Source organism: Populus nigra, chromosome 5, assembly GCF_951802175.1.
Source record: "Populus nigra chromosome 5, ddPopNigr1.1, whole genome shotgun sequence".
Taxonomy (NCBI): Eukaryota; Viridiplantae; Streptophyta; class Magnoliopsida; order Malpighiales; family Salicaceae; genus Populus; species Populus nigra.
The window spans coordinates 9,997,915-10,070,003 of NC_084856.1; the positions used below are offsets into that span (position 1 = coordinate 9,997,915).

The following is a 72,089-nucleotide window of genomic DNA, read 5'->3' on the forward strand; positions in this document are numbered from 1 at the left end:
AAAGGACCAAAAATAAAATTAGCAAAACGAAAGAATTGTTAAAAAAGAGCCCATTAACAATGTTGAAAAAAACCTCCATTTTTTCCTCACTGTCAATTTTGTTCCCATTATTTTTATTTTTTCATAAGTAATGAAACCAGATTCTTTAGCATTAAAACCTGCCTTCTATTAGGATTGTGAGGTTGGTTAACCTTATAAAAAAAATAATAAAAACAATGATGTACAATTCCAAACAATCAAAATATAGAAGGATGAAATAAAAAAATTAAACAAATCAGTCAACAAAAAGAACCCAACGAACTAGAATAACGTCGCCAACTCTCACGAGTTAAGTCCTGCAAATAGGATAACCTAATAGAAAAAAAAATATGAAGTCTAATTCTTAAACAAACCAAATGTTGAAGGGGCCGAAAAAATATTCACTCTTAAAAGAATGACTTCAAAAAAGATCTAAGTCAATCTAAGCTAATCTGCAAGAGCAATGACCTAGGTCATGAGACTAGAATAATCTCATAGAAAGCAAAACAAAAAAATCATGAAGCTCAATTTTTAACAAGCCCAACGGTAAAGGATGAAATTGAAAAAGAAAATCGGTGTAAAAAAAAAGTTCAAAGAAAAAGACTTATGTCAATTTGGGTTAACATTTTAAACTCGTGACCTAGGTCATGAAGTCTAATAAAGCCAATGTTGAGGTTAAATTCTCAATCAACCTAACATTGAAAAATGAAATTAAAAATTAAATAAAAAATGACCTAAAAAAGACTAAAGTCCAATCGGGCTAATCATCCAAACACGTGACCCTAGTCAAAAGGCCGTGATGACCCCACAAATTGCAAGACCAAAAAATCACAAAGCCAAATTCTCAATCCTTTAAAAGCTGAGGGATGAAATTGAAAAAATAAAATCTAAAACAAAACAAATAACAATCAAAAGAATGAAGATAAAATTTGATAAAAAAAATAAATGAAACCAAATACCAAGGAAGAAAATAAAAATAAAAATCAATTTAAAAAAGGATTCAAAATAAGATAAATAGAAATCAAAATAATGAGAATGTAATTTAATCCAAAAACAAAATGACAAGGCATCTATTAATTTTGGGAGGACAATGCACATCCCAATGAAATGATAGAGAAAAGAGAGAGGAGGAAAACAAAGAACAACAAAGGCTTACTATTGATCCTCTACCTACACGCGTTGGAGCAATGGGAAGAGCACTACAGGCCACTTCCAATGCCACCATGGAAAAAGGTGATTTGATGTTGAGGGAAGTTGCATGCGTCGCTAGAATGCAACAGGCTTTCCCCTACCTATTGTGTGTGTGTTGCCCATGCTACTCAATTTGTCTTACCCATTTACTCAATCCCCTTTTATGTTTTAGTTTCAATTTTGGCTCCTTAATAATTAATTATTTTAAATCAATTGAGTTTTATTTTATTTTGTAAAACCGAGCATAAAACATTTCTTTTAATATTGTGAGATCCTCATATTAAGGCAACCAAAATAAACTACCAAGTCAAGTCCCAAATAAATTCAATGTGAAGGGATCAAATAAAAAAAATAGTTGGAAGACCAAAAAAAAAAAGAACTCCCTTCACCATGCAAATTAGCCATTGATATTGGAAAAAAAAAGGACCGAACAATTTTTTATGGTTCAATTTCGGTTGACAAAGCTCTAAGTATTTCAAATTAATGAGATTGAGTTTTATTTCACCAAACCAAGTATTGACCAAGCGATGAAACATTTCCTCAACATCTTGAGATCCTTATACTCAAGCGTGAAAAAGAAGTCACCAAGACAAATAACAAATCAAAACAATGTTAAAAGGACCAAATAAGAAGAAAATAAATTGAGGAACCAAAGGTAAAAAAATCTTAGGAATAAAAAACTAATTATAATGAATAGTGCTTCTTTTTACATGCCATTGTAAAAGTACTAGCCATTTGACCCACGATTTGCTGGGGGTCAAATGTTTTTTATACCAATAAAAATTTGAACATGCAAACCTTATCAACATATTTTTTTTACACAAAAAAGTTTCAAAATATAAATAAAAAATTATGTATATATTTAATTAAATAAATCAAGAACTATTTGTGTAAATAAATGAAAAAAAGTCATTAATGATAAATAAAAACAAAATTGAAAAAATTAAGAGACAAATATAAATCAAAATATTTAATCTCAAAACACGAGCCACATAGCAAGTTGTATTTAATGAATATGTCTATTAAAATTAATTTTTTATTAAATTAAATGATAATAGAAACTGACACACATATAAAATTGATTGAAAAAAATAAAAGAAAAATTATTATGTAAAGCTGCACATATTATAAATATTATCTAAAAATTTTTTATTTTTAAAAATGAATTTAATCTATATAATAAAATGCAAAAAATAAGGTATATATGAATCATATTAACCTATTAAAAACTTAAATACACACAACATAATTAAAAAATAATAATCATTGCTTAAAAAAGGCTAAATAAGCACACACAAAAAACATAGAGAAGGGTTGTATTAATGAAAATATAAATTTAAGAATGATTTTTTAAAAAAATATGAAAGTATTAATTAAAAAAAAAGAAAGAAACATGCCACACTATGCACCTAGCCTATAAGAAAAGGGCCCATGCATGAGCTGTTAATTTTTTAAAAAAGCTGATGGAGTTGAGAACATGTCATCCACCCCAATTTTCTTTGAAAAAAAATAAAACAGACGATGCGTTGTGTGAAATTACTTAGATTCTACCCACTGTGGTGAGTAGAAAATTAGAGTTCTTGTGTTTTTTATTAGAAACCCAATTTTCAACCCATTTTAACTCGAAACACTTAGAAAAAAAAACCCTAAACACCTCTATAAATGTCTATAAAACATCTAAAATTTATAAAAATATAAAATCAACTCGAAACAAAAACTCTTCCCGAGCTTAGATCTAATTTTTCAAGCAATTATAAGGCTTAAAAATGCCTAAGTGGAACCCTTCTCACTTAATGCAATCCGTTAGTACCGAGATAGATAATTTTGGTGGGCAAAATCATTGTAAACGCTGACTTTCTCTCTCTAACCAGAAACTAAAATATAAGAAAACTAAAGTTTTGGACCAAAATTAAATCTGAGACGTTCAAAGGGACCTAAATTATATTATTTGTAAGGCTTAAGGACTAAAATGTATTTTTTAAAATTTGGACATATCACCCATTTCAGCTACCCTTTTCATTTAGAGCCTTCTTCTTTCTATGTTGTCTTTGCCTAAGAAATCGTAAGCAATTGACCTTCACCCATTTTAACAGCAATCTATGAGTGTGTGAACATTGCAACACAATGTTTTGTCTAGAGTAAAAAAACCGCATGCTCTAATGTTAACGACAACTAAAAATAAAACTGGAAAAATCAAGAGACATATATACTTGATATTTAATCTTGTAAGAAGAAACATTTAACTGGTTATGTTTATTGAATTTATTTATTAAAATTAATTGTTTTTCAATGAAACGATAATAGAAATAGATACATATATATTGACACGACCAAAGAGTTGATGTTTTCTCCCAAATGTAGGAGTGTCGAAGTAATAAATAACCCGGCAAGCCCGGAGTCGAACCACAGGGAGGTTAACTGTATAAACTACAAATAAAAAAAATAAATAATAATAGAAAAAAAGTTGAAAAGAGTTTTGAGATGCGATATTGATATAAGAATTAAACAAGGATAAAATAATTATCAAGGTTAGAAAATCCACTAATGGTATTTCAAACAAGTATAGTATAAACTCTTTTTATTATTGTTGTAACCAGAAAATTAGGCCAACAATTGTTTTTGCCTAAAAAACTTAATTCGTAACTTATTTCAACCCAAAAACACCTCGCCAACATCCTTAGAACACTTACAAACGAACCCATTAACTCAAAATACCCAAAAAAGTTTCCAAAACTCGAAATCAAACTGAGTTAGTTTTGACTTCCTTAGCTTGATTTGTATTTAAGGTAATGTTAAGACTCTAAAAACTACTATCAAGTCCCTCCCATCGCATAGAACCTATGGACATTAAGAAAAACTATTTTAGTAGTAAAAAATGACGTGAATGATGATTTTCTCTTTCATCCGATGATCTGTAATAAAAGTGAATTTTGAAAATCTAAAGGGATTTAATTGTATAAATTATGTTATTTTTTTAAGATTGAGGACTTAAGTGTATTTTTTATGAAATCTCTGGCATGCCACTAATATTCGACATACTTTTCATTTCAATCCTTTTATTTTTATTTTTATTCTTTTCTAAAAAACTAAAAATAATTAGTTTTAAATTAAAATTAAATCAAAAAAGAGTTTTTGAGGATGAAAATGAATTATTATAAAATATAGTGAATCCATTGTATTTTATGTGTGTATAAAAAATGCTAAAATATAGTAATTCATCCTGATATTTTTGTGTATTTTATAATAATGATTTTTAGTTTTGTTTTTAATTTAATTTGAATTTTAAAAATTCTTTGGGAATGATTTTTAGTTTTGTTTTTAATTTAATTTGAATTTAAAAAATTGTTTGGAAATGTGGTTGTAATTATTTTTTAAAATATTTTTTACTTAGAAATATATCAAAATAATATTTTTTATTTTTTAAAAATTATTTTTGATATTAATGCATAAAAATAATTTAAAAATATTAAAAATATATTAATTTAAAATAAAAAAATAAAAACAAATTTAATTTTTTTTAAAATGTTTTTAAAATCCAAAAACAAGCATTAAGGTAATATATTCAATCACACGTTTTTAAATAGGAGAAATGTTCTTACTTACTAGCTACAAAGCTCAAACACACGCTCTTTTTAATAGTTTGGAAGTCCCCTTTGCCATCAGGATTAGACACCAGACCAAAACAAAAACAGATTAACGCGTGCTATCCATTTTCTAAATTGGCACGTGAATCACGAATCCCAATTCTAACACTTTAAGCCTTCCCCTCTAATTGGTGTATTATTTTCTCTTTGTAAAATTTCGGTCTCTCTTTCAGTCGATCTTCGATACAGGTGAAAAACCCTTGAAGCCTGAAACGTGACTGTGTCCGCAAAAAATCTCTCTAATTAACTGACTCAGTTGTTGACTCACTCGCTGTTGATCGCGATCTCTCCCGCTCGCTACGATGAAGAACTATTTCAAAGAAGAAGAAGACGAGATAGCTGAATTAGCAGCTGGTCACTTATTAGGCAAGTTCTAAAACCCTAGCCTCGACAATGCGGCCATTTTAAAGTACCAGTTTCTCGAGTGCGGTCACTTTTGAAAGAAAATTATAGTAATAATCATGTAACTGAAGAAGAAATTAGTTATGCTATGGTGCAAAATATTTTAAATTGGGAGTTAAAAATTTTTGCGTTAGTAAAATTATGTTTTGGGTGATTAATTTTAGGTTTAAGATCACTGATCCTCTTATCTGTGTTTCCAGTCACCCAGGAATGTGATATTCCTAAAAACGAAACCTCTAGTATAGTTTGTGTAGATGCTGATGCTATTGACTGTGATAATGCCGATGCTCTTGTTCGGCCCCGAACTGTTGGAGAGGACTTAACCACTGAAGAAGGAAATTCTGCTGCTCCCCATTTAACTTCTTTAAGTCATGAACACGACCCTTGTTTTCCGGTAGATGGTTTTGAATCGAAAATGATTTTTAGTGAACACGTGACAAGAATTTCATGCCATGAAGCTCCTTTACTTGGGGAAAGCCAATTAAACTGTGGTCTTAGAGATGGTCCTCCGTCCAGTGTATGTTGGCTTCTCCTGTCCTCTGGGTTATGTTTTTCAGTTATGAGATTGAGTATGAAGTCTCGTTTTGCTTTGTTTGAAAATTTTGCAGGCTGAGCTTGTTGATGAACACATGCAGGAGTGTTCTCCATCAAGCCCCACTCCTGATATTGCAGATGCTGGTGGTATTTTCTCATGATATTCTTTTCCTGGATATTGTGGGCATTCAAGTGAAAACTTAACTGTGTTTTTCTGCATGATTACAGTTATTTTAAATGACCTCACACCAACCAATTGTTTCAGCTACTCAGAAATGGTACAAAATTTCCCCTGTCATGAATTAATCAAGTTTATACTGAATTACAAATGAGACAGATTGTTATTTTCTTAATTTTAAAGATCCTCTGTTTGTTATCCTTGCATATTATACCTGCTTCAAGGTGTTCAGTAACTGAAGTTGCTTAGCAGTTGCAGGTTTTCTTATTTTACTCTGTTCTTAAACGGCTGTCTGGGTCTTTATTCTTGTGTTATTTTTCTTGAATTAGCTAATATGTGCTCTGTCCTCCTAATACCTGGACTCCTATTTTGAGTTTTATTTGTTTCTCAAGTGTCTTGAAATCTGAGGGGTTAACTTGTTTAGCTGCTATTGGTAGACATTACAAAGCTTTCTCCGTGGCTACTGCTTGACTTGTGTCCATTCCACCTTTTTGAACCTGTACCCAGGTTTTGTTTCTCCTTCTACTTGTTAAGCTATGCTAATTGCATTCTGGAGGGATTACTAACCAGTTCATATTGAAGTTGAACCTCAGATATGTGCTTCATGTTTCAAAATCAATCTTTCAATCTGTTTCATTTTTGGCTTGGTGGGGATAAATATTTTTCCTACTTGATTTATGTATATTGTTCAGTGAGCAAGATGGCTACTATTCAGTTGTATACATTTTTTCAGAAAGAAAAGCTTCAAGATTACTAATTAAGTGTTTTTTGTGCAATTTGCAGAGTGACATTGGTATTGTTGTTGATTATGTTGTATACCGGGGTAAATATTGTACTGGGTGTCTAGTGACATTTTCTTACAGTGGCATTAGAATTAATGGTACAACTGCTCATGGAGATGAAGGAACCTTTAGCTTCGAAACAGGAATTGATGAAATTGTTAGTATTGAGTCTCAGAATATTCAAAGAGTAAGTTCTAGCAACCTTATGGGATTATAACTTGTGATATTTAAGCATGCTTATTAAGTTGTATTTATCATGTGTTCAGTTTGAAACTGTAATGATTAAGCTTTACATACTTTCAAAGGATGCAGTACAAGCTGATAACACACAAGGCATGTCAGGTTAGTCGCCTTGAAGTGGTATAGTGCTTGCATATTATTGTTCTCTTATTTTTGTAATTCGTATAACTCCGAGTCGCAACATTTTCATATGCTGTATCATTTGATTCCTAATGCACATGGAAATTCACGTCAACAGCGAAAAGTATTGAAAAGTTCCCCAGCTAATTGCAACCTGTGCTGACCTCCCAGTTCCCCCCTCAAGTTTTATGCAAACATTCATCTTTCTTTTTTTCTGATATTTTAGACATATTACGCACAAATGCTATAATTGCAAATTTGCAAAATTGGTGATATATATACAGTGGAATTGCCAAAATATTGAACTCATCAATCTGATAAGTTCCATATTGCTTTTTAGTATGATTATATCATACAAGACTAAAGTTCTTTACACTATTTCTTACCAATGGTGAGCTCGTAAGAAGTTTTGATTAGAAATACTGAATATGAAGCAATGTTAGCATTGAAATTTCTGCTGAAGAAAATTTTTTATTAGCTTCAATATTTAATCTGGTTGGTTTCTAGAAGATACCTTTGCTTTTATTATTTGGATCTAAGTCTCTTAATTTACTTATGTAATTTGTCTGTGTAGGTGTTGAGGAGTTGGAGGTTGTGGTTGTTGAGCCAAATTGGTCTAGGAAATGGGAAGAGATTACATCTCTGAATGTTAAGTACTCAGCTCTACTGAGCGTTATACATGAGTAAGTTCTCTGAATTGCCTGCATGTGATGTCATTTATTACAATTTAGCTTTCATATAATTTGCCATGCTTCATACTTAAATTGCTTTTGGAGGTTTTCCAGTGCCTCCAATTAACATATGATTTACCCATTAAATAAGTTCTTTTGCTTTCCATTTGGTGCCAGTTGTTACTGGCTAAAAACGTGCTTGTTGTATGGCCACAACTCTTAGGATTTTTGCATCCTGTTGGTATGCTAAGAATTACTTTGTTCAAAAGGTTGAGGAAGGCTGGCTTGGAAGTGTCTTCTCTCTCTCAATTTTTTTTTGTGAATTTTTGTTATTGCCCTATGTTTTCTTATCATTTAACTCTTCTTGCTTGTTCTTTTATCCATTTGCTTGTAGCATGGATATTGCAATGAATGGAGTAGACTCACTTCAACAGAGGCACTATTTCCCCAGGTGTGATAACCCCCTAGGTGTTGGGCAATGACATGTATTTCTTGATTCTCTAGCAATCTAACCTCTTTATCTGCTAGTTCTAATTTCCTTAGTGGTTTCACATCTCCATGTTCTCTACTTGTGGATCAAATTGCATGAACTGAAGGTCAAATTAATGTCTTTTTAAGGTAAATTAGGTAGTACAGTTCTTGATCTTTCCTATCATCTCAAGATTCAGTCAAAACAAATTCATCTTTGGTTTAGTGGGATGGATTTTGTTTCTATTGCTGGTAGACATATTAGTCTTGATCGTTAAAGCAGTAGATTAGTGGCGCTTGGGCTTAAGTGTTCTTCTTTTCTTTCACAATGTAAACATTTATTATTGTTCAAGAGGATTTAAATGCAAGCTCTTCCCAGAAGCCTCCAAATGAAGTGTTCTTTGAGATATATATGTTACTATGAAAACACTGTAAGAAAAATTTGATGGATTTTTCTTACTGAGTTCATCCACTTTGCCAGAATGTGCTCTTACACGAAGATTCAAGATTTCTATAATTGTAGTATTTATTTATGTGCTTGTAGTGGTGTGTATATCCATTGATTTTTAATCTTTAGAGAAGAGGATCTGTGCTTCTTTTGTACAATTGGGGTATGTAAATTTTTTGCTGATAGTACAAAAAGATGGTGTAGTTGTAAAAATACATCACATCTGCACGAGTGTATGATCTATGGTATAGTAAGTTTCTGAATAATCTAGGCATTTTGCAGTTTTGATTCAGAGTTTGAAGATGTTATCTATCCAAAAGAGGACTCGGATGCAGTTTCTATTAGTAAGAGAGATGTTGATCTATTACAACCAGAGACTTTCATCAATGATACAATCATTGACTTTTACATTAAGTAGGTTTATTTACTTGCAGCAATTTTTTCTTTTAGTTTCAACATTTTATTTGCATACAACAATTTTTTCTTTTAGTTTCGACCAGTCAATTTCTAGTAGTTAGGATGTAAAGGTTGTCACATAACTTGTTTCTGTGAGGTAATTCTGAAAGAAGAGGGGATTGATTATTTATATTTGCAAATCCATTACTATTTGAAAATTCCACATCTGTTTTAATTTATTATGGGTTACATTTAAATGTGCATTTAAAGGAAATCAAATGATTGGGTGGCAGGTATTTGAAGAATCAGATTCCATCTGAGGAGAAGCAAAGATACCATTTTTTCAATAGCTTTTTCTTTAGGAAGCTTGCTGATCTTGACAAAGATCCATCCAATGTGAAAGATGGCAAAGCTGCTTTTTTACGTGTCCATAAATGGACCAGAAAAGTGGATATGTTTGGAAAAGACTACATTTTCATTCCTGTAAACTTCAAGTAAGAAAATAGTTAAACAACCTCTCTTTTTTACATTGTGATTTTATAAATCCTTAGCTGGTGTAACTTGTATGCATGTTTTAATTACAGTCTTCACTGGAGTTTATTAGTAATATGCCATCCGGGTGAAATAGCTGGTGTGAAAGGTTAGTTCTTGGTGGATTGCATGATGTTGAGTGGTCATCAGCCTTGTGTTTATATATTTGCATCATATTTCAGATGAAGAGACAGAAATATCTGTCAAAGTACCATGTATATTGCACATGGATCCTATCAAAGGAACTCATGCAGGTCTCAAAAATCTTGTTCAAAGGTATAGATTAACTTGATTGTACCTTTTGTTTGACAACATATCTGCACATGTATATTTTTAGACACGCCATGATGGGGAATAAGATGGATAACAATGGGAATTGGCATTTGATTATTGAAGGAATTTTTAGTAATCCTACAAATTTAAATTCCTAAATAATCAAATACTAATTCCCAAGTTCTCATTGTTGTCCATCTTCAGTCCCCATCAGACTGGGTGACATGTTGCTTCAATTTGTCTTGCAAATGCCGAAGGTAGTTGTATGCCAATCTTTTATCTAAATTGCTATCAATGTCAGATGTGTTCTGTCAGGTTAGTACAGTTTGAGCAGAGCCATGGAATGATATATAATGATAAGTACTTACTGAAATTGCAAAATATTTCCTTGTTAAGTGCTTTAAGGGCTGGGCTATTCCTGTTGTTGATTATAGCATTCAACACATCAAACAAAGCTAATTTTCTTGCCCAACCGAGTCAGTCACACGTGGCAAAACCATAATGCTGCTGTGTTATTTTTTTTTCATCCATCATCTTAGTCATGTGTAACAATACAAGTTTTAAGGGCTGGGCTTTTCATCTTGTTGATTATAGCATTCAACTCATCAAACAAAGCTAATTTTCTTGCCCACACGAGTCAGTCACACATGGCTAAACCATAATGCTGCGGTGTTATTTTTTTTTCATCCATCATCTTAGTCATGTATAACACAATACAAGTTTTATGGCAAACCTTTTCTTGTTATCGTCTATTATCCCTTTCCTTGACAACCTGCAATTTATTTTATAATTTTCTGAAAGCAACCTCTTGTTATTTGTATGTCACTTTCATGCACTGAAATGACAGTTATTTATGGGAAGAGTGGAAAGAGAGGCAGAAGGGCTCATCTGAAGACATGTCTTCAAAATTCTTGAATTTGCGGTTTGTCCCACTTGAGGTATTTGCCTAGTCTCAGTTAATTAATTTAACTACTCAAGAGTGGATTGCTACAGAGCTGTTCCCATAGAAGCTATCTTTAGTTTCCCAGGCACATAGAAAAGGGAAAATGTGAAGGGGGCTGATTTCACAGGTCCTATTAGCACCAACTCTTTGCACATACATTATAGATCATGATCTCCCTTTCATTTGACTTGCAAAATCAGATGAGTCCAACACTTAAGCTTATGGAACTGCTATCTAGTAAGTAGGGGAGAGTATTTCCTTGGGACAAATTTCATTCAGTTGAAGTTCTTTTCAATTTTGTGTTGCTGTATGTGATAAGATAGAGTGTGTATTTGTGCAGTAATTTGTCGCACTGTTATATTATAAGCTTTGGCATGTATGTGTTTGTCTGACGCACACTTTTGTGATCCTGGTGGGTTATTGTGATTGTTCTGACGTTTTGTTCATGGTCATGTCAGCTGCCACAGCAGGAAAATTCATTTGATTGTGGCCTGTTCCTGCTTCACTATCTGGAGCTCTTTTTGGTAGAGGCCCCAGTGAATTTTAGCCCATTCAGAATAAACGGGTTTACTAAGTTTGTAAGTTCAATCCATCAGTTGTTTCTCTGAATATTATTGTATTTCTATTTTCCCAAAGCTAGCGTTCTGCACATGGTAGAAAGGTGCATTTTGTATTCTGCAAGATAGTGAACAGAAATCTTGGCAATGCATGGGAGTTGGTTCGCTCCTAGGCCTTGGACTATGCTGTTGATAATTAATCCTTTGTTGATTTATATGTAGCAATGCAACCCCGAAGGCCTGAAATATGCATCGATTGCTTTACTTGAACATTGATGCTGTAATTGTGTATTTGTTTGTTGGGTCTTTCAGATGTTTAGTCACACAGTTACTTCCCTCCCTTTTCTTATTTTTTCCTCAAATGAACAGCTTAATGGGGATTGGTTTCCTCCTGCTGAAGCTTCTCTCAAGCGTACACTTATCCAGAAGCTAATTTCTGAGCTGCTTCAAAATTGTTCTCGGGAAGTTTCTTCTAGTGGTTGCAGCAGTGAACAACAGTCTAAATTCCATGAAATTAATGGGAAAGAATCTGGATTGGAGCTTGTTTCAGACAGATACTCTCCTGATGGAGCTTGTCGTGTTAATTTATCAAGCTCTGACCATGGTCAGGGCATTGAAATTACTCTATTGGGAGTATCACCTATAAGGAATTCTCATTGTGTTAATGATCCTGGCTTGGTTCTCAGGGAATTTTTTGATCTGGAAGTGGCTGCTGGATCATTACTTGCACAGTGTCCATCCTTTGACCAGCCATCGTCTTATCACCACCTTAATGGTACTAGGTCACAGATAGAGGTATTGGCACTATCTATTATTCTAGCTAATTGTTTTTTGAGTATGTGATTTATAATGCTTTGTTTTTGCCAGTTGAAAGACAAAAAGAGGTCTTACCAACAGTCTCTTGTCATCTTATATGCATGACATATTTTCGGTTTTTCAGCAGGATGATACCAAAACTGGTGAGCAGTTTGTGTATTTCCCTTCTGGAGAAACTGTTTTTCAGCAAGTTGCAGGAATAACACCTCAAGATGGTTCTATATCATGTTCTTTTAAAGGTTTTGGAGCTGATGATTCTTGGAATCCAGGGATTTCTTTGCAAGCAGATGACAATGATTCATCTTCAGAAACATCAGACTGTGCCTCTGATGATTCAGATGTTGGAATCATTGAAAATTTTCCAGCTAAGGAAGATGCAGGTATTTATCAGAAAGAGAAATTTGATCAACGAAAATCTCCTTTGATGGAAAATGTAGGGTGTTTGACCGTAAGCCTTGCTTCTGCCTCTGGCGAGATGCTTGAGAATTCTGCCTTTGGAGGTATACGGAACCTTAGAAGTACTGAGGACATTGACAAGATTCATGATGGCAATGAGCATGTTAGCCTTGCATATTGTCAGGGAAATTTCTCAGCATCACTGCAAGAAGACCCCAACTTGGTAGAGATTGTGTTGAATCAAGATTTGGAGAAGGCAAAGGTCACTCGGGATAATATGCAAGCAATTGAAGGTATACATAACCTTGAAGGTATTGATGACACTGACAGGATTCGCTATGACAAAGAAAATGGCAACATTGCCACTTGTCAGGAAAAATTCCCTGCATCATTGCAAGAAGACCACGCTTTGGTAGAGAATGGATTGGATCAAGATTTGCAGAAGACTGAGGTCATTGAGAATGATATGCAAACGATTGGTGATGATGTGATGATGGTAGACTCAGATGAACAGCAAGCTGCAAAGAGGCCCAGGCGTACCTCCTGGTGAAATTGAGGGAGGAATCACCAGAAGCCTGTCGAAGGATCTGCATTTGTAATTTAGGCTGGAGTAGGAGTCCCCCCCTTATTTTGTTTACATAATAATGTGTTGGGATCTCACTAGATGTTGATGTACCATTCTGTGAACAATAACTGTCGGACGGCTGTAGGAAAATTGTCTAGGTGCAGTTTGTCTTGGTGATTAGTGATTAGTAAAGGTTTTATCTTATTACCTACCATCCCAGATATATAATCAAACAGATCGATAGATGCGGACATTGTTGCCTGAATTGAATACATGCCGCAATTGTTGCTTGTTGCCTGATATGGGTGCAATGAACTCTGCTACTCGGAATATTTTTGAACTTGATGCCTCTCTGTTTCTTTATACTCTGCTATGAGTATTGCATGAAAAGTTTTTCTCATACAGAACTGGAAATTATTTAAGGTCTTGATTGTTTTATTTGAAGTATTATTTTTGGGTGGAAAATATTTTTTAAAAGTTGCAAAAAAAACTTTTGAAAATATTTTTTTAATTTATCAATTATATTAAATTTGATTTTCAATCTTTTAATTCTTATATATTTTATTTTGATTTTTTTATAGTTTTTTAATTGAAAATTTTTATTTTATTTTATTTATTTGAAATAATTTATGAAATTATATATTTTTTTTAATTTTATAATCTTGTAATTTTTAACTGGGATTTGATTTTTATTATTTTAATATTTATTTATTTTATTTAAAATAATTTATAAAATTATATTTTTTTTAATTTCATCTTTCAATTTTTTTTATTTTTTAGATTTGATTTTTATTATTTTAATAAATTTAAAAATAAAAATAAAATATTAATAAATTATTTTTCAAAAAAAAAATTTATTTAACCTAATTTTTATAACATTACTAAACATAAAAAAAAATCTATTTTTTATAAATTTATTTCTCATAAAAACTATTCTTTAAAAAAAAAAACAATTACTACGGTAGCTAAGTGTAGAGTTGCTTATGTAACTGAATCTTGTTGCAATTGCAGCTAACCAGTGAGGAGAGAAATTACACCGGACGTAACCAACGAGAGCAAAGAAATTACATCGGAGACATTGTAGTTGCAACAAGTTGGATTGTTGATGTTCAAGCATGAACTCTCTATTATATTTATTATTATATCTCCAAATTAGACTAGCTAAAGTTAAACGGGCTAGATCGTATCAGGTTCGATAAAATGAGAGTATATCTTCCATATGTAAATACACGAGTTTCTAGATTATTATTTTTTAAAAAATAAATGTAAATGGGTAAAACAGGGTTTGTAGAGAAATTCAACATGAATATCCCAGTTTGAACATACGGTTTACTCAAATTCCAATAGGATCATATGCTTTTAGTACTGTACTCCGAAGAAACAAAGCTTGATTGAACTCGTATATTTACTCCATGGATATGAATAGATTTGCTCATGGTAAAATTTCATACTGGTAGGTTTAATGAATTTTCTCTCTTCGATGAATAGTCCAGCTTTTGGGTTTTATTAAATGTAATTAATGAATAACAATCGGGTAATATCATAACATATTGAGTCAGCCAAACCATGATATGCAAGTCGTGAGTTGGCTTCTGTATCAACAGTAAGCGATTACGAACACTTTTTAGTGATGATCAATGATGGGCCGTGTATGTAAATTATGATTTACAATGAAGAACACATATCATAGACGAGTTGCAGCATGGACACACCCCCCCACCTCTAATTCAACTAAAAAACGAATATCGATAAATGCATTCAGTGATGATCAATGATGGACCGTGTATGTAAATTATGATTTACAATGAAGAACACATGTCATAGACAAGTTGCACCCCCCCTCTAATTCAATTAAAAAAATGAATACTGATAAATGCATTTAGTGATGATCAATGATGGGCTGTGTATGTAAATTATGATTTACAATGAAGAACACATGTCATACACGAGTTGCAGCATGGACACCCCCCCTCTAATTCAACTAAAAAAATGAATACAAACCATCTATGAGGTGGTCCAGTGGTAAGAGCTTGGAACCAAAAGGTTTGCTCCCTCTGTGGTCTCAAGTTCGAGCTTTGTGGTTGCTTATATGATGGCCACTGGAGGTTTACATAGTCGTTAACTTCAGGGCCCATGGGATTAGTCGAGGTGCGCACAAGCTGACCCGGACACTCATGTTAAACTAAAAAAAAATGAATACCGATAAATGCATTAAGTGATGATCAATGATGGGCTGTGTATGTAAATTATGATTTACAATGAAGAACACATGTCATAGACGAGTTGCAGCATGGACACCCCCCCCCCCCTCTAATTCAACTAAAAAAATAAATATCAATAAATGCATTAAGTGATGATCAATACCCCTTGGAAATTGGAGTTCATTCCTCCACTACTCCTAGGGAATCAGCTAATAAACAGCAGCATCAGTGATCGAGAATGTGTTAAGGTTTCTTAACAAATGAAGAAGAAGATGAGATCAAGAATAGAAGATTTTAGCGGAGAAGAGTCAAGGAAGAAGAAATGAGACTGAATTGGCTGTAATCTGATTATATTCAATATGATTCCTGCCATCTGCTTTTATAGTAATTGTAAAAACTACTAACTGATTACTCTAACTGTTGTAACAAACTCTATTAACTGACTTGATGCTAACTAACTAACAGAATCTTAACAACCATCAGTAGGTTGCGTGCTACAGACGCTATTATTCCTGCACTTCCTGCATTCTTCTTCTTTTCCTATAATGCATCCAATTCTGTCATCCAGGGACGTAACAGTACCCTGTCATCGAAAAGATTCCTGACCCAAGAATCTACAGTTACAATTCAAGGATCAATACTGAATTCTGAAAATTGCAACTGTATCTCTGTCAATTCCTCCCACGTTGCATCTTCAAGAAACGGATTTGACCACTGAACTAAGCCTGCTAACACGACTGTATTCCTTCATAAGTTTCCTCTCTAATACTGTGACTGGATACACCTTAACTCTTCCTTCTTCATCTACGATCGGCAGAGCTTGAGAAACGATGACCACCTTCCCCACTTTTTTTCTTAATAACGAAACATGGAACACAGAATGCACGACACTCCCCTCTGGCAGTTTAAGCTTGTATGCTACAGCTCCATTCAATGACTTGGTAAGGGATATAATACCTAGGATTTAGCTTGTAATTCTTCCTGTACATGACACTGCCCTGCCTGTAAGGTTGAAACTTCAGGAAAACCCAATCTCCTATCAGGAATGTCCTTTCTGAACGTCTCTTTTCTGCCACCTGTTTCATTCGATTCCTTGCCCCCTCCAGTAGCCCTTTGATTAACTGATCCATATTAATCCTTCTCTGCGTCCATTCTTCCATAGCAGCTACTTGAGTAGCCTCAGTAAGCACCATCTCCCTTGTTGGGGGTTTATATCCATATAAAGCTTGGAATGGGGACATGTTGATAGCCGAATGGAAGCTACTATTGTACCACCATTGTGCTGTTGACATCCACTGGTACCACTTCCTTGAACAGTGCATAGTGATACACCTTAAGTTAGTCTCTAGGCACTGATTTATCCTCTCGATCTGCCCATCCGTTTGAGGGTGATATACAGTACTTAGTAACAACTTAACACCTAGGTGCTTGAACAACTCTCTCCAAAACAAGTTTGTGAAAATCTTATCCCTGTCAGTTAATATCGTGGCAGGCAAGCCATGAAACTTGTAAATATGATCCAAGAAAGACTTGTCCACCTCTTGAGCTGTGAAGGGATGGGCTAATGTGATAAAATGCCCATACTTTATAAAGCGATCAACAATGACCATAATAATATCCTTGCCTTTTGATTTTGAAAGTCCTTCTATGAAGTCCATGGTAATATCCTGCCAAGGACCATGTGGAGCTGGAAGAGGTTGTAACAATTCAGGATAACGCACCCTTTCGGCCTTGGCTTGTTTACAAATGTCACAATGTTGAACTAGTTGGAGCACCAATTTCTTCATGGAAAGCCAGTAGAAGTGAGCCTTAAGTCGCCTATATGTATTCTGGATCCCAGCATGCCCTCCAATTTAGGAATCATGGGTAGACTTGACGAGTTCTTCCCTTAATAACCCTGCAGCTCCTATAACAATTCTCCCTTTATACTTCACCACTCTGTCAATATATGTAAATCTGGAAGATTATGCAGCATCTACCAACTTACTCCTTATTATATCCTGTAGCATGGCATCGTCTTTGTAAGAGTCATAAATTTGGTCATGCCAAGAGGGAACTATTTGTGTTATGGCGGTGAGCCTACCCCCTGCCATTTCCTTCCCTTGACAACCTACATCACTCTGCATAATCCTCCTTGATAAGGCATATGCAACCTTGTTCTCCTTCCCTTTCCTGTACCTGATCCGATAGTTTAACCCCAACAACTTAGTCAGCCCCTTCTTTTGAATATAAGTGTGAATTTTTTGATCAAGTAAGTATGCTAGACTTTCATGGTCAGTTTGTATGACAAATTGATCTTGTTCCAAGTAATGCCTCCACTTGTCTACTACCATCAGGATAGCAAAGTATTCTTTCTCGTAGATAGACAACCCCAAATGTTTTACTCCCACGGCCTTGCTAAAAAATGCCCTTGATGAGCTCAAATTTTAATGTATATTGGATGATATTTATTTTTTAAATATTGATTCCGTGACATATTGAATGTTATTTTTTTTTAATTTTAAGACAACGATATATTGAATCAACTCGGGTTAACTTATTAAATCTGTGATCTGGATCATGAGATCATAATAACCCTATAGAAAATAAATCAAAAGAAATTATGAAAGTCAATTGTTAATCAATTTAATGTTGAATGATGAAATTGAAAAAAAAAAATTAAATTAAAAAAGAAAAAAACAACTACTTAAATCAACCCGAGTTAACATGCCAAATTTGCAACTTAAGTCAAGCGATCAGGATAGCCCTATAGAAAACAAATATTTTTTTTTTTTATAAAATCCAGTTTCTAACCAATCCAATGTAACTTTTCATAAAAAACAAATAAAAAATTTAAAAGCTCCATTTTTAACTTGGAAAAGCTACATGCTCTCTTTATTTATGTAAAGGGTTATTGTTTTCTTTTTATTTTAAAAAAAGGTTCAATATTCTAGAGTTCTCACTAGTAAATCCTCAAATTAGTCAATTTGAACTTGCAAACAAGCATAAAATTCATCATCAACAATATATGAACCCCTTATTAGGGTCAATTCATATAAAGGTAATGGTTTGCAATCCATACCTAAATACAAAATCATTGTTTAACTTTGACCAAAAAAGAAAGGGTAGCCAAAAGTTTCTTATTGGGCTTTGAAGTGGTCTTGGATAATTGAATTAGTCAAAAATCTTTTAATGACATCACTATTTGTTAAAATAGTGTTGAAATATGGATGACCTTATACTTTTACAAATTCTACATTGTTGGTACCTATTGGACCTTACACTTATCTGTATATGAGAAAGCCTATTAAAAATTCATTTCCATGATTTCCTTTTTAGAAGGATGTGGAAACCTACTTAGCAATGGAAATAAGAAATTATGAATCCATGGTTATCCTAGGGCATATACTAAAGAAGAAAATGCTTATATTATGAGAAGCATTCTAGCTTGTAGGGATCTTTACGAGTTGGTGAAATATCTAGTATAAAGGAACAATTAGTGTTTTTACAAACCTTGCAATCTTCACTTTGTAGAAAGGCAACTAAAATTTATACAATATATTCCTCTCTTAATATACTATGCCACAAATAAAGCTCGTTTAGACTAAATCACCTTTGAGAGTCTAAAAGAGGTAGAAGATGTAATGATGCAAACATCTTCTAAGATATGTTAAAATCATATTTGAATAATTTGCAACTTGACCCAACAAAAACCTACTTTAGAGAACCAAAGTTATATGCAATAATCACTCCTACCTTAAATCTATAAAGAGACATAAACAAGTAGTATAAAATTACAACAAAGTTGATAAATCATTCGAAAAGTTTGTAAGTTTAATCAAGAGTTTAGAATGAGAATCACTCAACTATATAAAATATAGCAAGAGTATCAATTTCTTTATTAAATTATTTTTTTTTCAAAAAGTTTTTACAAGAGAGTATTTATACTATAAAGAATTCTAAGTCTAAAAGGATATCCCTAATGAATATGGATAAATATAATAAATAATAATAATAATTCAATGAGCCCAAATTTAAATAAAGATCCTAATATCTCTAAAACTCCTAACAATAAATAAAATATAAATAAAACAATAGCTCAACTAATTTAAATAAAACTGACTAAAGTCGTTTTCATAATTTGATGGCAGAGTTGAAGCCCGACTTCAAATGCATAATACTATCATGTATTAAAAAATTAGAAGGCATGCCATATATCAATGGAAATATATGGATGTCTACTTTTCAATGCAACACATTAGACTTAGCTTGTTTACATGTCATGCACCTATCACAAATTTTTTGCACATCTCTTTTCATGTTTAGGCAATAAAAATATTCATGTAAAATTTCTAAAGTCTTAGTAATCCTAAAGTGACCCATTAATCTGTGACACGACAAAAGAGTTGATGTATTTTTCCAAGTGTAGGAGTGTCAAAATAATAAATAATCCGGCAAGACTAGGGTCGAACTACATGGAGGAAGAAATAGATAATAAAAGAAAAGGATTTGAAGAGAGCTTTGGGATGTGATATTGATATAAGGATTAAATAAGGATAAAATAATTGTCAAGGTAAGAGGATCCACTAATGGTATTTCAAACAAGTATAGTATAAACTTTTTTTATTACTCAATTGGAAACTACACACAAAGGAGGTTCCAATTGGATTATAAATTGTTAACATGATTACATTAGTTATCTTATTCGAATAATGCTAATACTTGTAAATGTTGTTAGGTATTCATGATTATAACTTATGTCAACAACAAATCAAGTTCCTTTTGCAGCATAGGTGTCGATTATACCATATGGTTGGGCTATGAAAGTGCCAAGTATTTGTTGTCCCAAGGGTTATATAACATAAATCTATATTAACCATTTAACAAGCAAAGTATTAAAAGTGAATAAGATAACAAATATAAAACATGTTAGTATCAAACATTAAAGTCCTTGTTGAGTTTATACTATACTTATTCTTACACCATTAGTGTAACCTTTTCACATTGACATAATAAAGTTAGCTAAACATAATGAAAGAGAGAAACATAAATAAACAAGATAAGAACATAAATAAGATATAAGTTAACTAAGTAAAGGAAAGGAAATGAAAAGTATAAACAAGAGATTAATATAAACAAAACTTAAGCATTACAAAAATATAAAGAGAAAGAGCAAGAATATGATCTTGATCTGAAAACCAAGATGCCTAAATGTATGGCAAATGCCTCCTTTTATAGGCCAAAATTCAGAACTATTGATTTGATGACTAATTATTGAGTGGGTGGCTACCTTTTGACTTGATAACAATCCTTATTTTCTTGTTTGCAGAAAACGTCATTGCTAACATCAGGATTCGAACAGATAGTCGTCATGAAAGTTCTGGGAAATTATCTTAGCTTTCTAACAAAAAACAAATCGGTGCATTTGGACTTCTAGAACTTGAGATATGGGCTCAACACTGAATAGTGTCTGGGCTGCAGGACAGATTATGATTTCTCTTTTATTGCTAAGATTTGGACTTCCAAACAGCAGAATTGAGTCTTGGACTCTCATGAATGTTTTAGGCCTATGTCTTAGCTTTCTATCAATATAAACCAAATTGAAATCCAAGATCTACAGCTCTAGAAATGACTCAATGACTAAATAGTGTTCTAGTTTGGACTGAACCAATATTTCTTTTCTAAGCTTAACCCTCTCTTTGTCTTCTCAATTTCAATAATTGAACTCATCAATCAGTCCTTTAATTTATGTTATAGGCCTGCATTTAAAATGAGTATTTACCATAAATTAAAGCTATCTTATATTATCAGACTTGTTATTATAAAACATGCTTAAGTTAGGGAATTATTGATACTTTAAGTGCAAAATGATGATATAAAATCTTGATAAAAATGCACTTTTAAGTACTAATCAATCTGCCACCATGAGTTTTCAAAAGAATATATCTGCTATATTCGTTGCATCATCAATTTTATAGTAAGATCTGAAATGTGTCATCTTAGAAAATCTATCAACAATAAAAATATTGTGAAATATCAACCTAAGGTAAATCAAAAATAAAATCCATAGAAATATCAACCTAAGGTTCTTTAGGAACATGTGAAGGTGTATATAACCCATGAGACATCACATTAGACTTAGCTTGTTTACATGTCATTCACCTATCATAAATTTTTTGCGCATCTCTTTTCATGTTAAGCCAATAAAAATATTCATGTAAAACTTCTAAAGTCTTAATAATCCCAAAGTGACCCATTAATCTGCCACCATGAGCTTTCCTTATAAGCAATTCACGCATTGAATAATTAGACACATAATCTTTTATCTTTAAATAAAAACCAATCATGCCTAAAAAATTCATTAGTTACTGTAAGTTCATATTGGAAATAAATTTTACTAAAATCAATATCACTAGGATATAATTTTTTCACATATTCAAGTCTTAAAAGTCTAGTATTCAAAGTATTAAGAAGAAAATACATTCACAATAATGTATCTATAACTATATTCTTCTTACCTTGCTTGTATTTGAAAACATATGCGAATGTCTCAATAAATTTCACCCACTTGACATGTATACAATTCAACTTACCTTGACTTTTCAAGTGCCTCAAAGATTGGTTATCGATATGAATCACAAACTCCTAAGGCCAAAAGTAATGTTGCTAAGTCTCCAAAGCTAATGCATACAACTTTTTATCATTTGTTGGGTAGTTTAGAGTTTTACTATTAAGCTTTTCATTGAAATAGGCTATAGGTATTTTATCTTGCATTAAAACAGCTTTAATACCTATACTTAAAGCATCACATTCAATATCAAAAGTTCTTGTAAAGTTAGGCAAAGCAAGTAATGGGAAAGAAATAAGCTCTTTTTTTTTAAATAAATGAAAAGCTTTCTCTTGTTCAATTGCCCATTTAAAAATTATTGTCGTCTTTATAATTTTAGTTAATAGAGTAGCAATTGTACTAAAATCTTTCACAAATCTTTTATAGAAACTAGTCAATTCATGAAAACTTCTTACCTCACTTACCTTTTTAGGTGTAGGCCACTCTTTTATAGCCTTAACCTTAGCCTCACCCATCTCAACACCTTTTTCATTAACAACATATCTAAGAAAGACAATATTTTCCATGCAAAAGTCATACTTCTTTAAATTAGCATACAAAATTTCCTTTCTAAGCACATCAAATACTTGTCTTAAATTATATATATGCTCATATAATCATTTATTGTAAATCAATATATCATCAAAATAAACCAATATAAACCTACCAATGAATGCACACAATATATGGTTCATCAATCTTAAAAAAGTACTAGGCGTATCAGTAAGTTTAAGAGGTATAACTAAACACTTATAGAAACCACCTTGAGTTTTAAAAGAAGTTTTCCATTCATCACATTCTTTCATTCTAATATGATGATATCCACTTTTAAGATCAATTATAGAAAACAAACAAGATCCATGCAATTGATCAAGCATATCATCTAATCTAAGGATATGATGTCTATACTTTATCATTATTTTATTGATTGCTCTACAATCAACATACATTCTCCAAGTACCATCTTTTTTAGGTATTGAAAGTACCAGAAAAACACATGGACTCATATTCTCTTGAATGTACCTCTTGAACATTAAATCCACCACTTGCTTTTGAAGCTCCTTTGTTTTCTTATTGTTACTTCTATAGGTTGGTCTAATAGGAATAACCAAACCTGGTACTAGATCAATTTGATATTCAATTCCTCTAGTAGATGACAATCCACTTAGAATCTCATCAAGAAATACATCTTTAAATTCCTGTAACAAAGAAACACAAACACTAAGAACACTTGAATCAAGTTTGTTAGTGTTAAAATATACCTCCTTATACAAGAGTAAAATCATAGGCATATTAGAAAAATAAGCATGTGTAAGATCACAAGTGTTTCCTCACTTTTTCTACACACTCTTCTTTTCTCATCATTTCTTTCTTCTTTCCACTCATTTTCTTTCCACACTTGGCCTTCTGTTTTTTTTTTGCCCAAAGCTTTTAAATTTGTTTTTAATAGCCAAAACTTTACCCTTTGGTGTTTCACACTCATGACTCACCTTATTTTCACTCAACCTAACATCCTCACTATTATTTAGTGACAAGGCCTATTCGATTTCTTCTTCTCTTTTCAACTGCAACTAATCTTCACACACTTGTTTATATGACAACGGTGCAAGTGTATATGTTTTCCCATCATTTTCTAGTGTATACCTATTTTTAGAACCATCATGCTTGACTTTCCAATCAAATTGCCCAGGTCTCTTTAACAATAGGCGTGCAACATGCATAGGAACAACATCACATAAAATCTCATCCTTATATCTCTATACTAAGAATGAGATTAAAACATGTTTAGTCACCTTAACTTCTTCACACTCATTCAACCATTGAAACTTATATGGTGTAGCATGTTTAGTAGTAGTTAAGTTCAGCTTTCTAACCAAAGTTATGCTAGAAACATTATTACAACTATTGTCACACGTATGCGGCGTCGCGACGAATGCGTCTTAATGCGAACCCTAGCGGAATTGAATGGAATTCGCGAACCCAAGATCTATATAACCCAAGTTTGCTGAAATTAGGATGAACTTATCACAATGAAAGACATGCTCCAAGGCAACAAGACTATAAACCAACCCAATCACAACGCCTACACCCGGAGACGAGCAAAACGAGTATAAATTTATAACAAAGATTGGTCAATTCTTTGAAGAGTTTAAAGTTCAATGAAGAACCAAGATTGACAACCAAAAAGTCAGCAAAAATTAAAATAATATTAGCTAAAAAAAAGTGTGCTGAAAATTATTCTCAAGAATATTTATACCTCAAGCCAAAAACCTAGTTTCCCTAATGGGTCACATATAAAGCCAATTTAAATAATAATCAACCCAAGCTAAAACTAGCCCAAACTAATTAAAATAAATAAAATAAACAAGTTTAAAACCCAAACAAGTGTTTACTCACAAAATAAAGAAAGTTTAATAACCCAACTAATTTAATAAGACAAGTTTGGTTATTTCTGCATTCTGTTTGGCAGCAGCAAAACTCAATTTCAAACGGATGGTTATCTCTCATCTTAAATAATTAGAAGGTGTGCTATATACCATTGGAAAGGTATGGAAGTCTAGTTTGCAGCCCAACTAGAATCACCTCAAAATTTGACCTGTAACTCCAGTTATGATAAAAAAAGGTAGATAAAAGTCAAACTATCTGATTCTAGTCTTCTTCTCCCAAATGATCTTGGTTCCACCAACAAGCTCCTCTTGAACATGAATAAGATTAATCATGGCTTGCTCCTCATTGTTTAATATCCTTTTGAAGTCCACCTTAGCCCATGTATCTTGAAGAAGTCCATTGAAAGCCTCTTTGAACCTCTTAGCTCTAAGCCTTGTAAATGGACCAACCGGAACCTACAATGGATCCTTTGGTGTTTGGATCACATCATCTCCTCTCTCCTCAAAAGGATTCGACCTAGAATCATCACCTATATCAAACAAATAAAGATCAATGACATTGAAAGTAACATTAACACTATACTCACCTGGCAGATCCAGTTTGTAGGCATTATCATTAATCTTTTCTATGTTTTGAAAATGACCATCTCCTCGAGGCATCAACTTTGATCTTTTTTGTTCAGGGAACCTTTCCTTCCTCATATGCATCCAAACCCAATCACCTAGTTCAAACCTCACCAATTTCTATCCTTTATTAGCCTTGTGTGCATATTGTTCATTTTTTTTCTCTATTTGTTGCCGAATCTTTGCATGTAAATCCTTCACCACATGTGCTTTTTGAGTATCATCAAGACTAACCCTTTCATCCACAAATAAAGGAATCAAATCTAATGGTGTCAAAGGATTAAACCCATAAACAATCTCAAATGGTGAATAATTAGTAGTAGAATGCACACTTTAATTATATGCAAATTCAATAAATGGCAAACAATCTTCCTAATTTTTTAGATTCTTTTGAATGATTGCCCTTAACAACGCAGTTAAAGTTTGGTTTAAAACTTCATTTTTGCCATCTGTTTATGGATGAAAAGTAGTAGAATATTAAAGTTTAATCCCTAACTTGCCAAAACATTCCAAAAGTAACTTAAAAACTTAACATCTCGATCAGACACAATTCTCCTAAGAACACCATGTAGCCAAATGACCTCTTCAAAGAATAAGTCAGCTATATTTGTTGCATCATCAGTTTTATAGCAAGTAATGAAATCTATCATCTTAGAAAATCTATCAACAACAACAAATATAGTCTTTTCCTTTCCTAGACCTAGGTTAACCTAAAATAAAATCCATAGAAACATCAACCCAAGCTTCCTTAAGAACAGGTAAAGGTGTGTATAACCCATGAGGCATTACTCTAGACTTAGCTTGTCTACATGTTATGCACCTATGACAAATTCTTTGCACATCTCTTTTCATGTTAAGTGATGCAACCATATTATTCAATAGTTTCACCGACATTTAACTAGTGTTTTGCCTATGTTTTATATATAAAATGCCTTGATATTCTTTTTTTATGTTTTGAAGGCACTTTTGGATGAAAGATGCAAAAAGGAGTAAATTAGAGATAATTGGCAGATTTGACCTTCAGTCGATGTTTTGTGCAGAGCGTGAGCTCTAGAGGTTGAAATGAAGTGATTCCAGTGGCATTAAAAAGGTAACATCCATACCTTTCTGGAAATCTAAGGCAAGAAAATAAAATAAGGAAGAGCATGAAATCGCAGCCTTCAAAGTCAAATCTCGCAATCTGCCAGTGTTGACCTTCGGCCATTCCAACTTCAATATCTGAAGCTACAGAAGTCCAATTGATGCAAACTCAATTGTTTTGGATTCATGACTCAAAGTTATATAAACGCTCCAAATTTCAGCCAAAAAAGATGTCATACGAGGGAGATATGATTTTTCAAAGATGACATCTGAATTCTGCCAGCAAACAGGTTTCGTGAAGAAACGAGTCCAAATTACGTTCCGAAACATCTAAACCGATATCCAAGTTTTTATTTCAGCAATTTAGCTCCTTTAAGTCAAAGCTTGAAGATTTCATGCAAGACTATTTCTCCTTTTTTTAGGAAAATAGTTATTGAAGTACTTAAATGTAAACAGTCTACTTAATGGAGGACTATTTTGTAAAATAGAGACCTAGGGTTTCCTAGGATATAAAAAGAATGAGAGAAGAGAAGGGGGGCGACAACCAAGAAGAGAAAAATGTCCCCTTCCTCTAAGAAACCCTAAATTATGCATTCTTTCTTCTTTTTGATTAGTTGTTCAACAAGCATGCAAGGCTAAACACTTTTTCTTGGTTGCAAGGACACGGAAACCTTCGGATTTCAAGAACTGTGAGATTTATTTTACCTTTTCTTTTCAGTTTATATGATGAATATGTTTGTTCTCCTATGCTTATTTTTTCTATGATTGTTTATTTTAATTGCTAGAGCGGACTCCAAGTTATTATTGTAGACAATCTATTGCTAAGTTTGATATCAAAACCGGAGTTGTGGTATATGAACTTGTGAAGCAACTGAGTTTAATAATTGTGGCAGATCTACGTTATTAATCTTAGGGAGAACATTCAATCAAATCAAACATAGACTGCGGACAATTATGTTTTCTTGATTAATCAACTTATCTAGTTCTTAAGGCTGCCATTAAATTAAATTACTAGTGTTGACACTATGGTTGTTTGATGGTTAGGGTTAGTGACACGACCAAAAGATTGATGTCTTTTCCCAAGTGCAGGAGTGTCGAAGTAATAAATAACCCGGCAAGGCCGGGGTCGAACCACAGGGAGGTTAATTGTATAAATTATAGATAACAATAATACAAAAGTAACAATAACAACAACAACAACAATAATAATAATAACAGTGAAGAAGAAGAGGAAGAAGTCGATGAGAACTTTGAGATGAAAGATTAACGTAAGGATTAAACAATGATAACAACAAATGTCAAGGTTAGAGGATCTACTAATGGTACTTCAAACAAGTATAGTATAAACCCTTATTATTCAATTGGAAACCACACACAAAGGAGGTTCCAATCAGATTGTTAACATGATTACATTAGTTATCTTTTTCGAATAATGCTAATACTTGTAAATGTTGTCATGCATTCATGATTATAACTTATGTTAACAACAAATCAAGTTCCTTTCATAGCTCAGGTGTCGGTTATACCATACAGTATGGGCTATGAAAGTGCCAAGTATTTGTTGTACCAAATGTTATACAACATAAATCTAGATTAACCATTTAACAAGCAAAGTATTAAAAGTGAACAAGATAACAAGTATAAAGCATGTTAGTATCCAACATTAAGGTCCATGTTAAGTTTATATTATACTTATTCTTACACCATTAGTGTACCCTTTTCACCTTGACATAATTAATTTAGCTAGACATAATGAAAGAAAGAAACATAAATAAACAAGTAAAGGAAATGAAAAGCATAAGCAAGAGATTAATATAAGCAAAACTTAAGCATTACAAAATATAAAGAGAGAGCAAAAGTATGATCTTGATCTGAAAACCAAGATGCCTAAATACATGGCAAATGCCTCCTTTTATAGGCCAAAATTCAGAACTATTGATTTGTTGACTAATTGATGAGTGGGTGGCCACATCTTGACTTGGTGACAATTCTTATCTTCTTGTCTGGCAAAAACGTCATTGATGATGTCATAATTTGAACAAACTTGAATCATGAAAGTTCTAGGAAATTGTCTCATCTTTCCAGGGTAAAAATTTGAGATCATTTGAACTTCTAGAACTCGAGATATGGGCTGAACACTGAACAGTGTCTGGGCTGCAGGACAGATTCGGACTTCTTTGTTGTTGCTACAATTTGGACTTGAAAACAGCCTTTTTAAATCTTGGGCTCCACATAAAAGTTGTAGGCCTATGTCTTATCTTTCCATCCATATAAAATGGACCTAAATCCAAGATCTACAGCTCCAGATATGATCCAATTACCGAACAGTGTTCCAGTTTGGACTGCACCAGCATCTCTTTTCTAAGTTTGGCCATCTCTTTGTCCTTTCAATTTCAGTACTTCAACTCATCAATCAATTCTTTCATTTATGTGATAGACCTGCATTTAAGATGAACATTTACCATAAATTAAAGGTATCTTATATAATTAGATATGTTATTATAAAACATGCTTTAGTTAAGGAGTTATTGATACTTTAAGTGCAAAATGATGATATAAAACCTTGATAAAAATGCACTTTTAAGTACTAATCAGTTAGTTATACAGCGGATCCGTTAACTAACCAATGTTAAGAAGAGATAAATATTCAGAATATAAATTGATGTTTCGTTTCCATGATCAGTTCTGATTACTGTAGGTGGATGTGTGCTTGTGACCAAGGTTTGTTCTCTTGATAATTTTCTGATTTTATTAAATTTTGTTTGATAGTTTTCTGTTTTCTTTTGCTTTAGCCTAGATAATGTCCAAATCCCCCCAAATTGCATATCATCTAGCATAAAAATCTGACTTGAATCTTCCTCGTGGGATCGACCCCTTGCTTGCTCTATACTATCTTGTGTGTTGTGTTTGAAGCTAGGGTAATTAATTTGTACGACCGCGACATCGCAATAAATTTTGGCGTCGTTGCGTGTTCACGTAAAACATCCAAAGTTTTAGCAATTCCAAAATGCCCCATTAAACCAACCCTATGAGCTTCCCTTACAAGCAACTCACGCATAGAACAATTAGGCACCCAAAATTTATTTTCCTTAAACAAAACTCTATCATGCCTAAAAAACCCATCCTTGGCCGAAACTTTGCACTCATCATATATAGAGCCAAAATCATTATCATTAAGATACAATTCTTTAATATACTCAAATCCTAATAATTTAGTATTCAGAGTATTAAGAAGAACATACCTTTGCGATAAGCATCGGTAACCACATTTTCCTGACCTTGCTTGTACTTCATCATGTATGGGAAAGTTTCAATAAACTCAATCCGCTTGCCATGTCGGCTATTTAGCTTACCTTGAGCCTTCAAATGTTTTAATGATTGGTGATCAGTATGTATAACAAACTCTCGGGGCCATAGATAATGTTGCCAAGTCTCCAATGCTTTCGCTGCCGTATACAACTCCTTGTCATAAGTGGGATATTTAAGAGTTGCACCATTGGGTTTCTCACTAAAATAAGCAATAGGTCGTTTCTCTTGCATTAAAACAACTCCAATACCTATTCCTAAAGCATCACATTCAATCTCAAAAGCTTTATTAAAATCAGGTAAAGATAGTAATGGTGTCGAAATTAACTTTGATTTTAACAAGCTAAATGCGCTTTCTTGTTTTTCACCCCACTTGAACCCACATATTTCTTAATGATTTCAGTCAATAGAGAGGCTATCGTATTAAAATCTTTAACAAACCTCCTATAGAAACTAGCCAAATCATGAAAACTTCTAACTTCTATTATTGATTTTGGTGTAGGCCATTCTTGAATAGCCTTAACCTTAGCCTCATCCATCTCTATACCTTTTGCACTAACAACATATCCAAGAAAAATAATTTTATCCATGCAAAAGTCACACCTTTTCAAATTAGCATATAAGGACTCTTTTCTAAGCACATCAAGAACTTGTCTCAAATGATCCATATGCTCATCCAACTCCTTACTATAAATCAAAATATCATCAAAATAGACAACTACAAACTTACCAATAAAAGCACGCAAAACATGACTCATCAATCTCATAAAAGTACTAGGTGTATTAGTAAGTCCAAAAGGCATAACCAACAACTCATACAACTCATATTTAGTTTTAAAAGCAGTTTTCCATTCATCCCCTTCGTTCATCCTAATTTGATGATAACCACTTTTTAAAACAATCTTCGAAAACATTTTAGAACCATGCAATTCATCCAACATATCATCTAATCTAGGAATAGGATGTCGATACTTTACAGTAATGTTATTAATAGCTCTGCAATCGACACACATTCACCAAGTCTTGTCTTTCTTTGGGACAAGAAGCACGGGAACTGTACAAGGACTCATGCTCTCACGAATGTATGCTTTTGACATCAACTCCTCCACTTCCAGTTGGAGTTCTTTAGACTCTTCGGGATTGCTCCTATATGCTGGGCTATTTGGTATAGATGCTCTTGGAACAAAGTCGATTTGATGTTCAATTTCCCTAATTGGCGGCAAGCCACTAGAAATCTTTTTTAGAAAGACACCTTCAAATTCCTGTAACAGCACTAGAAACACAAGAATCCAAATTATCAGAGTTAAAGTATGCCTCCTTATACACAAGTAAAATCATAGGCAGTTCAGAAAGATAAGCGTGTTTAAGATCACTAGATTTTGCAAAGAAATTTATTTTTTTCCCACTTTTTTTACACTCTTCTTTTCTCACCTTTTCTTTCTTCTCTCTACTCATTTTCTCTCCACTCTCGACCTCCCTTTTATTTTTTTTCTTTTCGGTCTTGACCCTCCCCTAATTTCCTAAGGGCTGAAACTTTATCCCCTTTTTTTTTCAACTTATGGCTCACTTTATTTTCACTCTTCCTCATATTCTTACCATGGTGTTCGACTTGTTCTTCCACTTTGGCCAAAGCTGAGTGCTCCTCCTCATAGCTTTTCTTCAACTGAATTTGATCTTCATACACTTGCTTTGGTGTTAATGGGGCAAGTGTATAGATTCTACCATCTTTCTCCAATGAATACCTGTTCTTAAACTCATCATGCTTGGCTTTTCTATCAAATTGCCAAGGCCTTCATAGTAACAGATGAGTAGCATGCATAAGCATAACATCACATAACACTTCATCCTTATACTTGCCTACTGAAAAAGAAATCATCACCTGTCTATTCACCCTAACAACACCACATTCATTCAACCATTGAAGTTGATAAGGCCTCTCATGCTTTATGGTATTAAATCCCAACTTTCTAACCAAAGTAACACTAGCAACACTAGTATAACTACCACTATCAATGATCATACTACATACCTTATCATTGATTAGGCATCTAGTGTGGAAGATGTTCTCCCTTTGTTGCTCCACATCATCCTCGTTAGTCTGAACACTGAGCGACCTCTTAATCACCAAAACTTAATCACCAACTACACTCTAAATCACTAGCATCCTCAAGTGGTGGCATGTCATCACAATCAAATTCCTCACTAGTGGACACAATCTCTCCATCATCCCTTAGAATCATAACTCAACAATTTGTACACTCTTATGCATAGTGTCCCGATCCCGGACACTTGAAATACTTTATATCACGATTACGCTTCGGTTGGACTTCTCCCTTAAGTTTGTGATCATTGGTAAAAACCTGCTTCTTCATGGAGGTAGGTTTGGTAACTTTAGAAGTCACCAAGGGCTTCGATGATGCACTACCCTCTTTCTTATAATTCAATTTCCAACCCAAAGAAGACCTCGAATAAGCTCCAGATCGTGTACTACCCTTCCATTTCAATTCTCCTTCAACATTAATGGCCAAATGAACTAACTCTTCTAATTCAACATAAGATTGCAACTCCACAGCATTAGTTATGTCTCTATTCAAGCCATTCAAAAACCTAGACATAGTAACTTCCTTATTTTCATTAATATTAGCTCTATTCAAGCCATTCAAAAACCTAGACATAGTAACTTCCTTATTTTCATTAATATTAGCTCTAATCATTGCCACCTCTAATTCTTTTTTATACTCCTTCACACTCTTATTACCCTGTGTAATCATTTATAAACGATTAAACAACTCCCTATAATAGTGTTTAGGAACATACCTCTTCTTCATTATTGTCTTCAACTCTTCCCACATGCTAACTGGTCTTTCTCTATTCCTTTTCTTTTTACCATCAATCTCTCCCACCAAACCATGGCATAATCAGTAAACTCCACTACAACTAACTTAACCTTCTTTTCTTCAGAGTACATGTGGATGTCAAAAATCATCTCCACCTTTTTTTTCCCAATCTAAGTAAGCTTCTGGATTAATTTTTCCTTTAAAGTTTGGGATTTTTAACTTAATACTACCAAAATTTTAGTCTACATCACCCAAATCATCAAAATCCCCTCTATACTTAAAATCCCTATATGGCCGAATATGTCCCCTCCTTGGTCAATTCTCATACCTCTCTCCCTTATATGTATGAAACCCACCACCACGGTTAAGGTCATCCTCGGCTTCATATGCATAGTTTATAGCAACACTCTCCTCCTTCCTAGCTTCTCTACCCTTTTTACTACGTCCCCTATTAGACTTAGTCATCAGCTCTCAAAACATAAATTCCATCTATTGTTGTATTCTTGAAAGCCCATCTTTTGGGATTTCACCCTTCTTTTGTGGCACACTGTTAGAAGATATTATTTTTTTTTAAACCAGCACGAAAATCGTTAGCAATAAAAATAACACCTCACACACTTGTGTTTCACATAAATTTACAGGCTTTTCACTCTAATATGCTCCCTATGTCTTGTTTTACTCAAATTGCTTTTCTTTAGTTCTTGAAATCACTTAGCAATAATTCAAAAAAGCAACCAACTACACAGTGAATTTATAAATTTGATATAGACCCAAAAAGCAAGAAATTTAAGAAACTAACAAAACGAAACTACGATGACAAATTCATGAGTAGCAATGCAAATTTTTATGAGTAATATAATGATTTGAAGATGCGAAATAAACTAAATAGAAGCAATAATACTAAAGAGATTTAATATCCAAACTAAAAATTAAATCAAGCAATGATAGAACCTGAAAATAAAAATAAAAATAAAGAGCAACACAAATTCCTAATGACCAATTTTCTTTCCCTAGCTCTCGGCTAAACTCTAGAGTGTTGATATTTTTTTTAGCGGCAACAATAAAATTTTTCAAGATCAAGCCCCCCCCCCCTAATTTTTGGATACCAATTCAGCAATCAAGAAGAAAAATTCAAGAACACACTTTTTTTTATGTATAAATTATGACAAGATTAAGAATTCAACAAGAACACTACCTTATGATTTTGTGTTCAACAGTTCAAGAGGATGCAAGAACCATATATTGTTTTTAATATATGTGGCTGAATTTAATCAAGAGAGAAAAAAAATCAAGAACCAAAAGACACAAATTGAAGGATATAACCTGTGATTAGATCTACTTTGATACCAACTGATGCAAACCCTAGCGGAATTGAATGGAATTCGCGAACCCAAGATCTATCTAACCCAAGTTTACTAAAATTAGGATGAGCTTATCACAATGGAAGACATGCTTCAAGGCAACAAGACTATAAACCAACTCAATCACAACGCCTACACTTGGGGACGAGCAAAAGGAGTATAAATTCATAATAAAGGTTGGTCAATTCTCTGAAGAGTTGAAAGTTCAATCAAGAACCAAGACTGGCAACCAAAAAGTCGGCAAAAATCAAAATATTATTAGCCAAAAGAAAGTGTGCTGAAAATTATTCTCAAGAGTATTTATACCGTAAGACAAAAACCCTAGTTTCCCTAATGAGTCACATATAAACCTAATTTAAATAATAATCAACCCAAGCTAAAACTAGCCAAAAATAATTAAAATAAATAAAATAAACCAATCTGAAACCTAAACAAGTGTTTCCTCACAAAATAAAGAAAGTTTAATAGCGCAATTAATTAAATAAGACAAGTTCAGTTATTTCCACATTCTATCTCGCAGCAGCAAAACCCAACTTCAAATGAATGGTTCTCTCTCATCTTAAAGCATTAGAAGGGGTGCCATATACTGTTGGAAAGGTATGGAAGTCTAGTTTCCATCCCAACTAGAATCACCTCAAAATTCAACCTGTAGCTCCAGTTATGATAAAAAAGGTAGAAAAAGGTCAAACTATCTGATTCTAGTCTTCTTCTCCCAATCCTTGTGTAATGGTCTTCGTTCCACCAACAAGCCTCTTTTGAACATGAATAAGATTAATCATAGCTTCCTCCTTATTATTTAATATCCTCTTGAAGTCCACCTTAGCCCACGTATCTTGAAGAAGTCTATTGAAAGCCTCTTTGAACCTCTTAGCTCTAAGCCTTTTAACTAGACCAACCGGAACCTCCAATGGATCCTTTGGTGTTTGGATCGCATCACGTCCACTCTTGTGTTGTTATCTAGAAATGAGAGAGACAAGGATTTCTTGTCTTTTCAATGGAAAGAGGGAATGAGAGTCGTCACCTAGTATTTGGTCACTAAGAACCCTAACTGGTCCAAGAGATTGGGCATAGTGACTGGTTGTGTAAAGGAAATGTATTAACATCCCAAATACTCCCTACTTAAGCTAACCTGCATTAATTAATTGTTAGATTAAACTAATTGTCTAATTGTTGGGCTGTCTAAGGTTGAAGACAAATCCTCCTCAATAAGAAGATTCTTATCTTATCGGGTAAAAACCTAACTATTTTAATGTCAATAAAAAAAAATTACCTTTTTAATATCGGGAATATGTCTTACATATAAATTTGTAATCTCATATATTAAAAGAAAAAAAATAATATTTTTGGTGTTCTCATGGTTTTAATAAATTGGTTATTAAAGCAAAAAATGCATGCTTAATACATAATTAATTTTTTTTTTGTATGAGAATACAATATGAATTTTTTATCCTTTGAGAGACTTGACCATATGCAATGAAAACAAAACATTTTTTTTATATAATATTTTTACAACATTTCAAAGATAAACCTTGTATTTTAGTACCTGAATTGTATCTTTATAGTATAAAAATACAAACCAATATTAATCAAAGTTGATAGAAAAAGTTGATAGAAAAATATGTGGAAAAATCACAAATAATTTTTTTTATATAGAATTTTTGGAATTTTTTGTTGTTTTTTTAATATATAATATAATATTATATATCATTATAACTATATATATAAAAAATTAAGATGGGCTGGCCTAGATATATGGACTGAGCCCATCCTAGCTGGGCCAAAATTAGCTCAGAAGAGATTGGCGTGGGCTGAGATCGGCCCAAAGATATTTTTTTCATTTCTATTTTGGCCTGGGCTGGCATTGTCCGACCTAGTGAACAGTGGAGGTTGCACGCACAGGAGGCGAGGAAGAAGAAAGGAGGGGGGAAGCTGACATGTGGTGACTCACGAAGGTCATCCATTCTTGCTGGAGCTGCTGGTTCTAAGTTGTTGTGCGATGGTTCTACCACTTTTCTCCTTCAATCTTCAATAATTTAATTGAGCCTATAAACATTTGATTTTTAACTTTTCTTTCTCAGATTGAATTTTCTTTATCAATAGGGCTTTCATCAGTAAAAAATATACTGTCAAATTTCAATCTTTGTATTTTTGAACCTCTTTAACCAATTTTTGACTATTTTCTGGGCGCTCCGGCATCCTCTTCTCACTAATATTATTTTTTTGGTTTTCTTCCGAATATTTTTTTTGACATTTTGTATTTTCTCCTTTTTTGTGTGGGGACCAAAAAATGGGTAACAACAACTACCATTATCAATAATCATACCATATATTTTATTTTTGATGTGGCATCTAGTATGAAAGATATTCTCCATTTTTTTAATATCTTCTTCAATAATATGAACATTCAAAGATTTTCTTATAACCAAGGATTCACCATTAACAACATATTCAACTATACTAGCATCTTCAAGTGCTAACATGCTTTCACATTTATATTCATCACTAGATGACTCTACTTCTCCATTATCTCTCAAAATCATAATCCTTTTATTTGGACACTCTAATGCATAATGTCCAAGTCCTTAACACCTAAAACACTTAATTTCTCACTTATGCTTCTACTGAATATTTTTTCATTCTTTTTCCTCTATTACTGCAACCTGCTTTTTAACATATGAGGTTTCAACAACTTTAGGTACTGCTATTAGCTTTGTTTGTGTATTACTTAATTTATCTATCTTCCCCATCAAATTCTCTATTATTACCTCTATCCTATCTTGTCTTTTTGTAAGATCCTTCGCCTTTAATTGTGTAAAACTTTTTTATGAAATTGTGAATACCAGCAATAAAGGTTAGTAGCAAAGAAAAATTTTCTCGCACGCTTCCTCACGTGCTTGCACCCAATTTAATGTCACTACACTTCTATTTCACACAATTCAATCGAGCTTTTCTCTCTAATAATCTCACTGTGTCTTTTACCTCACAATTCCCTTACTTAGGTTCTTAAAGGTAACTTAGTAACTTATCAAATAATCAATTAAAAAGACATAATGGTTTTATAATAATAAAGACTTAAGAATCAAGAAATATATGAAACTAATCAAAACAAAAATTAAGGACAAATTTATGAATAGCAATGTAAGTTCATGTGAATTATAATGATGAAAGAAAAACACAAAATAAAAGCAATGAAGTTTATGTTAAAGATTAAAATAAAACTAACTAATTCAAAAAGTTAAGATTCAACTTTAAGAATTTCAAGAAAACAATAAAAATAAAGCAATAAATATCTATATTAACCAAATTTTAATGAAACAAAGCAAGATAATCCAAGAAAATAAGAATTCAATTCAGCAATACCAAGATTTGATATGCATCTATTCAGCAAAACCTAAAACTTTCAGCCAACCCTAAAACCAAGATTTGTTGCAACTGGTGATTTCAGGTGCTGGTTTCCTTATGTTTTCTTTTCGTTTTTTACATAGTAACACGCATTATCTCATTCTGCAGGAACTAAGAAAGGCAGCGAACATACCTAGTTTTGAGAAGAAGAAGATGATGGCGGTGTTGCGTTCTCTGCTTTGCCGTGTCCTCTGCTTCCGTTCTATTTGCTTCCTTTTCTCTCCCTTTTGCTTTCTCACTATTTCTCTAATCTCTCAATTTTCTTACGTTCTCCTAAGCTGTCTCCCTTTTGTTTTTCTCCTCACTGTAGCCTTTCCTCTCCTCTCCCTTTTCTCTTCTTCCCTTTTATTCGACTCCTCCTCTGACTTTTATAGCCAGAGGACGCAGGCGTTTTTGGTAAGCCAGCGTGCATCGCGGTGGCGAGCGATGTCAGCCGCGATACGCGCCCCTCTTGATTTGAAAATGGCTCCATTATCGCTGCTAACGTCTCCTTCCTTTATTATCATAGATTCACAGCTATTGAAGACAGTGAAATGCGCTTCAATGGAAATGGCACTGCTTAGGTTCTTCTTGTTTGGTCATTGAAGTTTTCACAATTTTGTAATCAAACCCCCGATAAAATTGTAATCGGATCCCTTGATTTTGGTGCCTTTTCTAGTTTGGTCCTTGGTTTCGGGTTGTGTCAACTAAGTCCCTAATTGGCCATCAAACTTCAATAATTATGCAATTAAACCCCTGATTGGGCCAAATCAACTCGTCAAAATTATAATTGGACCCTAGAACTTTAATTTCTTCCAATAAAAGCCTAAATTAACTTAAAAATCAATTTTTCTTGCAATCAAACCCTCCATAAATTCAATTAAATCTTAGATAAAATTTAATTGAGTCCATAAACATCTGATTTTGAATATATTTTTTTCAAAATTGAATTTTCTTTGTCAAGAAGACTCTCATCAGTTAACGATAAACTATCAATTTTCAACATTTTGCATTTTTGAACCTCCTCAACCAATTTTTGGCCATTTTCAGCATTCCAGCATCTTTTTCTCGCTCCTATTATTTTTTTGGATTTCTTCTGAATATATATTTTTGTATTTTTTCATTTTTGTTTGGGAATCCAAAAATGGGTAACAATAGATGCCCCCTCTTTACAATACTTACGGAGCAAAGACTTTTCGTAGTAAGTATTGTAAAGATAAACAAACCTAAACTTCCAATCTTGATTTTCTCGAAACTCGACCGATTTGAAATTCTGTCTTTATCGCCATCTTCCTTCAACCAGGAACTAATGATCCAAACTTGATTATCTTAAGAACCTGATCTTGGTGCCCCTCTAAATTCTATCTTTTTTTCTTTTTCTTCTATTTTTTTTAGGTTTTTAAATCTCTTGTGGCGACATCTTTTTAACCAAAGCCAAAATCTTTCATGTGGTTGGGCTAACCTGAGATCCCAATCGATGATCCCCTTTAACCAGAACAAAAATCTATGTGGTTGGGCTAACTTGAGATCCCATTTAGTGACCCCCTTAAACCAGAACCAAAATTTGTGTGATTGGGCTAACCTGAGATCCCAATTGGCGATCTCCTTAAACCAGAATCAAAATATGTGTGGTTGGGCTAACCTGAGATCCCATTTGGCGACCACTTTTAACCATAACCAAAATCTGTATGGTTGGGCTAACCTGAGATCCCATCCGGCGATCCCCTTTAACCAGAACTCGTGTGGTTGGGCTAACCTGAGATCCCATCCGATAATCCCCTTTAACCAGAACTAAAATCTGTGTTGTTGGGCTAACTTGAGATCCCAATCGACGATCCCCTTTAACCAGAACCAAAATCTGTGGTTGGGCTAACCTAAGATCCCATTTGGCGACCCCTTTTAGCAAGAACCAAAATCTATATGGTTGGGCTAACCTAAGATCCTATCTGGCGATCCTCTTTAACCAAAACTCGTGTGGTTGGGTGATTGTGCATCAAAAATATCATTAAGTCTCTTATTTTACATATGTATTTATTATTTTTATTTGGGTTTTTTATAATAATTGATGTGCTTTTTAGTAATGAAGTTTCTTTTAATGTCTCGATAGGTTTTTGGAGCTTAAATGAATTATTTCAGAAAATTCAACGTCGGAATTCGGAACAAAGAATTGAAGAGAAATTTAGTTGAAGATTGAAGCAAATCTTGGTTCAAATAAGTGCTCCAAATTTGCCCCAAAAATCAATTCTAGTTCAATTCTAGAAAAGAATATCATATGATCTATTTCAAGCCCAAACATGCCTTATGTTGTGTGCAAACTTCAACCATCAAACACTCAAGGTTTCAATGTCAATCTTAGCCCAAATAATAGGTGCATTTGTATCCTTATTTGATGCTTAAATTCAGCCCCAAATCAGCCCCAAATCACCCTCCAAATCAGCCCAAACACAATCCATGATCCTACATGTCCACACAATAAATAACATTTGATTTATTTGGGTAATTCATTGATCCAAGAGGGCAAGCACATGGATGGAAAGCTGGAGGGGACATTGTGACATTATTTTGGGTCAAAAGAAGAAAGAGACAACTCATAAAGGAGGAAGAAAAACGTGCACCAAAGTGTTCTCCAAGCTGGCCTGGTTTGATTTTCCAGAACACCTTTCGGTGTTTTGTCCATAACTTTTGACTCAGATGTCCAAATGAGCTGTTCTTTAATGATCTGGAAAGATAACAGAATTGCCTATAAATATGTCTCTAATAGCCATCTCCAGAGGAGGCTTCCAAAAGGGTAGAATTGCTGTCCAAAGTTAGAGTCAGATTTGTGTCCGAATTTTTACTGAAATTGTGTTGTGTTCTTCTTTATAGATTTCGGTTCTTTAGCTTGTAAAACTCATTATTTCAGTTTGATTCAAGTCATTTTATGTTTATTAAAGTGTTATTATATATAATCATGGTTGGCTAATCTTCTTCTTGGATCCAAATCAAGGATGATGGTGGTTGAGGTGAGTTCTTTAAGATATAAATGAATCTTAATGTCTATCTTTTCATTTTCTTCATGAATGTTTATTATTGCAAAGAAATTTTAGAAATCATTTAGGTAATGTTATAATCTTGAATTTTTATGCACAAACCTTAGTTTTGGTAAAGAGATTGCTTGATTCAATGTCTTACTTAATATGAAAATACTTGTTCATTCTTAAGCAATAATCAATCCTCATCTTTTTAAACTTCATTGTAATATCTTCCGATCTAATATCACCATCGTTGATATTAGGTTGAGTTATCTTATATATATTGAAGGAATCACCAATACATCACCATTAAAATTGATTTGGACCAAGACTTATTTTTTCTTGTCATTTAAAATCTATTTACACTTTTTCATCTTTGAAAACAAATCCATCAATCATTTTCAACCAAGTTATTGTTAATTTAATTTCTCTTGAGTTTTGTTTTGTTACCTAGCTTAATTTCCAGATCTAGCTCTCTGTGGATATGACCTCGATCTTACCGAGTTAATTGCTACATCGCACACTCGTGCACTTGCGAGTTAAAACAAGCCGAACATAAAAAGCGGTCAAGCAATTTTGGCGCCGTTGCCGGGGAGCTAGCAAGCAAAGGTAACAAATTTCTATTTTATTATTGGAAAACAAAAAAAAATACATAAAAATAAAAAATCAAATGGCTGGTTTTACCGCCTAAAAAAAAAAATTAATTTGACCTCAACTTTTCGGATATTGGACTGTGGACTGGACTATTAATTGTTGGATTTTTGTTGGTTCAACCATTTTTCTTTTATTGTCTATTCTAATTAGTTTATAATATTTATTGTTTATATTATAAGGCTGGTTTTACCGCCTCTTGTTTATTTTATTTTATTTTGTTGTTTATTGTTGTTATTTTTCTTATATTTATTGTCTGAAGTGCTTGGCCGGTACTACCGCCTTTTGTTCATTTTATTTTATTTTGTTGTTTATTGTTGTTATTTTTCTTATATTTATTGTTTGAAGTGCTTGGCCGGTATTACCGTCTTTTATTCATGCTTGTTATAATTATCTTTTAATGTTTATTGTTGTTAATATTGCTTATTAGTTAGAGAGTGAATTTCTTAATTTGTTGTATTTTTATTTTTGAGCTATTACTTTATCTTTTACGTTTCATTTACTTTTATTTGCAATCTTTCTTTTTCTTTTTCTTTTTCTTTTCCTTTCCTTTCGTATTCATATAATTGTTATATTATTGTTTTTTTATCATGGCTAATGTTGAAGATGTAGAGGGTGAAGGGAGTGTTCAAGGTAATGGACCTCCACAATTCAATGATCAACCTAATTTTCGAACTCTTAGAGAGTATCTTCACCCGGCTAGACAAAGTACACCTTCGTGTATTATCTTACCTCTTAACCAACAAGCTTTCAATTTGAAACCGGGCATGATTCAACTTCTTCCCACATTTCACGGTATGGATTCTGAAAATCCATACATACACATTAAGGACTTTGAAGAGGTATGTAATACTTTTATTGATAGAACATGCACCGAGGAAACTATTCGTCTTAAATTGTTCCCATTCTCTCTAAAGGATAAAGCCAAGCTTTGGCTAAACTCCTTGCGTCCTAGGTCTATAGGTACATGGAGAGAAATGCAAGCTGAATTTTTGAAAAAATACTTCCCCACTCATAGGACGGCAGCCTTACAACGTCAAATGATGAATTTTTCTTGTAGTCCAAATGAGTCATTTCACCAAGCTTGGGAAAGGTTTAAAGACTTGTTAAATGCATGCCCTCACCATGGTTTTGAGATGTGGAGGTTAGTGAGTTTCTTCTACGACTCTCTTACCGTAGATTTTAAAAAGCTAGTGTCAACCATGTGTAATGGTGAGTTTTATGACAAAGAACCAAGTGAAGCCTTTGATTTCTTTGATCAATTGGCTGAAAACACAAAGCAATGGGAGACTTCTCTCCCACTTCATGTTGAGTCTAGAAACACCATTTCTCATTCAAGTGGGAAGTTCCAATTGAAAGAGACTGATGACCTCAATGCTAGATTAGCCTCATTGGCTAGGAAAGTAAAGTGAGTCTCTTGAGATTAAAAAAGTGCATGTCATGAGTGAACAACAAGAGGAAAGTTGTGTTGTTTGTGAGAGCAAAGGGCATAGGACAACTGAGTGTCCTACCATTCCAGCCTTCAAGGAAGTGCTATATGGCCAAACTTCTGATTCAAGTAATGTTAGAAAGCCATTTTCAAACCAAGTAGGCAATCCCTACTCTGAGACCTACAATCCTGGATGGAGGAACCATCCAAATTTTGGATGGAGAAATGAGGGCCCTTCAGTACCTCAAACATTTCAACCTCCACCCCAACCATTTCATGCTCCCACACATAACACATACCAACCACCTCATAAGAGATCCCTAGAGGATACTCTTCAACAATTCATGCAAACACAAGGAGGAATCAACAACCAAGCTTATAAATTTCAAGACCAGACCAATAGGACCTTAGATGACATTCGAAGTCAACTAACCAAGTTGACTCAATCACTAAGCATTCAAGAGAAGGGAAAGATCCCAGCTCAACCAATGCCAAATCCTAGAGGTCAGGTACACATGAGTGAATCCTCATCTAGTGAACCTTCAAACCATGAACAAGTCCAAGCCATCACTACCCTTAGAAGTGGAAAGATTATTGACAAAGCTATAGGTTTTGGGATTCCTAGAAGTATTGTGGAGGAGGAATCTAGGGAAAGTGAAGAGGAAATCAAAACACAAGTGACAAATGAGAGCTTGAGTGACAAAGAAGGTGAGATAAATGAGAAAGAGATGAGTGAGAAAGGAGATAATTCAAGCAAAATTGGAGTCAAAGTGAGTGATTTAGAATTTGTTCCTAGAGCACCATTTCCACAAAGGTTAGGGAAACCTAAACATGATCTTATGAACTCAGAAATCTATGAATTGTTCAAACAAGTGAAAGTCAACATTCCACTCCTTGATGCAATTAAACAAGTCCCATCTTATGCAAAGTTCCTCAAGGACTTATGCACAGTCAAAAGGAGATTGAATGTGAAAGAAAGAGCCTTTCTAACTGAACATGCTAGTGCCATCATCCAATTTAAGACCCCTCCCAAATACAAAGATCCTGGTTGTCCTACCATTTCATGCATTATTGGAAATCATAAAATAGACCAAGCTTTGTTGGATTTAGGAGCAAGTGTGAATTTGATACCCTACACTGTTTACGAACAATTAGGTTTAGGAGAAATGAAGCCTACTCGAATCACCCTTCAATTAGCTGATAGGTCAATCAAGATTCCCAGGGGTATTGTTGAGGATGTGTTGGTCCAAGTAGATAAATTCTACTTTCTTGTTGATTTTGTAGTGTTGGACACTGCACCTATTCAAGGTTCTAATGCTCCCATCCCAATCATCTTAGGTAGACCTTTCCTAGCTACATCCAATGCTTTAATCAACTGTAGGAATGGGGTGATGAAATTGTCTTTTGGGAACATGACTGTGGAGATGAACATATTCAATGTCTCTAAACAAATTGGTGAACATGAGGACATTAGAGAGGTAGATTTGATCCAAACAATTTGTCAAGAATACTTTGAGAGAGAGTGGATCAAAGATCCATTGGAGAGAACTTTAATTCATGATGAAAGATTTTGTTCTTTGGAATGTGTTGATGAGGAAGTAAGAGAACTCGAGACTTATTTAGATCCAATGCCTATTATGTCAATAGGTCAATGGACCCCATCGTTTGAGCCTTTGATTTCACCCCAAATGAAAGTTGAGGCATCTCTTGTCCAACCTTATAAACCAGAAAGGAAGCCTTTACCGAGTGATCTTAAGTATGCATTTCTAGGGGAAGATGAATCATATCCTATTGTGATTTCATCAAAACTTAGCATAGAGCAGGAACAAGAACTTTTGAGAGTGGTGAGAAAACACAAGAAAGCAATTGGGTGGACTATTACTGACTTGAAAGGAATTAGCCCTCTTTTATGCACACATAGAATCTATCTTGAAGAAGAGGCTAAAACTGTGAGGCAAATGCAAAGACGATTGAACCCAAACATGAAGGAAGTAGTAAGATGTGAAGTGCTTAAGCTACTTGATGCGGGTATCATTTACCCCATTGCAAACTCAAAATGGGTTAGTCCAACCCAAGTTGTCCCTAAAAAATCTGGAGTCACAGTAGTGAAGAATGAAAATAATGAGCTAGTACCAACTAGAATCCAAACTGGATGGCGTATGTGCATTGATTATCGTAAGTTGAACATGGTGACTAGGAAGGACCATTTTCCGCTTCCATTTTTAGACCAAGTGCTTGAAAGAGTAGCTGGAAGAGCTTTCTATTGTTTTCTTGATGGATACTCAGGTTACAACCAAATTGAGGTTTCTTTAGAAGACCAAGAAAAAACCACTTTCACTTGTCCTTTTGGTACCTATGCTTATAGAAGAATGCCTTTTGGCTTGTGTAATGCACCAGCCACTTTTCAAAGGTGTATGATGAGTATCTTTAGTGACATGGTGGAAAATTTTTTGGAAGTTTTCATGGATGATTTTTCAGTTTATGGGGATTCTTATGAGTTGTGTCTAATGCATTTAGAAAAAGTTCTTGAAAGGTGTGAAGAGAGCAATCTTGTACTCAATTGGGAGAAATGTCATTTTATGGTGACACATGGCATTGTCTTAGGTCACATTGTCTCTTCAAAAGGGATAGAGGTAGATGAGTCAAAGGTTGAAGTCATTCAAAAATTACCTACCCCTCGAACTGTGAAAGATGTGAGATCCTTTTTAGGACACGCTGGTTTTTACCGAAGATTCATTCATTCTTTTAGTACCATTGCCAAACCATTGTGTAACTTGTTGTCACAAGATGTTCAATTTGATTGGACATCAAAATGTCAAGAAGCCTTTGAAAAGCTTAAAGGGTTGTTGACCACTTCACCAATCATGCAAGCTCCTGATTGGTCTTTACCATTTGAACTTATGTGTGATGCTAGTGATTTTGCGGTAGGGGCTGTTTTAGGACAAAGAAAAGATAAGAAGCCTCATGTCATTTATTATGCTAGCAAGACTTTGAATGATGCTCAATTGAATTACACTACAACTGAAAAAGAACTTTTAGCTGTAGTATTTGCATTGGACAAGTTTAGGTCTTATTTGGTTGGATCTCTTGTTATTGTTTTCACTGATCATGCAGCATTGAAATACTTGCTCACAAAACAAGACGCCAAGCCACGTTTGATTCGATGGATCCTCCTACTCCAAGAGTTTAACCTTGAAATTCGAGATAAAAAGGGAGTAGAGAATGTAGTGGCTGATCATTTGTCCCGTCTTTCAAGCTATGAGACCACAATTGATAAATCTCCAATAAATGAATTCTTTGTTGATGAAAATTTATTTTGTGCAGGTACTGTTTCCTACATCGGCTCTCCATGGTATGCTGACATAGCAAATTACCTAGCCACAAGTCAGATTCCTTCTCATTGGTCTAAACTTGACAAACAAAAATTCTTGCGCAACGTGCGTACCTTTTTTTGGGATGACCCCTACCTATTTAAATATTGTCCTGACCAAATTGTTAGGCGGTGCATCCCTGATCATGAAATTCCAAGTGTCATTAATTTTTGTCATGCATTAGCCTGTGGTGGGCATTTCTCTTCCAAGAAAACCACTGCCAAGATCTTGCAGTGTGGTTTTTATTGGCCCACCATGTTCAAAGATGTCCATGCCTTCTGTGTAGCATGTGACCGATGCCAACGACTAGGTAACCTTACTAGGCGTAACATGATGCCCCTAAACCCCATTCTTGTTTTGGAAATATTTGATTGTTGGGGGATTGATTTCATGGGACCTTTTCCAAGTTCATTTGGTTACCAATTCATCCTTGTAGCTGTTGATTATGTGTCTAAATGGGTGGAGGCCATTGCATCTCGAACCAATGACCATCGAGTTGTGGTCAAATTCTTGAAAGAAAATATTTTCTCTCGTTTTGGCATGCCCCGAGCTATGATTAGTGATGGGGGTAAGCATTTTTGTAACAAGCCCGTTGGGATTTTGATGAGAAAATATGGTGTAATTCACAAGGTCAGTACCCCCTATCATCCGCAGACTAGTGGCCAAGCTGAGTTGGCAAATAGGGAGATCAAGAACATTCTAGAGAAAACAGTCAATCCAAACCGTAAAGATTGGTCCCTACGACTAGTTGATGCTTTGTGGGCATATCGCACTGCTTACAAGACCTCTTTAGGAATGTCTCCTTATAGGCTAGTTTATGGAAAGCCTTGTCATCTCCCTGTTGAGATTGAGCACCGTGCATATTGGGCCATCCGGCAATTCAATGATGATGAAAATGAGGTTGGCAAAAATAGAAAGCTTCAATTGGATGAATTAGATGAACTGAGAAATGATGCATTTGAAAATGCAAAAATTTCAAAACATAAGATGAAAACCTTGCATGATAAACATATTCTTAGAAAATCCTTTCATGTTGGTCAAAATGTTCTCTTGTATAATTCACGATTACATCTCTTTCCTGGGAAGTTAAGGACAAAATGGATTGGTCCATTTGTGATTAAATCCATCTCTGAGCATGGTGCATTTGAGGTAGAAAATCCTAAGAATGGAAATGTTTTCAAAGTAAATGGTCATCGATTGAAACCTTATCTTGAAAACTTTGTGGCTGAAGTTGAGACATTGGATCTTGAAGATCCAATACCATTGTAGTATCAGAAGTAATGAGTTTTTATTTTTATTTTTTTCATTTTTATTTTTATTTATTTTTTTTTCTCTCTTTCTTCCATCTCTTATATTTTCTTGTTCATGCATTAGGGACAATGCATTATTTTAAGTTGGGGGGTGTGAGGTTCTTTATTTTAAAAAAAAAAAACAAAAAAAAAACATCAATGTTTTCTTTTAGTTGTGATATGCAGGTAAAAAAAAAAATCAAGCAAGAAGTCAGCTCATGTCCAATTCAATCAGACTTTCATCCTTGAGAACAAAAGGGGAGTAACAGTTTTCTAATCTTTATACTTTTCTTCTCTTTCTTTTTTACATTGAGGATAATGAAAAACTTAATTTTAGATATTTGATTATGTTGAATGCTTGAGATAACCATGCTTGTTAAAAAAAAAAAAACTTGCATTCGTATGTGAATGAGACTTGTTTAAGATCAACATTACATTTTTGGATTCATTATTGTGTTGAACATTGCATGCTTTAATTTGGGATAGATAATATCTTATAAAGCAAGATATAACATACTTTTTTCTTAAGATTATTGAAGTACATCTTTCCTTGTAAAAGTTGTGTGAGTTGTGTGATTATGCATGAAAGATGAGTGTGATGCTTTACTTGTGATCATCCCTTTTGATCTAGTCCTAAACAAGGTTTAAGTAAATAGAGTAATCATTATTACACAAATGTTTACAAAGTTCTATCTACTCCAATGTTTTGAGTTGCTCAGTAACTAGGGGTATTCATCACAAATGTTTATCTTTACGTCAAACGGCAACTTGAAATATGAGTATGCAAAGCACTTTAAGTTTGTGACTTTGTGAGTAACCGGGTGCATTCATCACAAATGTTTGTATTCGCGTCAAAAGGGAAGTGACCACTTAAAGAAAAAAGAATGAATAATATCATCAAAAAAAAAAGAAAAGAAAAAAAAAAGAAAAGAAAAGAAAAAATATAGATACTTCTCTAGTTTGCTACCTTGTTTGTAGTTGTGAGAAGGGAAGATTACAAGTTGAGTTTTCGCGTGAATCAATTATGTTGGTTGCATGATAAATACGATTGAATTTGGAATTTTGTATGGATGTTTGATTTAGAGAATGTGAGTATGCTTATTTTTCTTTATTTGTTATTGTGTATACTAAGTTAAAGATACCAATGTTTGCATGATAGGTCCTTTAAGTGTGATGAGTCAAGCCTAATTATGTTATTATTATTCTTTTTATTTCAAAGGTTTTATGTTTTGTTTTGCTTGAGGACTAGCAAAATCTAAGTTGGGGGGTGTGATTGTGCATCAAAAATATCATTAAGTCTCTTATTTTACATATGTATTTATTATTTTTATTTGGGTTTTTTATAATAATTGATGTGCTTTTTAGTAATGAAGTTTCTTTTAATGTCTCGATAGGTTTTTGGAGCTTAAATGAATTATTTCAGAAAATTCAACGTCGGAATTCGGAACAAAGAATTGAAGAGAAATTTAGTTGAAGATTGAAGCAAATCTTGGTTCAAATAAGTGCTCCAAATTTGCCCCAAAAATCAATTCTAGTTCAATTCTAGAAAAGAATATCATATGATCTATTTCAAGCCCAAACATGCCTTATGTTGTGTGCAAACTTCAACCATCAAACACTCAAGGTTTCAATGTCAATCTTAGCCCAAATAATAGGTGCATTTGTATCCTTATTTGATGCTTAAATTCAGCCCCAAATCAGCCCCAAATCACCCTCCAAATCAGCCCAAACACAATCCATGATCCTACATGTCCACACAATAAATAACATTTGATTTATTTGGGTAATTCATTGATCCAAGAGGGCAAGCACATGGATGGAAAGCTGGAGGGGACATTGTGACATTATTTTGGGTCAAAAGAAGAAAGAGACAACTCATAAAGGAGGAAGAAAAACGTGCACCAAAGTGTTCTCCAAGCTGGCCTGGTTTGATTTTCCAGAACACCTTTCGGTGTTTTGTCCATAACTTTTGACTCAGATGTCCAAATGAGCTGTTCTTTAATGATCTGGAAAGATAACAGAATTGCCTATAAATATGTCTCTAATAGCCATCTCCAGAGGAGGCTTCCAAAAGGGTAGAATTGCTGTCCAAAGTTAGAGTCAGATTTGTGTCCGAATTTTTACTGAAATTGTGTTGTGTTCTTCTTTATAGATTTCGGTTCTTTAGCTTGTAAAACTCATTATTTCAGTTTGATTCAAGTCATTTTATGTTTATTAAAGTGTTATTATATATAATCATGGTTGGCTAATCTTCTTCTTGGATCCAAATCAAGGATGATGGTGGTTGAGGTGAGTTCTTTAAGATATAAATGAATCTTAATGTCTATCTTTTCATTTTCTTCATGAATGTTTATTATTGCAAAGAAATTTTAGAAATCATTTAGGTAATGTTATAATCTTGAATTTTTATGCACAAACCTTAGTTTTGGTAAAGAGATTGCTTGATTCAATGTCTTACTTAATATGAAAATACTTGTTCATTCTTAAGCAATAATCAATCCTCATCTTTTTAAACTTCATTGTAATATCTTCCGATCTAATATCACCATCGTTGATATTAGGTTGAGTTATCTTATATATATTGAAGGAATCACCAATACATCACCATTAAAATTGATTTGGACCAAGACTTATTTTTTCTTGTCATTTAAAATCTATTTACACTTTTTCATCTTTGAAAACAAATCCATCAATCATTTTCAACCAAGTTATTGTTAATTTAATTTCTCTTGAGTTTTGTTTTGTTACCTAGCTTAATTTCCAGATCTAGCTCTCTGTGGATATGACCTCGATCTTACCGAGTTAATTGCTACATCGCACACTCGTGCACTTGCGAGTTAAAACAAGCCGAACATAAAAAGCGGTCAAGCATTGGGCTAACCCGAGATCCTAATCACCGATCCCTTTTAACGAGAACCAAAATCTGTATGGTTGGGTTAACCTGAGATCCCAATCGGCGATCCCCTTTAACCAGAACAAAAATCTGTGCGGTTGGGCTAACCTGAGATCCCATTTGGCGACCCCCTTTAACCAAAACCAAAATCTATGTTGTTGGGCTAACCTGAGATCCCATATGGCGACCACCTTTAACCAGAACCAAAATCTGTGTTATTAAGCTAACCTGAGATCCCATCCGGCGACCCCCTTTAACCATAACCACAATCTATGTTGTTGGGCTAACCTGAGATCCCATCCGACGATCCCCTTTAACGAGAACCAAAATCTGTGTGGTTGGGCTAACCTGAGATCCCATTTAGAGACCCCTTTTAACCAGAACCAAAATCTGTATGGTTGGGCTAACCTGAGATCCCATCTGACGATCCCCTTTAACGAGAACCAAAATCTGTGTGGTTGGGCTAACCTGAGATCCCATTTAGAGACCCCTTTTAACCAGAACCAAAATCTGTATGGTTGGGCTAACCTGAGATCCCATCCAGTGATCCCCTTTAACGAGAACCAAAATTTGTGTGGTTGGGCTAACCTGAGATCCCAATCGGCGATCCCCTTTAACAAGAACTAAAATTTATGTGGTTGGGCTAACCTGAGATCCCATTTGGTGACCACTTTTAACCATAACCAAAATCTGTATAGTTGGGCTAACCTGAGATCCCATCCGGTGATCCCTTTTAACCAGATGTCGTGTGGTTGGGCTAACCTGAGATCCCATCCGACGATCCTCTTTAACCAGAACCAAAATCTGTGCGGTTGGGCTAACCTGAGATCCCAATCAGCGATCCCCTTTAACCAGAACCAAAATCTGTGTGGTTGGGCTAACCCGAGACCCCAATCGGCGATCCCCATTAACCAGAACCAAAAGCTGTGTTGTTGGGCTAACCTGAGATCGCATCCGGTGATCCCCTTTAACTAGAACCAAAACTCATGTGGTTGGGCTAACCTGAGATCCCAATCGGCGATCCCCTTAAACCAGAACCAAAATCAGATTTTTATGCTAGATGATATGCAATTTGGGGGGGGGTTTGGACATTATCTAGGCTAAAGCAAAAGAAAATAGAAAACTATTAAACAAAATTTAATAAAATAAAAAAATTATCAAGAGAACAAACCTTGGTCGCAAGTAAACATCCACCTACGAAAATCAAAATTGATCATGGAAACTGTCGCACGTCTGAAAATCCGCGCGGCGATTCGGCTTGGCGATTTTTCTTTATGCGTTTTGCTTTGATTACATCATTAGGAGTCTCCACCTAGTAATTTATTGAAGGCTACTAGGAAACCCGGGTACTGGTCTTATCAGAGATTCGCGGGTAAGGGATTGGTTGTGGTTAGGGAAGGTATTAGCACCCCTAACGCACCCTACCTGAGGTAAGCTGCTTTGTGGACTTGATGTGTTAAAGAAGTTTTAAAAATTCTGTTCTTTCATCGAATTTTAGAAATATGACTTAATTGTAAGTTCATAATTCTTTATCCGTGAGCAAATCAAAATCTTAAATTCTTCTTTATTCTTGCAATTTTATCATACAAAAAAACATTCATAAACAAAATACAAACAAACACATACACTTTCACTGTATTTTTTCTTTTCTTTTTCTTTACTGTATCTTTTCTTTTCTTGTTCTTTTCTTTTTTTGCTTCCATGATTACAAAATACAAATTCCAAAAACTCAAAACTAAACAAATATTACATTAAACAAAAATTACATTAAACAATTCTAAAATTACAAAACAGCCATTCAAAAATCCATAACAGTGCTGGGACCAGTTCTGTGAAGCCAAAGGACAGTAAGAACAGTGGCGGCGCGTCTTCCCACGCGCCGCCACCACTAGCGACGCGTGGGCTCACATGCCGCTGCCGATGAAGGTGGCAGAACCAGTAGATCGGGGCCTTTTTCCTCTTCTCTGTCTTCCTATGTCGGCGATGAAGGTCACCGTCGCCTTCTACAAAGGAAACAATGCAACAACAGAAGTTGATTTTAGTTTTGCTTCTCTTTTGGATTTGCTCCTCTGCCTTTTCTTTTAGATCGGCCGATCTGCCCCTTCTTTTTGATTTTCGTCTTCTCCTCTTCTGGTCCGGCTTGTGTGGGACGGCGTCTGTGGGGGAGGAGCTGGAGGAGGAAGGTGTTGTTGGGTGCTGCCGGATGAAGAGGGCGCCTCTGTGGGGTTGGTCGGCTGGAAAAGAAAATCGAAACCAGGGGGAAGATTTGTGGCTCGGTGGAGGCCGGTTATGTGGAGCTGCTTCTCCGTTGCTATTGATAGCTGGCCGAGGGAGTGTGGACGGCGCTGCTGGGTCTGTGGGGGTTTCTCTCTGATTGGCTTTCCCAAGGCCACGGGAGGCGGCAGCTGGAGAGGCTGTCAGCAGATGATGGAGAGAGAGGAACCGGCTGGGAGAGGGGAGAGGAAGATGGGGCTACGGTGGAGGCTGATTTGTGAGGGGAGGCTGGTCTGGTTTGTCTTGGCAGAGAGCAAAGGAGGAGATACCTGCTGGGGAAGGCTTTGGTGTGAGTGGTCCTTGATTCTGTAGGGAAAATGGCGATGGGAGGGGCTGCTGGGTCTGTTGGCTGTGGGAGAAAGAAGTGAGATGGAGAGGGGAACAGTGTCGGCAGTGAAAGGAGCCAAGCTTTTGGCTGGCCAGAAGAAGAGAAAATTTTCCAACTGGGAGGGGGCTGCCCCGGTTTGGTTTTGCAAGAGAGGGGCTGATGCTTGTGCCAGCTGCTGCTGGTTGAGGGAGAAGAGAAAAAAGTCCTCTGGAGAGGGCGGCTGGGGAAGAAACCAGAAGAGAATCAGCTCTCTTTCCCCCTCTCCTCGTCCCATACGTCAGGTCTGCATATATGAAGGAAAAGGGAGCAGCGGGGAAGGAAGAGGGACCGGGGACCATCAGTCATGTTGCCAGCTGCTGTGGGGAAGAAGAAAAACCAAAGGGAAGGGCCTCCTGTCGGCTGGAAAATGGAAAAGAAGGTGGGGTTGCTGTCTAGGCTCCTCCCTTGATTTTCAGCCGAAAGAGAGGGATGAAAAATGGTGTTGGACCCGGGGGGAGCGGCTGGTTTTTGGGTGAGGAAAAAGAAAAGTTAAGTTTAACCCTTTTTTTTTGTGTTGCCTCTCCCAAATTACAATATCCCCCCTTTGAAAATTCAGTATAGCATGGTATTTATAGGAAAAGTTTTGCTAGGTTTCCAAACTAGTCCCTCAACCTTTCCTTTCCTTCTCTTTTCCTCTTTTTTTTTGTAAATTTTGATTTTTCTTATTTTTTTTGTATTTTTGAAAGCGAGCAATATCAACGTCAACTCAACAAGGAAAATCAGTGATCATAAAATTTACGCGTTAAACGTTGAACGCGTTCCAAATACCTTTGAAAATTTAAATTCTTTTGAGATGACGTTGAAAATGCTAAAAACGATGCAAATATATCAAAAATGTATTTTTTTGGATTTTTAATGTTTTTTCGCTATTTTTGGATTTTTTCTAAAAATTTACCGAAAACATGGGTCAAAAATTGGGTAGCAACAGAAACGAAACATCAATTTATATTCTAAATATTTATCTCTTCTTAACATTGGTTAGTTAACGGATCAGCCGTATAACTAACCCTAACCATCAAACAACTACAGTTTCCGCACTAGTAATTTAATTCAATGGCAGCCTTAAGAACTAGATAAGTTGATTAATCAAGAAAATATAACTGTTCGCAGTCTATGTGTTGATTTGATTGAATGTTCTTCCTAAGATTAATAACGTAGATCCGCTACAATTATTAAACTCAGTTGCTTCACAAGTTCATATACCACAACTTCGGTTTTGATATCAAACTTAGCAATAGATTGTCTACAATAATAACTTAGAGTCCGCTCTAGCAATTAAAATAAACATTCATAGAAAAAATAAGCATAGGAGAACAAACATATTCATCATATAAATGAAAAGAAAAGGTAAAATAAATCTCACAGTTCTTGAAATCCGAAGGTTTCCGTATCCTTGCAACCAAGAAAAAAGTGTTTAGCCTTGCATGTTTGTTGAACAACTAATCAAAAAGAAGGAAGAAAGCAGAATTTCGAGTTTCTTAGAGGAAAGGGGTGTTTTTCTCCTCTTGCCTGGCTGCTCCCCTTCTCTTCTCTCATTGTTTTTATATCCTAGGAAACCCTAGTCTCTATTTTACAAAATAGTCTTCTCTTAAGTAGACTGTTTACATTTAAGTACTTCAATAACTATTTTCCAAAAAACGAAGAAATAGCCTTGCATGAAATCTTCAAGCTTTGACTTAGAGGAGCTAAATTGGTGAAATAAAAACTTGGATATCAGTTTAGATGCTTCGGAACGTAATTTAGACTTGTTTCTTCACGAAACCTGTTTGCTAGCAGAATTCAGTTGTCATCTTTGAAAAATCATATCTCTCTCATATGACATCGTTGTTGGCTGAAATTTGGAGAGTTTATAGGCTTTTGAGTCAGGAATCCAACGAAATTGAGTTTGAATCAATTGGACTTCGGTAGCTCCAACTATTCAAGTCGAAATGGCCGAATGTCAACACTGGCAGATTGCGATATTTGACTTTGAAAGCTGCGATTTCCATGCTCTTCCTTATTTTATTTACTTGCCTTAGATTTCCAGAAAGGTATGGATGTTAGCTTTTTAATGCCACTAGAATCACTTCATTTCAACCTCTAGATCTCACGCTCTGCACAAAACATCGACTCAAGGTCAAATCTGCCAATTATCTTCAATTTACTCATTTTTGCATCTTTCATCCAAAAGTGCCTTTAAAACATAAAATAAAGAATATCAAGCCATTTTATATATAAAACATAGGCAAAACACTAGTTAAATATAGGTGAAACTATCGAATAATATGGTTGCATCAAATACCCCCACACTTAGCTCGTGCTCGTCTTTGAGAAAGGATAGGTACAATCAAATTGAAGTTAAATTAAATTAAATCACTATGACTAATCTTCTAATCTCCTATTAATATCCAAGAATATATGCATTATAAACAAGAACACAATTAAGAAGGATAAAGAGTATAAATTTTCATGAATTTATTTACATGCAAACTTCAAAACTCAATTAATCATCGGGATTTAAATGAAATCTATGCCATGCTAAAGTGATAGATCCTCTCATTGATATACACTCCAACACTCATGTGTTTAAGGCTTATGCGTTTAAATCTCTCAAATTCAATTAATGAATATATTCTACCATAAGCTTGGTCTTCAATCTCATCTCCGTTACTAACATATTACAAACAATGTATGAATCAAAATGTCTTATTTTCTGGTTGTAATGGGGCTAAGGTTAAGGTGAGGTAAAAGAGAGTAAAAGAAAAGGTTCAAACCAAATAAAGTAGAGCATTCTGAAAAATAATATTTCAAACAAGATATTCCATCAAAGCACCTAAATTTTCCATCTTTAATCACCAATGCTTAACTTCTTTTGATTTCAAGCTTTTTCAACATAAAATCTTAAGAACATAAAGGAACACTTTTTTTTTCCTTTTTTTTCTTTTTACCTTTCGCAACCTTGCCCATCTTTTCATCAAGCATCACTTCTTTGTTTTCACATAATTTCCAACCGTAATTCCATGAGATATCATAAGTATATGCTTTACTAATCCTTGGTCAGGGGAAAAGGAAAACATATAAAAAGTTAAGGCTTATACATGCATAAAGCAAAGAAAAGATAAACAAGCTCAAAAGGGGCTCACTAAGGATAATATGCTTTAGGTTGGCTTTTTGGCTCAAGTGGTGAAAATTTCTAATGCCTTTATCATCTTCATGTATATATGTAATGCGAATGTAATCTCAACAAGATATAAAGTAAGTTCTAGAGATACATATAATTGAAAGAAGGCACAATAAAAAAATATAACATTGAAGGGTTAAAAGCTTGCATTGGTATAACACTATAAAGTCAACATGGCATATTCTCAAAGTCAATCCCTAAACCAATTAAACCTTAAAACTTGCATGCACACTCCTTCATTTGATATATATCTTCATCTATCTCAATCAATTCTCATATATAATACTCATATTCTTATAAACCAATAGGAGTTCAAAAGATCAAACATAGAAAAAAATTTTTAGAACAACGAAGAAAATCAAAATAAGAAAACCAATATTCTCCCAATACCCCTACACTTAAAACACGACATTGTCCTCAATGTTGAAATAAAAGAAAAAGAATATAGGAGAATGACAAAAATAAAGTAAAATGCGAAAAATAAAAGATAAGGGAAAAAGAAAGCAAATCTGCTTTTTTTGTGCTGGGTTGCCTCCCAGTAAGCGCTTTTGTTTTATGTCATTGGCTCGACATGTTGCATGCTCATTCTTCATAGATTGGTTCAGCTAACACTGTAGAAGCGGTGAGTTCTGTCGTCCAACCTTCATTTTCGATTTCAAGCGATGCCCATTGACATTGAGTACTTTGTTGGTTTCTAAACTTGTAATTTCAACTGCACCATAAGGAAAAACATTAGAAACAACAAAGGGTCCAATCCAACGAGAGGGCAACTTTCTAGGAAAAAGTTTCAAACGCGAATGATAAAGAAGGACTTTATCTCCAACATTAAACTCTTTTCTTGTAATCATTCGGTCATGAAGACTTTTGATCTTTCTTTGTAAATCCTTGCATTTTCATAAGCATCATTTAGTATTTCTTCCAACATAATTCCAATCTTTTTGGGCACCAAAAGGATAGGTGCCACCTATTTACTATTCATGATGAGGTAAATGACTCCTGCATCATGGAGGACAGTTTGCAAAGCTTGCAAAGCCAATGCTGATTCATGCATGTTTTGGGGAACGCATATATGCCTCTCAATCTCTTCTATCTTGATAAAATCATAGTCATAGCTCAAAGCTACATTTAATCCATCCTCACTATCAAAAGCACAAACTTGTTGCACACACTTATCAACTTGGTCATAACATGTGATAGAATAAACATTGCTATAAAGATATGTCATTGCATCATGAAAATTAAATTAAATTTTTTCATCTCCTACCTCCATAGACAAAGTATCCTTACCACAATCAATTTTTGTATTGGCAATTTTCAAGAATGGTCTCCTAAATAATATAGGAGTGCTGTTTGATGAATCATAAGAATCATGGTTCATATCAAGAATATAAAAGTCGCATGGAATGACCAAACTTCTATCACACCAAGTGGGTAAACAAAACTACGATCCGCAAGTTGTATGATGTAACTATATTATTCGATAGTTTCACCCACATCTACCTAATGTTTTGTCCATAAAATGCCTTGATATTCTTTGTTTTATGTTTTGAAGGCACTTTTGGATGAAAGATGCAAAAAGGAGTAAATTGAAGGTAATTGGCAGATTTGACATTCAGTCGATGTTTTGTGCAGAGCGTGAGTTCTAGAGATCGAAATGAAGTGATTCCAGTGGCACTAAAAAGCTAACATCCATACATTTCTGGAAATTTAATGCAAGAAAAATAAAAAAAGATCATGGAAATCACATCCTGCAAAGTCAAATCTTGCATTCTGACAGTGTTGACCTTTGGCCATTCAAAATTTGATATCTGGAGCTATAGAAGTCCAATCGATGCAAACTCAATTTGTTTGGATTCCTAACTTAAAGACCTATCAAAGCTCCAAATTGCAGAAAAAAAATGATGTCATATGAGGGAGATATGAGTTTTCAAAGATGACAATTGAATTCTGTCAGCAAACAGGTTTCGTAAAGAAACGAGTCCAAATTACATTCCAAAGCATCTAAACTGACATCCAAGTTTTTATATCAGCAATTTAGCTCCTCTAAGTCAGAGCTTGAAGATTTCATGCAAGGCTATTTCTCTTTTTTAGGGAAAATAGTTATTGAAGTACTTAAATGTAAACTGCTAACTTAAGGAAGGACTATTTTGTAAAATAGAGACTAGGGACTCTTAGCTTATAAAAACAAAGAGAGAAGGGAGAGCAGAAAAGAGGGAGAGCAGAAGGAGGCAGCAGCTAGCAGAGAATAAACACAAATTCTCTCCTCTACAAACCCAAAAAATCATGCTCTCTTCATTCTTTAGGAGTAGTTGTTCAATAGTTATGCAAGGCTAAGCTCTTTTCTTTGTTGCAAGGCTAAGCTCTTTTCTTTGTTGCAAGGACACAACAAACCTTCGGATTTCAAGAACCGTGAGATTTATTCTTCCTTTTATTTTTAGTTTATGTTATGAATGAGTATGATTGTTTTCCTATGCATATTTCCTATGATTGTTGTTGATGATTGCTAAAGCGGATTCTAAGTTATTATTGTGAACAATCTATTGCTAAGTTTAATATCAAAATCGAAGTTGTGATATACGAACTTGTGAAGCAACTAAGCTTGATAATTGTGGTGGAACTACTTTATTAAACTTAGGGAGAATATTTGAACAAAGTGACATAAGCTGCAGATAGCTTGTATGTTCATCTTGATAAAATTATCTAGTTCTTAAAGCTGCCATTAAATTGAATCATTAGTGTGGACACTTTGATTGTTTGTTGTTTAGGATTAGTTATATGGTGGATCCATTAATTAATCAATGTTAAGAAAAGATAAAATTTCAAAACATAAACTGCAATTTTTGTTTCAAGGATCGGTTCTAATTTCCGTTGGTGGATGTGTGCTTGCGACCAAGGTTTGTTTTCTTGGTAAGTTTTGGTTTTAAATGATTTTTTTTGCTAGTTTAATTGCTGCCATAGTTTAGATAATCACAAACCAAATCCCCCCAATTACATAACATACAACATAAAAATCTGACTTGAAACTTTCTCGTGGGATCGACCCCTTGCTTGCTCTATACTATCTTGTGTGTTTTAAGCTAGGGTAATTAGATTGTGCGACCGCGACATCGCAACATTGTATTACAATGCTAGTTTTATTTAAAGGCTTATAAAAATCAGAGTAGATGTTGTACAGTATCAATTCAATGTCAAGACAGTAATGGTTGGACACTAAAAGTCCAATGTTTGTGGGTGAGCAATTTTGACAATCTTAGAGGCAGAAATGGGTTCTCTTTCCTTCACAGAACTTTTAGCCTTGTGTCCTAGCTTTCCAACAAGACGAATCCCGCTTGAAACAGAGATCTATAACTCTAGATAAAGTTAAAAATCTGAGGAGTTATGGGACAGTAACAATTCAATATCAAGACAGTAACGGTTGGACAGTAAATGTCCATTATTTGTTGATGAGCAATTTTGAATTTTTTAGAGGCAGAAATGGGTTTTCTTTCCTTCAGAGAACTTGTAGCCTCGTGTCTTAGCTTTCTAGCGAGACTAATCCTGCTTGAAACCAAGATCTATAACTCTAGATGTAGTTAAAAATCAGAGTAGATATGGGACAGTACCAATTCAATGTCAAGACAGTAAAGGTTGGACAGTAACAGTCCAATATTTGTTGAGGAGCAATTTTGACTCATTAGAGGCAGAACCAGGTTCTCTTTCCTTCAAAGAACTTGTAGCCTCGTGTCTTAGCTTTCCAACAAGACCAATCCCGCTTGAAACAGATATGTATAACTCTAGATATAGTTAAATATCTGAGTAGATGTCGGACAGTAAGAATTCAATGTCAAGACAATAACGGTTGGACAGTAACAGTCCAATATTTGTTGAGGAGCAATTTTGAATCACTTAGAGGCATAATCAGGTTCTATTTCCTTCAAAGAACTTTTAGCCTCGTGTCTTAGCTTTCCAACAAAATGAATCCCGCTTGAAATAGAGATCTATAACTCTATATATAGTTAAAAATCTGAGTATATGTCGGACAGTAACAATTAATTGTCAAAACAGTAACGGTTGGACAGTAACAGTCCAATATTTGTTGAGGAGCAATTTTGATTCACTTAGAGGCTTAACCAGGTTCTCTTTCCTCAAAGAACTTGTATCCTCGTGTCTAACAAGACCAATCCCGCTTGAAACAGAGATCTATAACTCTAGATATAGCTAAAAATCTGAGTAAACGTCAGACAGTAACAATTCAATGCCAAGACAATAACGGTTGGGCACTAACGGTCCAATATTTGTTGAGGAGCAATTTTGACCCACTTAGAGGCTGAACCAGGTTCTCTTTCCTTCAAAAAATTTGTAGCCTCGTGTCTTAGCTTTCCAACGAGACCAATCCCACTTGAAACCAATATCTATAACTCTAGATATAGTTAAAAATCTTAGTAGATGTCGGACAGTAACAATTCAATGTCAAGACAGTAACGGTTGGACACTAACAGTCCAATATTTGTTGAGGAGCAATTTGGACTCATTTAGAGGCTGAACCAGGTTCTCTTTCCATCTATGAACTTGTAGCCTTGTCTCTTAACTTTCCAACAAGACCAATCATGCTTGAAACAGAGATCTATAACTCTAGATATAGTTAAAAATCTGAGTAGATGTCGGAGAGTAACAATTCAATGTCAAGACAATAACGGTTGGACAGTAAAAGTCTAATATTTTTTTAGGAGCAATTTTGACTCACTTAGAGGCAGAACCGGGTTCTCCTTCCTTCAGAGAAATTGTAGCCTCGTGTTTTAGCTTTCCAATGAGACCAATCCCGCTTGAAACAGAGATTTATAACTCTAAATGTAGTTAAAAATCTGAGCAGATGTCGGACAGTAACAATTCAATGTCAAGACAGTAACGGTTGGACAGTAAAAGTCCAATGTTTTTTTGTGAGCAATTTTGACCGTCTTAGAGGCAGAAATGGGTTCTACTTCCTTCAGAAAACTTATAGCCTCGCGTCTTAGCTTTCCACCGAGACCAATCCCTCTTGAAACAAAGATCTATAACTCCAGATATAGTTAAAAATCTGAGTAGATATCGGACAGTAACAATTCAATGTCAAGACAGTAACGGTTGGACAGTAAAAGTCCAATGTTTGTAAAGGAGCACTATTGACTCACAAAGAGGCAGAAACGGGTTCTCCTTCCTTTAGAGAACTTGTAGCCTCGTATCTTTGCTTTCCAACGAGACCACTCCTGCTTGAAATAGAGATACATAACTCTAGACATAGTTAAAAATCTGAGTTGATGTCGGATAGTAACTTTGAGGCGATGTTTGTTGATGAGCAATTTTGACAATCTTAGAGGCAGAAATGGGTTCTCTTTCCTCCAGAGAACTTGTAACCTCATGTCTTAGCTTTCCTACGAGACCAATCTCACTTGAAAGAGAGATCTAAAACTCTAGATATAGTTAAAAATCTGAGCAGATGTCGGACAGTAACAATTCAATGTCAAGACAGTAACGGTTGGATAGTAAAAGTCCAATGTTTTTTGGTGAGCAATTTTGACCGTCTTAGAGGTAAAAATGGGTTCTCTTTCCTTCAGAGAACTTGTAGCCTCGTGTCTTAGCTTTCCAACGAGACCAATCCCGCTTGAAACAGAGTTCTATAACTATAGATATTTTAAAAAATCTAAGGAGACGTCGGACATTAATAAATCAATGTCAAGAGAGTAATGGTTGGCCAGTAACAGTTCAATATTTGTAGAGGAGCATTATTGACTCACAAAGAGGCAGAATCGGGTTCTCCTTCCTTTAGAGAACTTGTAGCCTCGTATCTTTGCTTTCCAACGAGACCAGTCCCGCTTGAAATAGAGATACATAACTCTAGACATAGTTAAAAATCTGAGTTGATGTCAGATAGTAACTTTGAGGCGATGTTTGTTGATGAGCAATTTTGACAATCTTAGAGGCAGAAATGGGTTCTCTTTCCTCCAGAGAACTTGTAGCCTCATGTCTTAGCTTTCCTACGAGACCAATCTCACTTGAAATAGAGATCTAAAACTCTAGATATAGTTAAAAATCTGAGCAGATGTCGGACAGTAACAATTCAATGTCAAGACAGTAACGGTTGGATAGTAAAAGTCCAATGTTTTTTGGTGAGCAATTTTGACCGTCTTAGAGGTAGAAATGGGTTCTACTTCCTTTCGAGAACTTATAACCTCGCGTCTTAGCTTTCCACCAAGACCAATTCCTCTTGAAACAAAGATCTATAATTCTAGATATAGTTAAAAATCTGAGTAGATATCATATAGTAACAATTCAAAGTCAAGACAGTAACGGTTGGCCAGTAACAGTCCAATATTTATTGAGGAGAAATTTTGACTCACTTATAGGCAGAATCGGGTTCTCCTTCCTTTAGAGAACTTGTAGCCTCGTGTCTTAGCTTTCCAACAAGACCAATCCCGCTTGAAATAGAGATCTATAACTCTAGATATAGTTAAAAATCTGAGTAGATATCGAACAGTAACAATTTAATGTCAAGACAGTAACGGTTGGACAGTAAAAATCCAATGTTTGTTGATGGGCAATTTTGACTATCTTAGAGGCAGAAATGGGTTCTCTTTCCTTCAGAGAACTTTTAGCCTCGTGTCTTAGCTTTCCGGCGAGACTAATCCCGCGTGAAACCGAGATCTATAACTCTAGATATAGTTAAAAATCAGAGTAGATGTTGTGCAGTATCAATTCAACGTCAAGACAGTAACTGTTCTACACTAAAAGTCCAATGTTTGTTGATGAGCAATTTTGACTATCTTAGAGGCAGAAATGGGTTCTCTTTTCTTCAGAGAACTTGTAACCTCGTGTCTTAGCTTTCCAGTGAGACTAATCCTGCTTGAAACCGAGATCTATAACTCTAGAGATAGTTAAAAATCAGAGTAGATGTGGTACAGTATCAATTCAATGTCAAGACAGTAACGGTTGGACACTAAAAGTCCAATGTTTGTTGATGAGCAATTTTGACTATCTTAGAGGAAGAAATGGGTTCTCTTTCCTTCACAGAACTTTTAGCCTTGTGTCCTAGCTTTCTAACAAGACGAATCCCGCTTGAAAGAGAGATCTATAACTCTAGATAAAGTTAAAAATCTGAGGAGTTATGGGACAGTAACAATTAAATATCAAGACAGTAACGGTTGGACAGTAAAAGTCAATTATTTGTTGATGAGCAATTTTGAATTTTTTAGAGGCAGAAATGGGTTCTCTTTCCTTCAGAGAACTTGTAGCCTCGTGTCTTAGCTTTCCAGCGAGACTAATCCTGCTTGAAACCGAGATCTATAACTCTAGATATGGTTAAAAATCAGAGTAGTTGTTATATAGTATCAATTCAATGTCAAGACAGTAACGGTTGGACACTAAAAGTCCAATGTTTGTGGGTGAGCAATTTTGACTATCTTAGAGGCAGAAATGAGTTCTCTTTCCTTCACCGAACTTTTAGCCTTGTGTCCTAGCTTTCCAACAAGACGAATCCCGCTTGAAACAGAGATCTATAACTGTAGATAAAGTTAAAAATCTAAGGAGTTATGGGACAGTAACAATTCAATATCAAGACAGTAACGGTTGGACAGTAAATGTCCATTATTTGTTGATGAGCAATTTTGAATTTTTTAGAGGCAGAAATGGGTTCTCTTTCCTTCAAAGAACTTGTAGCCTCGTGTCTTAACTTTACAGCGAGACTAATCCTGCTTGAAACCGAGATCTATAACTCTAGATGTAGTTAAAAATCAGAGTAGATATGGGACAGTATCAATTCAATGTCAAGACAGTAAAGGTTGGACAGTAAGAGTCCAATATTTGTCAAGGAGCAATTTTGACTCGCATAGATGCATAATCAGGTTCTCTTTCCTTCAAAAAACTTGTAGCCTCGTGTCTTAACTTTCTAACATAACCAATCCCGTTTGAAACCGAGATCTATAACTCTTGATATAGTTAAAAATCGGAGTAGATGTTGTGCAGTATCAATTCAACGTCAAGACAGTAACTGTTCGACACTAAAAGTCCAATGTTTGTTGATGAGCAATTTTGACTATCTTAGAGGCAGAAATGGGTTCTCTTTTCTTCAGAGAACTTGTAGCCTCGTGTCTTAGCTTTCCAGCGAGACTAATCCTGCTTGAAACCGAGATCTATAACTCTAGAGATAGTTAAAAATCAGAGTAGATGCGGTACAGTATCAATTCAATGTCAAGACAGTAACGGTTGGACACTAAAAGTCCAATGTTTGTTGATGAGCAATTTTAACTATCTTAGAGGCAGAAATGGGTTCTCTTTCCTTCACAGAACTTTTAGCCTTGTGTCCTAGCTTTCCAACAAGACGAATCCCGCTTGAAAGAGAGATTTATAACTCTAGATAAAGTTAAAAATCTGAGGAGTTATGGGACAGTAACAATTCAATATCAAGACAGTAACGGTTGGACAGTAAAAGTCCATTATTTGTTGATAAGCAATTTTGAATTTTTTAGAGGCATAAATGGGTTCTCTTTCCTTTAGAGAACTTGTAGCCTCGTGTCTTAGCTTTCCAGCGAGACTAATCCTGCTTGAAACCGAGATCTATAACTCTAGATATGGTTAAAAATCAGAGTAGATGTGGTACAGTATCAATTCAATTTCAAGACAGTAACGGTTGGACACTAAAAGTCCAATGTTTGTTGATGAGTAATTTTGACTATCTTAGAGGCAGAAATGGGTTCTTTTTCCTTCAGAGAACTTGTAGCCTCGTGTCTCAGCTTTCCATCGAGACTAATCCTGCTTCAAACCAAGATCTATAACTCTAGATATAGTTAGAAATCTGAGTAGATGTGGGACAGTATCAATTTAATGTCAAGACAGTAACGGTTGGACAATAACAGTCCAATATTTGTCGAGGAGCAATTTTGACTCGCATAGAAGCAGAATCAGGTTCTCTTTCCTTCAAAGAACTTGTAGGCTCGTGTCTTAGCTTTCCAACATGACAAATACCGCTTCAAACCAATATCTATAACTCTACTCATAGTTAAAAATCTGATTAGATGTCGGATAGTAACAATTCAATGTCAAGAGAGTAACGGTTGGACAGTAAAAGTCCAATGTTTGTTGATGAGCAATTTTGACAATTTTAGAGGCAGAAATGGGTTCTCTTTCCTTCAGAGAACTTGTAGCCTCATATCTTAGCTTTCCAGCGAGACTAATCCTGCTTGAAACCGAGATCTATAACTCTAGATGTAGTTAAAAATCAGAGTAGATATGGGACAGTATCAATTCAATGTCAAGACAGTAAAGGTTGGACAGTAACAATCCAATATTTGTCAAGGAGCAATTTTGACTCGCATAGATGCATAATCAGGTTCTCTTTCCTTCAAAGAACTTGTAGGCTCGTGTCTTAGCTTTCCAACATGACAAATCCCGCTTGAAACCAATATCTATAACTCCATTTATAGTTAAAAATCTGATTAGATGTCGGATAGTAACAATTCAATGTCAAGAGAGTAATGGTTGGACAGTAAAAGTCAATGTTTGTTGATGAGCAATTTTGACTATTTTAAAGGTAGAAATGGGTTCTCTTTCCTCCAGAGAACTTGTAGCCTCGTATCTTAGCTTTCCAGCAAGACTAATCCTGCTTGAAACCGAGATCTATAACTCTAGATATGGTTAAAAATCAGAGTAGATGTGGTACAGTATCAATTCAATGTCAAGACAGTAACGGTTGGACACTAAAAGTCCAATGTTTGTTGATGAGTAATTTTGACTATCTTAGAGGCAGAAATGGGTTCTTTTTCCTTCAGAGAACTTGTAGCCTCGTGTCTCAGCTTTCCATCGAGACTAATCCTGCTTCAAACCAAGATCTATAACTCTAGATATAGTTAGAAATCTGAGTAGATGTGGGACAGTATCAATTTAATGTCAAGACAGTAACGGTTGGACAATAACAGTCCAATATTTGTCGAGGAGCAATTTTGACTCGCATAGAAGCAGAATCAGGTTCTCTTTCCTTCAAAGAACTTGTAGGCTCGTGTCTTAGCTTTCCAACATGACAAATACCGCTTCAAACCAATATCTATAACTCTACTCATAGTTAAAAATCTGATTAGATGTCGGATAGTAACAATTCAATGTCAAGAGAGTAACGGTTGGACAGTAAAAGTCCAATGTTTGTTGATGAGCAATTTTGACAATTTTAGAGGCAGAAATGGGTTCTCTTTCCTTCAGAGAACTTGTAGCCTCATATCTTAGCTTTCCAGCGAGACTAATCCTGCTTGAAACCGAGATCTATAACTCTAGATGTAGTTAAAAATCAGAGTAGATATGGGACAGTATCAATTCAATGTCAAGACAGTAAAGGTTGGACAGTAACAATCCAATATTTGTCAAGGAGCAATTTTGACTCGCATAGATGCATAATCAGGTTCTCTTTCCTTCAAAGAACTTGTAGGCTCGTGTCTTAGCTTTCCAACATGACAAATCCCGCTTGAAACCAATATCTATAACTCCATTTATAGTTAAAAATCTGATTAGATGTCGGATAGTAACAATTCAATGTCAAGAGAGTAATGGTTGGACAGTAAAAGTCAATGTTTGTTGATGAGCAATTTTGACTATTTTAAAGGTAGAAATGGGTTCTCTTTCCTCCAGAGAACTTGTAGCCTCGTATCTTAGCTTTCCAGCAAGACTAATCCTGCTTGAAACCGAGATCTATAACTCTAAATGTAGTTAAAAATCAGAGTAGATGATGGACAGTATCAATTCAATGTCAAGACAGTAACGGTTGGACAATAATAGTCCAATATTTGTTGAGGAGCATTTTTGACTCATTAGAGGCAGAACCAGGTTCTCCTCCCTTCAGAGAACGTGTAGCCTCGTATCTTAGCTTTCCAGCGAGACTAATCCCACTTGAAACCGAGATCTCTAACTCTAGATATAGTTAAAAATCTGAGTAAATGTTGGACAATATCAATTCAATGTCAAGACAGTAACGGTTGGACAGTAACAGTCCAACATTTGTCGAGGAGCATTTTTGACTCGCATAGAGGCACAATCAGGTTCTCTTTCCTTCAAAAAACTTGTAGCCTCGTATCTTACCTTTCCAACATGACCAAACTCGTTTGAAACCGAGATCTATAACTCTACATATAGTTAAAAATCTGAACAGATGTCGGACAGTAACAATTCAATGTCAAGACAGTAACAGTTGGACAGTAAAAGTCCAATGTTTTTTGGTGAGCAATTTTGACCATCTTAAAGGCATAAATGGGTTCTCTTACCTTCAGAGAACTTGTAGCCTCGTGTCTTAGCTTTCCAACATGACAAATCCCGCTTGAAACTGAGATCTATAACTCTATTTATAGTTAAAAATCTAATTAGATGTCAGATAGTAACAGTTCAATGTCAAGACAGTAACGGTTGGCCAGTAAAAGTCCAATGTTTTTTGGTGAGCAATTTTGACCGTCTTAAAAGCAGAAATGGGTTCTCCTTCCTTCAGAGAACGTGTAGCCTCGTGTCTTAGCTTTCTAACTTGAAAAATCCCGCTTGAAACCGAGATTTATATCTCTATTTATAGTTAAAAATCTAATTAGATGTCGGATAGTAACAATTCAATGTGAAGACAGTAACGGTTGGAGAGTAACAGTCCAATATTTGTTGAGGACCAATTTTGACTCACTTAGAGGCAGAACCGGGTTCTCCTTCCTTCAGTGAACTTGTAGCCTCGTGTCTTAGCTTTCCAACAAGACCAATCCAATTTTAAACAGAGATCTATAACTCTAGATATAGTTAAAAATCTGAGGAGATGTCGGATAGTAACAATTCAATGTCAAGACAGTAATGGTTGGACAGTAACAGTCCAATATTTGTTGATGAGCAATTTTGACAATCTTAGAGGCAGAAATGGGTTCTCTTTCCTTCAGAGAACTTGTAGCCTCGTGTCTTAGCTTTCCAGCGAGACCAATCCCGCTTGAAACAGAGTTCTATAACTATAGATATTTTAAAAATCTGAGTAGATGTCAGATAGTAACAATTGAATGTCAAGACAGTAATGGTTGGACAATAACAGTCCAATATTTTTTGAGAAGCAATTTTGACTCACATAGAGGATGAACCAGGTTCTCTTTCCCTTAAAAAATTTGTAGCCTCATGTCTTAGCTTTCCAACGAGACCAATCCCACTTGAAACCAATATCTATAACTCTAGATATAGTTAAAAATCTAAGGAGACGTCGGATAGTAACAATTCAATGTCAAGACAGTAATGGTTGGACAGTAACAGTCCAATATTTGTTGATGAGCAATTTTGAATTTTTTAGAGGCAGAAATAGGTTCTCTTTCCTTCAGAGAACTTGTAGCCTCGTGTCTTAGCTTTCGAGCGAGACTAATCCTGCTTGAAATCGAGATCTATAACTCTAGATATAGTTAAAAATCAGAGTAGATGTTGTACAGTATCAATTCAATGTCAAGACCGTAATGGTTGGACACTAAAAGTCCAATGTTTATTGATGAGTAATTTTGACTATCTTAGAGGCAGAAATGGGTTCTCTTTCCTTCAGAGAACTTGTAGCCTCGTGTCTTAGCTTTCCAGCGAGACTAATCCTGCTTGAAATCGAGATCTATAACTCTAGATATAGTTAAAAATCGGAGTAGATGTTGTACAGTATCAATTCGATGTCAAGACAGTAACGGTTGGACACTAAAAGTCCAATGTTTATTGATGAGCAATTTTGACTATCTTAGAGGCAGAAATGGGTTCTCTTTCCTTCAGAGAACTTGTAGCCTCGTGTCTTAGCTTTCCAGCAAGACTAATCCTGCTTAAAACCGAGATCTATAACTCTAGATATAGTTAAAAATCTGAGTAGATGTCGGACAGTAACAATTCAATGTAAAGACAGTAACGGTTGGACACTAATAGTCCAATATTTGTTGAGGAGCAATTTGGACTCACTTAGAGGCTGAACTAGTTTCTCTTTCCTTCAAGGAACTTGTAGCTTTGTGTCTTAGCTTTCCACCAAGACCAATCCCGCTTGAATCCGAGATCTATAACTCTAGATATAGTTAAAAATCAGAGTAGATGATGTACAGTATCATTTCAATGTCAAGATAATAACGGTTGGACACTAAAAGTCCAATGTTTATTGATGAGCAATTTTGAATATCTCAGAGGCAGAAATGGGTTCTCTTTCCTGTACAGAAATTGTAGGCTCGTGTCTTAGCTTTCCAACAAGACCAATCCTGCTTGAAACAGAGATCTATAACTCTAGATATAGTTAAAAATCTGAGTAGATGTCGGACAGTAACAATTCAATGTCAAGACAGTAACGGTTGGACAGTAACAGTCCAATATTTGTCGAGGAGCAATTTTGACTCATTTAAATGCAGTACCGGGTTCTCCTTTCTTCACAGAATTTGTAGCGTCGTGTCTTAGCTTTCCATCGATACCAATGCCGCTTGAAACAGATATCTATAACTCTAGATGTAGTTAAAAATCTGAGGAGACGTCTGACAGTAACAATTCAATGTCAAGACAGTAACGGTTGGACAGTAACAGTCCAATATTTGTTGATGAGCAATTTTGACTATCTTAGAGGCAGAAATGGGTTATCTTTCCTTTAGAGAACTTGTAACCTTGTGTCTTAGCTTTCCAACAAGACCAATCCCGCTTGAATCAGAGATCTATCACTCCAGGTATAGTTAAAAATCTGTGGAGACATCGGACAGTAACAATTTAATGTCAAGACAGTAATGGTTGAACAGTAACAGTCCAATATTTGTTGCGGAGCAATTTTGACTCACTTAGAGGCTGAACCAGGTTCTCTTTCCTTTAAAAAATTTGTAGCCTCGTGTCTTAGCTTTCCAACGAGACCAATCCCACTTGAAACAAATATCTATAACTCTAGATATAGTTAAAAATCTTAGTAGATGTCGGACAGTAACAATTAAATGTCAAGACAGTAACGGTTGGACAGTAACAGTCCAACATTTGTTGAGGAGCATTTTTCACTCACTTAGAGGCAGAACCAGGTTCTCCTTCCTTCAGAGAACTTGTAGGCTCGTGTCTTAGCTTTCCAACAAGACCAATCCCGCTTGAAACCAAGATCTATAACTCTAGATATAGTTAAAAATCTGAGTATATGTTGGACAATAACAATTCAATGTCAAGACAGTAACGGTTGGACAGTAACAGTCCAATATTTGGTGAGGAGCATTTTTGACTCACTTAAATGCAGAACCGGGTTCTCCTTTCTTCAAAGAATTTGTAGCGTCGTGTCTTCGCTTTCCACCAAGACCAATGCCGCTTGAAACAGATATCTATAACTCTAGATATAGTTAAAAATCTGAGGAGATGTCTGGCAGTAACAATTCAATGTCAAGACAGTAACGGTTGGAGAGTAACAGTCCAATATTTGTTGACAAACTATTTTGGCTCACTTAGAGGCTGAATCAGGTTCTCTTTCCTTCAAAGAACTTGTAGCCTTGTGTCTTAGCTTTCCAACCAGACCAATCCCGCTTGAATCAGAGATCTATAACTCCAGATATAGTTAAAAATCTGTGGAGACATCGGATAGTAACAATTTAATGTCAAGATAGTAATGGTTGGACTGTAACAGTCCAATATTTGCTGAGGAGCAATTTTGACTCACTTAGAGGCTGAACCAGGTTCTTTTTCCTTCAAAAAATTTGTAGCCTCGTGTCTTAGCTTTCCAGCAAGACCAATCCCACTTGAAACCAATATCTATAACTCTAGATATAGTTAAAAATCTTAGTAGATGTCGGACTGTAACAATTCAATGTCAAGACAGTAACGATTGGACAGTAACAATCTAATATTTGTTGAGGAGCATTTTTAACTCACTTAGAGGCAGAACCAGGTTCTCCTTCTTCAAAGAACTTGTAGGCTCATGTCTTAGCTTTCCAATAAAAACAATCCCGCTTGAAACCGAGATCTATAACTCTAGATAAAGTTAAAAATCTGAGTAGATGTCGGATAATAACAATTCAATGTCAATAGAGTAACGGTTGGACAGTAACAATCCAATATTTATTGAGGAGCAATTTTGACTCACTTAAATCAGAACCGGGTTGTCCTTTCTTCAAAAAATTTGTAGCGTCGTGTCTTCGCTTTCCACAAAGACCAAGGCCGCTTGAAACAGAGATCTATAACTCTAGATATAGTTAAAAAGCTGAGAAGACGTCTGACAATAACAATTCAATGTCAAGACAGTAACGGTTGGACAGTAACAGTCCAATATTTGTTGACAAACTATTTTGACTCACATAGAGGTTGAACCAGGTTCTCTTTCCTTCAAAGAACTTGTAGCCTTGTGTCTTATCTTTCCAACAAGACCAATCCCGCTTGAATCAGAGATCTATAACTCCAGATATAGTTAAAAATCTGTGGAGACATCGGACAGTAACAATTTAATGTCAAGACAATAATGATTGGACTGTAACAGTCCAATATTTGTTGAGGAGCAATTTTGACTCACTTAGAGGCTGAACTAGGTTCTCTTTCCTTCAAAAAATTTATAGCCTCATGTCTTAGTTTTCAACAAGATCAATCTCACTTGAAACCAATATCTATAACTCTAGATATAGTTAAAAATATTTGTAGATGTCGGACAGTAACAATTCAATGTCAAGACAGTAACGATTGGACAGTAACAATCCAATATTTGTTGAGGAGCATTTTTAACTCACTTAGAGGCAGAACTAGGTTCTCCTTCCTTCAGAGAACTTGTAGGCTTGTGTCTTAGCTTTCCAACAAAAACAATCCCGCTTGAAACCGAGATCTATAACTCTAGATAAAGTTAAAAATCTGAGTAGATGTCGGACAGTAACAATTCAATGTCAAGAAAGTAACGATTGGACAGTAACAGTCCAATATTTGTTGAGGAGCAATTTTGACTCACTTAAATGCAGAACCGGGTTCTCTTTCCTTCAGAGAACTTGTAGCCTCGTATCTTAGCTTTCCAGCGAGACTAATCGTGCTTGAAATCGAGATCTATAACTCTAGATGTAGTTAAAAATTAGAGTAGATGTCGGACAGTATCAATTCAATGTCAAGACAATAACAGTTGGACAGTAACAGTCCAATATTTGTAGAGAAACAATTTTGACTCACTTAGACGTTAAACCAGGTTCTCTTTCCTTCAAAGAACTTGTAGCCTTGTGTCTTAGCTTTCCAAAAAGACCAATCCATCTTGAAACAGAGACCTATAACTCTAGATAAAGTTAAAAATCTGAGGAGTTATGGGACAATTACAATTCAATATCAAGACAGTAACGGTTGGACAGTAAAAGTCTGTTGTTTGTTGATGAGCAATTTTGACTCACAAAGAGGCAGAATCGGGTTCTCCTTCCTTTAGAGAACTTGTACCCTCGTATCTTTGCTTTCCAACGAGACCACTCTCGCTTGAAACAAAGATATATAATTCTAGATATAGTTAAAAATCTGAGTTGATGTCGGACACTAACAATTCAATGTCGAGACAGTAACGGTTGGACACTAACAGTCCAATATTTGTTGAGGAACAATTTGGACTCACTTAGAGGCTGAACCAGGTTCTCTTTCCTTCAAAGAACTTTTAGCCTTGTGTCTTAGCTTTCCAATAAAACCAATCCCACTTGAAACAGAGATCTATAACTCTAGATATAGTTAAAAATCTGAGTAGATGTGGGACAGTAACAATTCAATGTCAAGACAGTAACAGTTCAATATTTGTTGAGGAGCA

General features: G+C 34.8%; 1 pseudogene; it reads left to right on the forward strand.

Moving 5' to 3' along the window:
- The first annotated feature begins 4,873 nt into the window (after nt 1–4,873).
- LOC133693899 (probable ubiquitin-like-specific protease 2B) lies at nt 4,874–13,513 on the forward strand (annotated as a pseudogene).
- Nucleotides 13,514–72,089: the final 58,576 nt, after the last annotated feature.